General features: G+C 40.6%; 7 protein-coding genes across 10 annotated transcripts; 3 read left to right on the forward strand and 4 right to left on the reverse strand.

Moving 5' to 3' along the window:
- Positions 1–22,408: 22,408 nt before the first annotated feature.
- On the forward strand, positions 22,409–23,919 carry LOC122001720 (calmodulin-like protein 11). Of its 2 annotated transcripts, XM_042556610.1 has the most exons (5): positions 22,409–22,934; positions 23,027–23,101; positions 23,188–23,345; positions 23,458–23,538; positions 23,612–23,919. In XM_042556610.1, the coding sequence occupies exons 2-5, from the start codon at positions 23,029–23,031 to the stop codon at positions 23,744–23,746; spliced, it is 447 nt and encodes a 148-aa protein (XP_042412544.1). In that variant the 5' UTR covers positions 22,409–22,934; positions 23,027–23,028; the 3' UTR covers positions 23,747–23,919. The 2 variants fall into 2 exon arrangements, with proteins under 2 accessions (XP_042412544.1, XP_042412543.1); XM_042556609.1 differs by lacking the exon at positions 22,409–22,934 and having other exon boundaries at positions 22,947–23,101.
- A 3,728-nt stretch (positions 23,920–27,647) lies between these two features.
- LOC122001721 (subtilisin-like protease SBT3.18) lies at positions 27,648–30,769 on the forward strand. Its single transcript, XM_042556611.1, has 7 exons — positions 27,648–28,096; positions 28,249–28,922; positions 29,100–29,167; positions 29,270–29,515; positions 29,604–29,718; positions 29,816–30,032; positions 30,133–30,769. Exons 1-7 carry the CDS (start codon positions 27,667–27,669, stop codon positions 30,717–30,719), a joined length of 2,337 nt encoding a protein of 778 aa, XP_042412545.1. The 5' UTR covers positions 27,648–27,666; the 3' UTR covers positions 30,720–30,769.
- Positions 30,770–30,806: 37 nt separating this feature from the next.
- On the reverse strand, positions 30,807–35,174 carry LOC122001722 (BTB/POZ and MATH domain-containing protein 4-like). The gene is made up of 4 exons (XM_042556613.1): positions 34,579–35,174; positions 32,617–32,962; positions 32,248–32,524; positions 30,807–31,235 (listed from the first exon to the last, which is right to left on the reverse strand). The coding sequence occupies exons 1-4, from the start codon at positions 34,977–34,979 to the stop codon at positions 31,045–31,047; spliced, it is 1,215 nt and encodes a 404-aa protein (XP_042412547.1). The 5' UTR covers positions 34,980–35,174; the 3' UTR covers positions 30,807–31,044.
- Positions 35,175–35,820: 646 nt separating this feature from the next.
- On the forward strand, positions 35,821–37,180 carry LOC122001724. 3 transcript variants are annotated; one of them, XM_042556617.1, is made up of 2 exons: positions 35,821–36,597; positions 36,725–37,180. In XM_042556617.1, exon 1 carries the CDS (start codon positions 35,891–35,893, stop codon positions 36,323–36,325), a length of 435 nt encoding a protein of 144 aa, XP_042412551.1. In that variant the 5' UTR covers positions 35,821–35,890; the 3' UTR covers positions 36,326–36,597; positions 36,725–37,180. The 3 variants fall into 3 exon arrangements, with proteins under 3 accessions (XP_042412551.1, XP_042412550.1, XP_042412549.1); XM_042556616.1 differs by having other exon boundaries at positions 36,730–37,180; XM_042556615.1 differs by having other exon boundaries at positions 35,821–36,419; positions 36,510–37,180.
- Positions 37,181–37,673: 493 nt separating this feature from the next.
- On the reverse strand, positions 37,674–43,473 carry LOC122001723 (pantoate--beta-alanine ligase-like). Its single transcript, XM_042556614.1, has 4 exons — positions 42,818–43,473; positions 41,489–41,602; positions 40,773–40,904; positions 37,674–37,952 (listed from the first exon to the last, which is right to left on the reverse strand). Exons 1-4 carry the CDS (start codon positions 43,451–43,453, stop codon positions 37,827–37,829), a joined length of 1,008 nt encoding a protein of 335 aa, XP_042412548.1. The 5' UTR covers positions 43,454–43,473; the 3' UTR covers positions 37,674–37,826.
- A 1,432-nt stretch (positions 43,474–44,905) lies between these two features.
- Positions 44,906–45,838, reverse strand: LOC121999504. The gene has a single exon (XM_042554176.1). It carries the CDS (start codon positions 45,836–45,838, stop codon positions 44,906–44,908), a length of 933 nt encoding a protein of 310 aa, XP_042410110.1.
- A 36-nt stretch (positions 45,839–45,874) lies between these two features.
- Positions 45,875–47,353, reverse strand: LOC121999505 (zinc finger MYM-type protein 1-like). The gene has a single exon (XM_042554177.1). It carries the CDS (start codon positions 47,351–47,353, stop codon positions 45,875–45,877), a length of 1,479 nt encoding a protein of 492 aa, XP_042410111.1.
- Between the last annotated feature and the right edge of the window lie 22,953 nt (positions 47,354–70,306).

The following is a 70,306-nucleotide window of genomic DNA, read 5'->3' on the forward strand; positions in this document are numbered from 1 at the left end:
TATCTAAACATGAAACTCAAATCATAAGGCTGAGGAGTCTAATCCACATGCCTAATCCTTCACGTTCTAAATCTGGAATCCCAAACTACCTAGAAGAAGTAGTGCAAAACACAAAACTCGTGTAGAAATTTAAATCCTCAATTCACGGCAGAAATCTTCAAAGACAAAACTCTTTCGAAAACCAATCGAAGGGAACTACTCCTACTGCAGGTGAGAAGCAACTCACCTTAGGCTTTTCTTGAACTTACAACCGACGGCAGCTTCTAGGGTTTGCGGAGAGATGAAGATTCCGGCGGTTTCTTTGCGTCCGAGAGGGTCACGGTGGAGTGAAGACCGGCCGGAAAAAGGCCTAGCTCCGTCACCTTTTCCGCCCGAACAGTGGAGTCGCCGCCGTCGTCGTCGTTCGCGAGAGAGAGAAGAAGATTTTGAGAGGAAATTTAGATTTTCCGAAAATAAAAACCTAAATTTCTTTTCTTATACTAGGGTTATTTTCGGTTCCAAAAATATCGCTTAACTACTACTGGTTTCGGTTTCCTTCAAGAAACAATTGCTTGCTCACTTGGTCAGCCTGGGCAGATAAAGGCTTGGCTGAGTCGAAGATCGCTAGTTCGAATCTTGCCTCAGCCCCTTATTTTGGTATTTTCGTTTCCTTTTATGGCTTAAGGTTAATTATGACTTAAGATCAATTAAGTTCCTATTTGTTCACAAAAAGGTTGTGGACCGGTTGGCTGGCCGAATTTGGTTCAGGTTCGAGGTTGTGGGTTCGAAACCCGGCTTCAACACATTTATTTTTATTTTTTATTTTTTAACTTCTTCCTCTGGGTAAAAATACCAAACGAACTCTAAAAATTGCATAAAAATACTCTAAATATTCCTAAAAATCTCTAGAATATTTTAAAAGCATTTCTAAATATTTTTAAGGATATTTAGAACTCAAAATAGGGAAAATTGGATCGTTACATTCGTCCCTCAGATGCACCCGAGCTCGCGGCTCCTCTCCGTGCCATCCTTCACGCTACCTTGAAGTCCACTTCTCTTGGCTCCACCCCATTGCTCCTCGTCCTGCGGTCCCTCGGATGTCTTCCACACCACCCTTCACCGACTCAACGATCCGAGCCCTTGGATGAATTTTCCACACTTAGCCGCACCAAGTTCTCATGTGTTCCACCAAGTCCTACAAGACTCAAACACATATCAAATACATATGAAAGCCTAACTTAAACTCTTTGACACACACATCAAAACCTAGGTCGATTGCACCAACAATCTCCCCCTTTTTGATGTGTGGCAATATGTTTAAGTTAGGCACAAATAATAACTCTGAAAATTACTAGCAATATGTAAAATATGAAGCATTAAAACCCAAGCTCCCCCTTAACACATGCTCTCAACCTTAATTTTCAAAGATTTACACACAAGTAAACCAAGTAGGTTACTAATTTAACCTTCCCTTGTTCTCCCCCTTTGACACCATCAAAAATATTGTACCAGACACGTACACATACTATGATATCAATTCCAACCAATTTTGGACCAAAAACTTAATTTCAAAAACCCTCAGAGTGCTGAAAGGCTGGTACCAGTCGACTGGTACCTGTCATAGTCGACTGGTACATGCTGAACCCAAATTTCAACCTTCTGAGGCCAACTTCAGAAATGCATAAAAAATTTCAAAAAATTTGAAAAATCATGAAATTTTGAAAGCATATTTCTTAACATGTTCTTTAACAAGGAAAAATATATTTTCATGAAAAGTCAAAGTATATTTGAAATGTTGACCAAATATCAAAAATCTCAAAATCATGCAAGTTTGTATCAAGTTAAACTTTAGTTTTGCAATCATATGTTTCAACATAGCTATTCCATAGTAAATAAAACATATAATTGTTTTTAAAATATTTAAAATATCCAACTATGATATTTGGGCAAGATGTCCATTAATTAATCAGTTTCTTTCCCCATAGTTGGTCTATGATTACTAACCATATGATACAATTCATAACTCATCAAAATGCCATAAGTATAAGTGAATTATTTGTATCATTCTAATATCTCACATTCATGGTTAGAAAATAATGCAAATCATTGTGAGATAAATGTAATCTCTACTTAGCCCTCTTGACCATGAATCTCTATCAAGGCTAAGTCCTCCCCCTTAAGGTTCCAAGTCAACCATTTTTCAAAAATTTGAGTTATGATTTCATTGGTTGACTAAACTCAAAATCCTCTAACCCTTGAGGATTGATTTTGGCACCAAATAGAAATTCTTTCTAATTGGGTTAACCAAATATTCCTTGGGGATCTATTTTCTATCTATGATCTTGGTTTTTTATTGTCTCCTAGCAAGTAAACAATGATAGGTCTTTTCATTATTTGGTTCATTGTATCCTATCCCATTTTTCTTAAAACTTGTCCTTTGGCTCACAATGATCATGTTTAAGGTTTTAGAGCCAATTTCAAATTTTCTAAGGGCATTGGTAACGTATTCTACCTTTTCCCTTAATTCCCTATTTTCTTCTTCTAAACATGAATCATTTGAAGAATTAGAAGAAGCATGCATATTGTTGCCCTTAGAGCACATTGATTCTAATTTTTCTTCAAGCATGCTAATATCATGTTTCAAAGACTTATTTTTCCTTTTTACCTTTAACAAGTCATCATTTGTGCTTGAAATAATTTTAATTAAAATATGAGGAGAAAGATTATGTACCTCACTTACCAAGAAGTCCGAATCCGAAGTTTGACCTCCCCCTTCACTTGAGCTCCCCTCTTCATCTTCACTTGAGTTCCTTCCTTCTTCTTGCTCAGATGAGGTGGAGGCTACATCATCAATTCTCATTAAAGCAAAATTTACTACATGGTGCTCTTCTTCCTCCGATGATGATGAAGGATCATCCCATATTGCTTTTAGGTTTTGAGCCTTCTTCCCCTTTTCTTTTGTCTTCTTCTCCTCCCTCTTCTTCCCTTCCTTCTTCTTCAAGAGAGGACAATCATCTCTTATGTATCCCTCTCCTTGGCAATTGTAGCAAATTACCCTCCTTGTTCTACTTTTGCTTCTTGAGCTTTTTCTAGCATGAGATTTGTTAGTAGAAAACTTTTTAAATGCCCTTCTCATTTTTATTACCATATACGCCTCTTGATCACTATCCATTGAGGCGCTTGATTCTTCGGAGTCGGATGATGGTGGGGATGAAGACTTCTTCTTCTTACCCTTTCCCTTGTTTGCCACAAGAGCTACTCCTCTTGATCTATTTGTTTCTCCTTCTAATCCTTCAACCCTTGTTTCGTGAAACTCCATTGTTGAGAAGAATTCATCTAGAGAGCTCTTCTCTAGATCCTTTGAAATGTAGAATGAATCGACAATGGAGCTCCATGTTGAGGTTCTTGGGAAAGCATTGATGGCTTTCATTATGATGTCTCGGTTGGAGAGTTTCTCACCTACACTTGTTAGTCCACATAAAATTTCTTTAATTTTAGCATGAAGTGTAGATACCTTATCTCCCTTCTCAAGCTTTACATTGTTGAGTTGAGTTCGGAGAAGATCTCTTCTTGCCAATTTAGCCTCCGATGTGCCTTCATGAAGCTCCACTAGCTTTTCCCATAACTCCTTGGCGCTTGAGTAGGTTCCCACCCGTGCTACTTCTTGTTGGGGAAGAACATTTAGTAGAAGATGGATGGCTTTCGAATTCGTTAAATGTTCTTCCCTTTGCTTCTTGCTCCACCTTGTTTTCTCAAGTATCTTATTGTCTTGATCCCTAGGCACTTCGAAATCATTTTCCATGATTAGCATAATATCAAAATCGATTTCGAAGAATACCTCCATTCTCTTCTTCCACCAAGAGAAGTCCCCTTTGAATTTGGGTGGATGAATGTTTGAGCCGATCATTTGATGATGTGCTCTTCTCGGCGATTAGTCCGTTGAAGGGCAACCTGGCTCTGATACCACTTGTTGGAGGATCTTGCGGCCGGCTTAAAGGGGGGTTGGATAGCTAGGTCACCCCCAAATAGATTTCTTCTCTACAAAAGGTTAGTGCGTAGCAGAAATAAAAAACTAAAGCAATTAGAAACAAATAAGAATACAAACGCTAACACGCTCGATGTAACGTGGTTCGGAGATGATGCTCCTACTCCACGACGTGTCCTTGAGGTGGGCGAGCCCTTGATCCTTCGGTGGATCAGTCCCCGGCAATCTCCGGCTAGAGCTTCTCCTTTTCGGTGGAGCAAACCTCTCACAAAGGTTCTCTTCCTCTTTACAAGATGGAGTTTAGATTAGGAGGAAGAGAATTGACTTGGGAGCTTTGGGCACAGAATAGGAGTTAATCTATATGCATCAGTACCCTCCTTAATGCCCCAAAGCTCCCCTTAAATAAGAGGAGAGAGTTGATCACAAATCAACTCAAACCCCGACACCAGTCGACTAGTCCAAGCACCAGTCGACTGGTGTGTCGTTGGACCCAGCCAACGACTCTCTGCAGAAAGTCAAATTCTGCCAACGGCTATGTACCAGTCGACTGGTCTCAGGACCAGTCGACTGGTCCCCGTAGCCGACAAGCACAGAATGCTTCTGTGCATTCTGTGAAGTTGGATCAGTCTCCGTGTCATCCTTCACGCTGCCTTGAAGTCCACTTCCCTTGGCTCCACTCCATTGCTCCTCGTCCCGCGGTCCCTCGGATGTCTTCCACACCACCCTTCACGGACTCAACGATCTGAGACCTTGGATGAGTTTTCCACACTTGGCCGCACCAAGTTCTCATGTGTTCCACCAAGTCCTACAAGACTCAAACACATATCAAATACATATGAAAGCCTAACTTAAACTCTTTGACACACACATCAAAACCTAGGTCAATTGCACCAACAATCAGTTCCTTATAAATTATAAACAGTTGCTCACAACCAAGATGGAATGGGATAAACCATTGGAATGGTTGTAGTGTAATATTGGTATTAGTTTATCTTGACTGTAAAATTACACTAGTACACTCTGAGTGTATTGAGCAGGACCATTTGAGGTTGTTCTTTTTTATACTGACTGTAAAAAGAACAGGACCTATGTTATTGTGGAAGTGTGTACTCTTAATCATGATATAATAACAAGCACGTATACCTAATATTTATTTTTTTAATTTATCAAATGGTGAGATTTAGTTTTGTAAATCAATAGACCCGATAAGTTGGGAAATGATATTATTTATATGGTGTGTTGTTGATTATAGAATGAAAATGTGTCCTAGTGATCTAGGTTAATGGTGTCCCCAAGAGAACTCATAAAGATTGGCATGTAAACCCTGCAGGTGGACTTTGTCTGACATGATAATAAAGTTGAGTGGTACTACTCTTGGAGCTAGTTAATTAAGTGAGCTGTCAGTAATTTATTTAATTAATGGACATTTGATATCTTAAACATAGGGAGATTAGCGCACTCATGATAAGAAGTAGCCCATATTGTAATGTGGGATTGGTGCGGTAGTGAAATAATAACTCTTTAGTGGTATGAGTTATTATTGATGAACTTGAGTTGGGTGTTCGGGGTGAACATGGGAAGCTCAAGCTCATCGGGAAATCAAAACCAATTCCTCCTCTCGGTCCCTGTTGTAGCCTCTTATTTATAAAGCCTTATATCTACCCAAAAGCCCAGCTTCTTAACCAAGCTTAGGGGTCGGCCACATCCTTGCTTAGAGCCCAAGCAAGGGGCCGGCCAAGCTAAGCTTGGAGCCCAAGCTAGGGCCGGCCAAGCCTTGCTTGGTGCCCAAGCAAGGGGTCGGCCACATATAGAAAAGGAGTTTTATTTTTTGTAAAATCTTCCCTTTTATAGAGATCCATAAAAAGGATTTAAAAGAATGATTTTAATTATAAAACTTTCCTTTTTTAGATTGGTCACAAAAGGAAATAAAAGGGAGTTTTTTATTTTGTTAAAAACTTTTCTTTTATGATGTTTTTCACATGGTTTTTAAAGAGAGTTTTAACTTTTAAAATCTTTCCTTTTATAGTTTTCTACAAAGGATTAAAAGAGAGATTTGAAATCTTTCCTTATTTGTAGTTATCTATAATGTTTAAAAGAAAGATTTTATTTTTAAACTTTTCTTTTTTATAACCATAATATAAAAGGAGTTTTATTTTAAATCTTTTCTTTTATAGACATCCACAAAAAGATTTAAAAGAGAATATTTTAATTTTATAAAACATGTCTTTTATAGCTAACCACAAAAGAGATTTTAAAAGAGATATTTTAATTTTTGTTTAAAATCTTTCCTTCTTTGATAAATAGGATGTGGCCGGCCATGTTAAAGGGATAAAAGGAAGTTTTATTTTTTGTTATAAAACTTTCCTTTTTTTGAATTCATCAAGGATTATAAAAGAAGAAGAGGTAGTGCCTTAGGGACATAACATATCTCTTATTCTCCTCTTCTATTCCATGTGGTCGACCCTACTTTTTCTCCCTTTCCTCTTCATTGTGGCCGGCGGCATTAAGGAGAAGCCCTTCATCCTTGGTGGCCAGTTATATAGAGAAGAAGAAGAAGAGAAAGGAAGCATCCTATTCTAGCATACCTTAGAGTTGGTGGTGGCCGAAAGTCTAGGAAGCAAAGGAAGGCTTGGGTGGATTTCATCTTGGTAGATCGTCGCCCACACGACGTCCAAGAGAAGGAGAGGAATATAACAGAAGATCAAGAGGTTTATAAGCTACTAAGAAATGTATAACTAGTTATTTGTTTCCGCATCATAACTAGTTCATCTTCTTTGTATAGATCTTGAAAAACCAAACACAAGAGGCTATCGATTTTAGTTTATCATTTTGTTATCGATTTTATTTTTTGATTTCATGTTTCGATATTGTATTTCTATTGAGGTCTCTGTAGTTAAACCTAGTTTACTGTAAGAAGTTAAATATCTGATTTCTTTGAAAGACTTTGTCTAGGAAGTGGTGGGTGATCCCATACCCAAGAAGGCCTAGTGCCTCACGATGTTTAACCTGGAAGCCGATCTTTGAAATAGATATTTAATTAACTTCTGTAATATGGTTTAACTTAGGAAGATCACATCGGTTAAACTTGGAGTAAAAATGTTAAGTATCGTTTCAAATCCAAGTTTAACTTCTGAAGGACAATTTGGATTAATAATGTTAAGCATCATTTGCAATCCAAATTTAACTTCAGTAGAGCACATGGGTAGCTAGGATAGTTTTATGCTTGTACAAATTTTTGTACAGGGGAACTAGAACGGTATTCCGAGTAGCAACCAACACAAACATCAAGCTAAGTTCCTAGACCTATTTAGACTTCCTTTACTAAATGTCTGATCACCTAATCCACTAAGACTTTTCTTGTAATACTAAATTAGCACAACGACAATAATAGTAATGTAAAATAGTGTTGGTAAAATTATACATAGGTTTACCAAAATCCACTGGTTCGGTCGACCATGCGCGGTCGACCGGAAACCATTCGGTCACACATGATTGGAGTTCACACCTCTAAGTCTTCTTATTACCTAAGGTTACCTCTCCCTAGGATTTTTCATTGTCTAACTTCACTCACCAGGGCTTTCACCACCTAGCTTCACTCACTAAGCCCTAACTTCACTCACTAGGACTTTTACTTGGAGTTCACTCCTCCAAGACATGGGTTACCTCCCCCTAGATTTTTCCTCTTTACCTAGGGTTATCTCCCCTAGGTACCTAGGGTTATCTCCTCCTAAGATTTTCCTTTTTATCTAGAGTTACCTCCCCCTAGGATTTTTCTCTTGCCAAGAATCAAGTTACCTTGACTTGCTTAGACTTCCTATTCACTCGGTAGACAACTCACCACTTGCTAGTTATTTGGTCAACATTGACCTGACTAGACTTCATACTTGACTAGGTCAACCTTAACCAAACTTAATTAAATATATTATCAAATAAACATCAAAATCCTAGAGGTTGATTGCATCAATAGGTTGATACAAAAATAAACTAACATATGTCTGCATGGAATGACCTCAAACTCATATTTTATACAGCTACATGATATGTAGTCCCTCTATTGGTGATGTGTGAGCACCCTTAGTTTGGAGGAAGAAAAATTCAGCACATGGTAAATCACTAAGTCAACTAATGTAGATGCTTATTGCAGTGATCCGGTGGTAAGAGCCTGGGACCCCCTAACGAGGGGTTAACGCCACGTGGAGGTCAAAGGGCCAGGTGGTCCGTCGAAGAAGGATGAGCCGACCGGATGGATGAAAATAGGGCAGGCCGATCGGCCTGCCCGTAAACGTCTGATAGTGAAAGACGCCCTGACAGGGGTCGGAGTTCCGACGCTCAATGAAATAGTAAATAATGACCGAGCGGAAGGCCTAAGAGAAGGCAGGACATAATGGGCGCGCCGGCCGGCCGGCGCAGGAAATTAAAGCCGTCTGGATGATTCTCTTCGCGTCGGCCGTCCGGACGGACGTCCCGGTCGGGCGGTGGTAAAGGAGAACAGGAACATCTTCTGACAGCCGTCAAGTCATATGGCTAAGCCATACTCCTAGTCTGACAACAAGGTGTTCTGTTGTCCCATCAAAGACGTGATTGAACTGTAGCAGTATGGTGTCAGGTAAGCTCTCTGACAGGTACATACCGAGGTATGGGCTGCGGACACGTATGCGCCTCGGTGGACGTGCATTAGTTCTTTCACCGCTCTATATAAAGAGCCTTTTACTTCTCCGGAGGTACGCATTCTACAAGCTTTGAGGCCACCTTTTGCTGTCCGCTTACCTGACTTGAGCGTCGGAGGGTCGCCGCCGGGAACCCCTTCCCGGCCCGACTTCTGTGCAGGTTCGCCGGAGACTCGTGCGACCAGACAGAGGCCTACACCATCGACTAGGAGTGCGCCACGTGCCCAGCGTCCTTTGGTTCGGCGATTCGGACAGGATCAATTTGGCGCCGTCTGTGGGAATGCTCCTGCATCCGATCGGCAGCCATGGACGAGGCTGGACGACAACACGTGGTGACGCTCTCGAACGAGGAACTTGACGCTCTGATCGAGATAAGGGCCGCCAAGCTCGTGGAGCAAAAACAAAAAGCCACAGCCGAACGGCCGGAGCAGCAAGCAACATCGGCGTCTGGTGGTCGAGCGGAAGCACCACCGACCACCGTTGCATTTCATCGAGCCCTATTCGCACCCCCGGCCGTGCGGCTCATAGGGATAGGGATCTTCTTCGGAGGAAATGCCTAGGCGAGACGAAAAGGAAAGCCCCCCGAGCGGACGCATCGCCCGAGCGGATCAATCGCCAATTTTCAGAGGCTATTCTACGAGACCCTCTGCCAAAGCACTACGTGCCTCCGACGATCGGCGAGTACAATGGGACAACCGACCCAGATGATCATCTGGGTAAGTTCGATAACACAGCTACTCTCCATCAATACACAGATGGAGTAAAGTGCCGAGTTTTTCTTACCACTCTCTCGGGATCGACTCAACGGTGGTTTCGGAGACTGCCGGACGGATCCATCACGAATTTCAGAGATTTTCGAACGGCCTTCCTCCACCATTTTGCGAGTAGTCGACGCTACCAGAAAACGAGCGTGAGCCTGTTCGCCATCAAGCAAGAAGCCCGTGAATCGCTTCGAGCTTACATCCAACGGTTCAACCAAGTGGCGATGGACATTCCAACGGCCACCTCGGAAACCATGATGAATGCCTTCACACAAGGCCTGGTGGATGGGGATTTCTTCCGATCGCTCATCCGAAAGCCGCCCCGAGACTATGATCACATGCTACACCGGGCGAATGAATACATCAACATGGAGGAGGCTCAGGCGGCTAGGAAAAAAGAAACTCCAACCGAGCGGGTTCCCCCAGTCGAGCGGAAACAGCACGCCGTTCATCAGGCGCCCAGAGGACCAAGGGCCGAAGTAATCCGATCCCCCCATGCCAGGTCCCACGTGCAAGAGGTAGCCGTCGCTCGACCCAAGCCAAAAAAGAAATGGACCCCGATGTTTTGCTCCTTCCACCGGACGGATACGCACAACACAAGGGATTGTCAAAGTCTTCCCTCCGTGGCTCATCCTGCGCCCCGAAATGCCGGACGACGGTCTCCCTCGGTCAACAGGCAACGGAGAACTCATGACACCGATCGGACGTGAGCTGATAGGCCACAGCAACATACTCTCGATCGGCATCGTTCCCCAAGGAAGGAGAATCGCCGAGCGTCCAGAGAATGGTCTCGACCATCCGCTCGGGAAGAGGAAAATAGAAGCAATACTTCCCGAGGTGAGATCAACGTTATTGCTGGCGGGCCGACCGGAGGAGACTCCAACCGAGCTAGAAAGGCGAGCGTCCGGCAACTCCAGATTCATGCGGTCGGCTGTAGCCAAGAACGAGCGGAAGGACCCGAAATTAGTTTCGGGCCCGGGGACTTGGAAGGAGTTGAAGTACCCCATGACGATGCTCTGCTCATCAAAGCGGTAATAGCCAATTACACTATTCACCGCGTATTTGTTGACACAGGTAGCTCAGTCAACATCATATTCAAGAAGGCGTTCGATCAGTTGCAAATTGATCGAGCCGAGCTGCTACCCATGACAACTCCGCTCTATGGGTTCACTGGTAACGAAGTTCAGCCGGTCGGACAGATCCGGCTGGCCACCTCGCTGGGAGAAGAGCCGCTCAGGAGGACAAGAACAACAAACTTCGTGGTAGTCGACTCTCCCTCTTCCTACAATGTCATTTTGGGATGACCGGCGCTCAGCGAATTCCGAGCGGTCATCTCAACCTTTCATCAGAAGATCAAGTTCCCGGTGGAGGATAAAGTGGGAGAGGTACGGGGAGACCAGCTAGCAGCTCGGCGATGCTACATCGAGATGGTCCGAGCAGAAGCCAATTCCGCTCGGAAGGCGCCCCGGATTGAGGTAAACGCCATCACCGAAAAGCCACTCTCTTTAATTTATAAAGAAAAAGAGGAAGTGCAGATTCACCCAACCCGACCGGATGCCACGACTTTTATTGCGTCCGATATGGAGGAGAAACAGAAAGAGGAGCTGATCCAATGCCTCCGAAGAAATCATGATGTCTTCATCTGGTCGACACATGAGCTGCCCGGAATTTCGCCGAGCATAGCGCAGCACGAGTTGCATGTCGGACCGGACGCTCGGCCAGTGAAGCAAAGAAAAAGGGACTTCAGCGCCGAGCAGAATGCCATCATCCGGGCGGAGGTGGAAAAGCTTTTGAAAGCAGGCCATATACGCGAGCTGGCTGGCTAACGTAGTGTTAGTCTCCAAGCCAGGCAACAAGTGGAGAGTGTGCATTGATTTTCGGGATCTCAACAAAGCTTGCCCGAAAGATTTTTATCCTTTACCCCGGATAGATCAGCTGGTGGACTCTACGGCCTGCTGCGAATTAATCTGTATGCTCGACGCCTACCAGGGCTATCACCAAGTGTCGCTCGCCCATGAAAATCAAGAAAAGGTTAGCTTCATGACGGCCGACGGCACTTATTGCTATAATGTAATGCCGTTCGGATTGAAGAATGCGGGGGCCACATATCAGTGCTTGATGAATAAAGTATTCAGAGAGCAGATCGGGCGGAATCTAGAAGTTTATGTGGACGATATTCTCATTAAGTCCCACCGAGCGGTCGATCTCTTCAAAGACATGGAGGAAACCTTCCGAACATTGCGCAAATATGGAGTCAAGCTAAATCCCCAGAAGTGCCTGTTCGGAGCAAAAGGAGGGCGCTTTCTGGGGTACATAGTGACCGAGCGGGGAATCGAAGCAAATCCCAGCAAGGTGAAAGCTCTACAAGATATGCCGCCTCCAAGAAATACAAGGGAAGTGCAGCGTTTGACCGGTCGGATCACCGCTCTGTCCAGGTTCATCTCCAAAACCGCCTACCGGAGCCTTCCTTTTTTCAAGATCCTACGCAAAGCTACAAAATTTTACTGGGACGAAGAATGCGACCGGGCGTTTGAAGATTTGAAGGCATTTCTGAACTCTCTCCCGATATTAGCCAAGTCGACTGCGGGTGAGCCACTTCATATGTACTTGTCTTCAACCGAGCATGCAATCGGCTCAGCTTTAGTGAGGTCGAGCGGAGAAGAGCCTGTATATTTCCTTAGTCATATTTTCAAAGATGCTGAATCTCGCTACACTGGGCTCGAGAAGCTGGCTTTCGCTTTAGTCCTGGCCGCTCGGCGCCTTCATCCATACTTCCTGGCGCATACGATCATTGTTAAAACCAATAGCCCGCTCGGACGTGTCCTACTAAATCCAGAAGCATCCGGACGGCTCATCAAATGGACGACGGAATTAAGTGAGTTCGATATCCAATATCAGCCCCGCTCGGTGATCAAAGCGCAATCCTTGGCCGATTTCGTGACTGAGGTACAAAGGCCAGAGCCGGAAGCTATGTGGAGAATATATGTGGATGGGTCGTCCACTCGGCTCGGAAGCGGGATTGGAATATTGTTGCTCTCCCCTCAAGAAGAAAAGATGCACTTATCCGTCCGGCTGGATTATAAAGCTACCAACAATGAAGCAGAATATGAGGCCCTCATAGCTGGCTTGCAGGCTGCCCGGCATGTAGGAGCCGGTCGGGTAACGCTTCATTCGGATTCGCAGTTGGCCGCTCAGCAGCTCTCTGGTACCTTCGAAATTAATAATGCTCGACTCAAGCTCTATGCTGAAGCCTTCGAAAAGCTCAAAGCTGATTTTAGAGAAGTTATTGTTCAGAAGATACCCAGAGCAGAAAATCAAGCGGCCGATGAGTTAGCCAAGCTCGCGAGCTCAATAACGCCGATCGCTATTCAGCAGCCAATTGAAAAAGTATTGTTGGTGGCGCATGTCGACCGAATGGCAGGCCTCACGATTCCGAGCAACTGGAGAACACCCATCATAGAGTTCCTCCGCTCGGGCGCCACACCATCCAATGAGTATGAAGCTCAGCTGCTAAGGAGAAGAGCCGGTCGGTTCACACTCATCGGCGATCAGCTTTACAAAAAGGCTTTCTCACGCCCGTTGTTGAAATGCGTGAGCTCGGAGGACTCGGCTTACATCCTCCAAGAAGTACATCAAGGATCGTGCGGAGGGCATCCGGGCGGACGATCGTTGGCCAAGAAGATCCTCCTGGCCGAGTACTTTTGGCCGACTTTACAAGCAGATGCCGCTCGGACCGTGTCGACGTGCCTTTCATGCCAGAAGTACCATAACTTCAACCACCGACCGGCAGAGGAAATGAAGGCATCTACAGTCTCGTGTCCGTTCGACCAGTGGGGAATGGATATCGTTGGTCCATTTCCTTGCAATCCCAACAATTTCTACTAGTGGCGGTAGATTATTTTTCCAAGTGGGTGGAGGCCGAGCCGCTAGCCAGGATCACCGAACAAATGGTCAAAAAGTTCATATGGCAACACATCATTTGTCGGTTCGGCATCCCTCGCCGACTGATTTCCGACAACGGACGGCAATTCACAGGGAAGGTGCTAGAGGATTGGTGCAAGAGCTACGGCATCGAGCAACACTTCATGTCCGTGGCTTATCCCCAAAGCAACGGTCAAGCCGAAGTAGCCAATCGGGAAATTCTTCGTATTCTACGCGCTCGGCTCGACCATTTGGGAGGAAGTTGGCCGGATGAAGTGCCGGGCGTCTTGTGGGCCATCCGGACGACTCCGAAGGAAGGGACGGGCGTCACACCATTTCATTTGGTGTATGGTGGCGAGGCAGTTATTCCGGTTGAAGTCGGCATCGAGTCCGTCCGGATTCAGAGTTATGATGATGGCAACACCGAACGGAGGAACATGGAGCTGGATTTGGTCGACGAGGAGCGAGCCAAGGCGTCCGTTCGGCTGATGGCTTACCGGCAGCAGATGAAGCAAAATTACAACCGCCGTGTAATCCCCAGATCATTCCAGGTCGACGATCTTGTCTGGAAGAAAGTCAGGCCGGTCGGCGATGTCGGCAAGTTAGAAGCTCCCTGGGCGGGCCCCTTCAAGGTTATTGAGAAGCTCCGATCGGGAGCATATTATTTGGAGGATGAAGACGGGCGGCAGCTGGATCGACCGTGGAGTGTGAATCATCTCCAGCCTTATCGAGCGGGGTGAAAGGTGCACGAATGTAAATCATTTTTGTATATGTTAGTCGCCCATGTCCTTGTAATGCAGGAAGCAAAATTAATGCAAAGGATGGCCAATGGATTCGCCGATCGGCAGCGTCAAAATTAACCTGGAAGACCGTCGAGCTCCGACGTTAAATATCGAGAGATGAGCTGGCGTCTATAAACGTCCGAGCGAAAGACCGTCGAGCTCCGACGTTAAATATCGAGAGACGAGCCGGCGTCTATAAACGTCCGAGCGGAAGACCGTCGAGCTCCGACGTTAAATATCGAGAGAGCGGCGTCTATAAGCGTCCGGCGGAAGACCGTCGACTCCGGCGTTAAATATCGAGAGGCGAGGCGGCGTCTAAGCGTCCGGCGGAAGACCGTCGAGCTCCGGCGTTAAATATCGAGAGGCGAGCCTATAAAGCGTCCGGCGGAAGACCGTCGAGCTCGGCGTTAAATATCGAGAGACAAGCCGGCGTCTATAAGCGTCCGGCGGAAGACCGTCGAGCTCAGGGTTAAATATCGAGGCGGGCGGCGTCTATAAGCGTCGGCGGAAGACCGTCGAGCTCCGGCGTTAAATATCGAGAGTGGACCGGGTCTATAAGCGTCCGGCGGAAGACCGTCGAGCTCGGTTAAATATCGAGGAGGCGGCGTCTATAAGCGTCCGGGCGAAGACCGTCGAGCTCAGGCGTTAAATATCGAGACAAGCGGCGTCTATAAGCGTCCGGCGGAAGACCGTCAAGCTCGGGACGTTAAATATCGAGGCGAGGCGTCTATAAGCGTCCGGCGAAGACCGTCGAGCTCGGCGTTAAATATCGAGGAGAGGCGTCTATAAGCGTCCGGCGGAAGACCGTCGACTCGGCGTTAAATATCGAGATGAGGCGTCTATAAACGTCCGAGCGGAAGTCCGTCGAGCTCCGACGTTAAATATCGAGAGACGAGCCGGCGTCTATAAACGTCCGAGCAGAAGACCGTCGAGCTCTGACGTTAAATATCGAGAGACGAGCCGGTGTCTATAAACGTCCGAGCGGATAGCCATTCACATGATACGATCAACGACAGCCTGGTCGTTAAGACCAACATACGGTTGAGCGGCTCGCTTATCAAATGTGTACGGAAAACCCCTTTGGGGGTAAGACACAGAGCAAAAGTTGGTCAGTAGAAGTTAAAAGATATTAGTGTGTAAACGCCGAGCGGATTCGTTAGAACGCCGAGCGGCTGCTCAGTCGCATGATAAAAGACATTAAAAACAATCGACTTGTCTGGTAGAACGTGGTGCCGAGCGGAAGAGTTTTAAAGAACACTTCAGTCGTGACGAGAGAAAAATTTCTTGCCAAACACAAGTTGAAGGAATAGAAAAGATTATCTATTATACACTGGGTGAACCAAAAAAGTTGGGCCGAACGACTGGAATAAAAAAAAGTTCATACACAGAAAAAACGCTTATCACGCGTCAAAGTCAAAAAGAGTGTCTGGGATGGCGCCCATCACGGTCGCGAGGTCCTCGGGGGGGATGGCCAGCTCGGCGGGCAGGTGGCCCTTGGTCTTCAGGTAATCCACCACCGCCTTGACCGCTTCTTCGAAAGTAAGGGATATCTTGTCGGTAAACTTCTCTCCGAAATCTTCCGAGCGGAGATACGCCTTCCTCACTTCGTCAGAACGGGCCGACTCCCCCTCTTGATATTCTTTGAGCGCGGCGTGGGCAGCGTCGCTGGCGGCCTGGAGATCCTTCAAGTCTCCATCAAATCTTTGGAGATCGGCCGAGCGGCTCTCCTTCTCGGTAGCCAGCAGAGCATCCAGATCCTTGATGCGTTGCTCCAGCCCTCGGATCTCCACCTTCATCCGGTCCATATCCTCGATGGCCTGGAGCTTCCGGGTGCTCGCCGTCTTGATCTCCTTATCTCGTTGCTTGATCATCGCCTCAAGCCGAACGACCTTCCTCGCCAGATCGGAAGCCCTTTTTCGTTCGGCTTCCAGTGATTTTTTGGCCTTCTCCAGAGCGGCCGTCGATTGTTGGTTGTCCCCGGCGGCTTTAAGTTTTCTCAGTTCGTCCTCCAGCTCGGTCAACCGATTGCTAATGGCAATCTGCTCCACCCAGTTCTACGAGCAAAGATGAATAGGTTAAAAACTTAATTCAACTACACAAATAAAGAAGAAGGGCATACCCCGGTGGCCTGTTGGAGGTTGCTGTCGCCGAGCTGCCCAGGAGTCATCTCTTTTATACGATGCCGAGCGTCCTCCCAAGCTTTTGCAAGGTGGCCCGTCAAGGTGATCTGCTGCTCGGGGACCACTGGCCGATCAGCAGCAGCCATGTATCTCTCTGAGGGGAGGCGCAGAACGGTCTTAATTAAATTCGAGCCGCTCGGCTCGCTCTGAGAGGCATCAGTCTTACCGGTGGACGAGGAGGGAAGGTCGCCCAAACGCCTGATACGGCGCAGAGTTCTAGAAGGCCTGGATGGCGGCACCTCAGAGCTGGTCCTCGGAGAGCCATGTGGGGTCGGAGTACTCTCGAGGGAAATCGTCCCGGACAACATCGGAGCATCCGCGCCCCGCTCGGGCGGTGGCTCATCAAGTGGAGTGGAGGCAGACGCAGATTCCGGTCGGCGGCGCTTCCGAGTGACTAGCGAAACATCGTCGGCCGAGCGGCCCTCCACCTCGGCTTGGGTAGGAGGTTCTGTGTCGCCCGCTGCCTCCTCGTGGGAGGTAGTAGCTGCTACGGCTTCAGAGGCATTCTAAGTCCCCTCACTTGCTTCGCCGGTCGGATCAGCTAGACCAAGGCCCCGCTCGGCGACCTCTTTGTTCGTCACCGCCTCAATCTGAGCGGCTTTCAATTTGAGCTTCTCAGTCGCCTTGGCGCGCCACATGACTTCTGCTGCAGAAGCAAAAAATAAATCAGTTAGAACAAAACAAACGGGAAGATAAGGGAACTTACTCATACTGCAGGGCAGATCGGCTGTGGTAGAGGACAAGCCAAATATGTGCATTACTCCCGGAAGGAGCAGCTTGTCAATATGATAACGCTGACCAACTAGCCGTTCGGCTGCATGAAGGTAGGCCGCGTCGCCTCTAAATTTGCCAAGCTCCGGCTGCGCTGGCATCGCCGTCTGCCACTTGGTACGAAAAGTTGGCCGCTCGGGAAAACGTATATAGAAAAAGTGCTCCTTCCAATGTTTGTTGGAGCTCGGCATGCCGTCGAAGAGGACGAAACCTATCCTAGATTGAAAAACAAAAGTTCCCCACTCGGCCTGCTTGGGATAGTAGAAGTAGTGGAAAATTTTTGGGTCTAAGGGGATGCCGTTCAGTTTGAACAAAACTATTACTCCGCTCAGCAGCCTGATAGAGTTGGGAACTACCTGGCCAAGCGGAATGCGGAAGTAATTGCAGACTTGCAGGAAAAATTCATGGGGTGGGAAGCGTAGTCCGGCCAGAAATTAGTCTCGGAAAAAAAGAACTGTGCCGATCGGCGGTTCATGAGGCCGATCGGCTGTTGTGGCTAATACTATTTGGTGGTCGGAAGGAATGTCGTAAGTCCGAGCGAGATGCAACGCGTCCTCCTCGTCAAAACGACTTTCCATGGTCGAATACCAAAGACCTGGAGCACCGCCGGTTGACTGCGAAGTACTAGTCATGATCGAAAGACAGGAATGCGGGACAAAAGGGGAAGGTTCAAGAAAGGAATGGAGGAAAACCGACTGAAGGAAACGATTAACAGCAAGAAGAAAACGTTGGGAACGAGAAAGAGGGTCTTACGAGCAAGAAAGATGATCGACGGGGGCCTGGGGTTGCCGAAGAGTTGAGGGGCGAGGTCGCCGGAGAGAAAAACGGGCAGAGGAGCGCCGGAGGAGGAGGAACCAACAATGCGGCGGAAACGGAGTCGTGGGCTTTATATCGCCGCCCGGGAGCAACCTCCACCGTCCGATCCAGGTCATTGTTAACGAGGTTATCATCCAGCCGTTCATTTCAAACGGCGGCTGTCCCATCGGAAGTGACGCCACCGCCATACGCTGACAAACGCACGATCGCCACGTGTCAGCAGGATATTGGCCGCATTTAATGAGCTCCCCTTACCGTGCGCAGCGCACGTGATGGATAATAGGGGAGAGCATTGGACATGGATTCCAAGAAAAACACAAGGCATGGGCAAGATACCGCCGAACGGATGAGCATCCTTACGCCTGGCCGAGCGTCCCAATGCAGCAATCATTGCTCAGTCAGATCGGCAGTCCAGTCAGTCGGGCTTCGCCTCCTTCGACTAGACTCGAGGGGGAGGCAAGTGATCCGGTGGTAAGAGCCCGGGACCCCCTAACGAGGGGTCAACGCCACGTGGAGGTCAAAGGGCCAGGTGGTCCGTCGAAGAAGGATGAGCCGACCGGACGCATGAAAATAGGGCAGGCCGATCGGCCTGCCCGTAAACGTCTGATAGTGGAAGACGCCCTGACAGGGGTCGGGTTTCCGACGCTCAATGAAATAGTAAATAATGACCGAGCGGAAGGCCTAAGAGAAGGCAGGACATAATGGGCGCGCCGGCCGGCCGGCGCAGGAAATTAAAGCCGTCTGGACGACGCTCTTCGCGTCGGCCGTCCGGACGGACATCCCGGCCGGGCGGTGGTAAAGGAGAACAGGAACATCTTCTGACAGCCGTCAAGTCATATAGCTAAGCCATACTCCTAGTCTGACAACAAGGTGTTCTGTTGTCCTATCAAAGACGTGATTGAACTGTAGCAGTATGATGTCAGGTAAGCTCTCTGACAGGTACATACCGAGGTATGGGCTGCGGACACGTATGCGCCTCGGTGGGCGTGCATTAGTTCTTTCACCGCTCTATATAAAGAGCCTTTTACTTCTCCGGAGGTACACATTCTACAAGCTTTGAGGCCACCTTTTGCTGTCCGCTTACCTGACTTGAGCGTCGGAGGGTCGCCGCCGGGAACCCCTTCCCGGCCTGACTTCTGTGCAGGTTCGCTGGAGACTCGTGCGACCAGACGGAGGCCTACACCATCGACTATGAGTGCACCACGTGCCCAGCGTCCTTTGGTTCGGCGATTCGGACAGGATCACACATAATAACCATGACTAGCACTCATTTCACTTTAAAACTCTAGCCATATTATTTTATGTATAGCTTAACCATTTGAATTTCTATGTATTAGTTTATCTTAATCTTGGAATGCTCACTCATATCAATATGGTTCACAATTAACTCATTGTGTCTTTAGTGTCTTAGTGCCCTATTGAAACAGGTGATAAAATTTATTAATGAGTTCTTATTTGGAATATACCTCTTGAAAAAAGAATTTAAGATCTTAAATATCTGACTATTTTACATTCTAGTAGAAAATATATGCCTAAAATAAACTAGAGCTCACTTGTGTTACAATTCATATATCAACAACAACCAATCATTTTTCTCTAAATTAGAATAGTTGATAATCCCTTTCCATGACTTCTCAAATTTATCAGGTGTTGTAAAATTTATAATAACATTCTTTATACTTTGATAGTGGTTTTGAAAAGTCAAAGGGTGTAATTTATCTTAAAATGTATTCAGTATGTGCCACAAATAATATCAATACACTATTTGAGGAAAAACTTGGGCAATGACTTTCGTCATAGTAGGATCTTGATTAGTGATGATCACATTTAGTGCATCTTTAGGCATGACTTTTATACACTTCTTAAGCAACCAAACAAAAGACTCCATTTTCTCATCACTTAAAAATCCGCAACCAAAAATAATTGTCTAATGATGATGATTAATTCTTACAAATGGTGTAAAAATCAACTCATATTTGTTGGTATTATATGTCGTATCAAATACAACTACATCGCAAAATACACTATATGCCCTCCTTGATACATGATATGCTCAAAAATACTTATCAAATTTGTTATCTGAATCAATATTGTAATCAAAGAAAAAACCTGAATTCTTCTCTTTATTAGAAGCAAATAACTCAATCAGTGTTTTGGCATTGACACCCTTTTATTCATCTCTTAGCTCTTTATCAAAATTTCTAATATCTCTATTATTTGTGCAACCTATATGCTTAGGGTCTCTATACTCTATATCCAATAATCTTACTTGTTGATAGGTTGACACATTGGCATTTGAAAATTGTTGAGTCAATGCTTTATTTGCTTAGTGATAACCTAAGCAAATGCACCTTTGTAGGAAACGAAAGTGGATGATTATGACTTTCAATGAAGTTAGTGATAACCTAATTAGGTCCAGTTTGTTCCTTCACTAATGAAATATTTGACCTACATCCAGTTTAAACTTCGCCATGTGCTCTTGTCTTTTTGATTTTATCATCTTATGTCAGTATATTTCGTTGAGCATATGTATGTCCTTCTTTAAAGCATACAAATTTTTTCCAGACTACTTTATTAGTTTTCTTATTTTTCCTGCTATTGCTTATTCTTGCGCTAAATATGAGTTCTCGTGCATATTGATTATAAAACGAAAATGCCTCCAGTGATGCAAATTTCATCCCATTTTTAAATTTCAATTATCATCAACTTGGAGAATGTATAGTTGATTATCACAAAGATTTTCTTCCATTAATGTAGAATATCTGATTCTGAAAATCGAGCAATAGTACTGGTGAGGGCACAAACAATATATCAGTTATTGGACAGCTATAAGTCAAGCAACAGTTTTCTTGCTTGATTATTGAAGCTCACTGTAATAAGAATCTTATCCAAAATATATTATGCCAGTAAATTTATTTGTTCAGGCAAGAAAGGGAAGAATTTCTACCCAAGTCAATGTGAATTATAAAATGATTATGATAATAATAATAACGATACAAAATATAAAAAAAAATACTTTGTAATACTAGGTATGTTGGTGTTGTTTTCTAAAAACCAGCACCAACATAGTGCCGATGGTTTAGAAAAATCAGCACCAACGTTGTAGTTGATTTGTCATCATGTTTCATAATTAATTTTGTAGCTGATTGATAGTAAGGCATAGAAGCTAAAATTTTAAGTGTTATTTAAAAGTTTCATATGCAATGGTTTTGTTGCTTTAGATGTATTGACTTTTTTTTTTTTTAATCATCACCACATTGGTGCTGGTTTTAAAAAATCAGCACCAATATGGTGCTGATTTTTTTTAAAAACACCATTAAGATGGTACTGATTTTGAAAGACCAGCACCAATATGATGATGATTAGTGTTGGTAGTTGGTGCTGATTTCGAAAGACCAGCGCCAAAGTGGTGCTAGTTTTTTAAAACCAGCACCAAATAGGTGTTGGTTTTGAAAGACCAGCACCAATATGGTAACAGTTGTTGCTGGTAGTTGGTGTTGGTTTTGAAAGATCAGAACCAATATGGTGCTAGTTTTGAAAGACCAACACCTATATGGTGCTAGTCGATGATTCTTTCAAGATCAACACCAACGTGATGGTTTTGAAAGACTAGAACAAACGTTGAGCTATTTTTCTTTCAAAACCAATACCAACGTGTAGTTAACGTCTTTCAAAACCACCACGTTGGTGCTAGTTTTGAATGAAAATTAGCTCAATGTTTGTGTTGAAATCTTAAAATCAACAACTGTCAGTTCACACTAAGTGAATTTGGATTTTCACTCACAACAAATTTGCTGGTCATCATCCCATATATATATATATATATATATATATATATATATATATATATATATATATATATATATATATATTAAAACTCATATATGATATTTTTATGCTACTTGTGTATATAAATTTTCAAAATATCACGTTTTTTCAATTTACCTAATTTATCCGGGAAATAGATAATATTTGTCTTGATTTGTCCATCTAATAAATTTGAAATACGATTTATGCATATTTAGAATATATGATCTCTATGATATTAATTCGAATTGTAGGTAACTTATGGAGTTATTCTACTCTCATTTTTTTTCTCTAGATAAACTTAAAATTTTCAAATTCTTAAAATAAAATCTGTATAGTCTTTCTTTTAGTCCATTGAATCATTCTTTGCTCTTTGTTCGTGCCTCTTGAATGTCAAAATCTCATCTAACAATTTCGATCAAAAATAATATTAACTTTAAATTGTCAAAATTTCTCTATGAAAAATTCATGCATAATTTAAAAAATAGGAGTACATAATTTAAATATTTAAAAAATGTAAGCGTGTTGATTATAAATGGTCGGTCAAACTGTCCATCTAGACGCGTCATAGGCATCAGAACCAAAAGGCGGGAAAACCAACGAGTCATCGTTTAAAAGTCAAAGTCTAAGCGCGTGGCAGGTCGCGTCGATCGGCAGCACCATACCCTTCACTCGGGCCCCACCTGACCACGCGGCTGCTTCCAGTAGAAACACCGGTACAAAATGAGTCGACCACGTGTCGGCACCGTGTAGGATCCTCTGAAACCGATAGAGCAAGAAAACAAGAAATCTGGCGAAGAACACAGTTTGATTTCTTCATATTTTGCATAAAAATGCTCAAATAATTGCGAAGAACACAGAAACAGAGATACGTGGTTTCAAATCATGGCGATCTGGAAATAAGTCAACACCACACTGCACCATCACCATGCACGCATCGACTGCGAGATCCCACCTCCAGCTGTGTGCCTGGCTGTAGGAAATCTTCAGAAAAAGAAAAGAACTGCAGATTCGATTGATACTTAAACTCTCCCTGCAACTGCTACTGAATCACGCCTGAATTTAATAATCACCAATATCGCTTCTTAAATCGCTGTTAGGTCGCTACAGATCATCAGCAAAGCAAAAGCAAAAAGGGAGGAAAAAAAAAAAGCAAACAGTCAATAGTTGGATTGTGAAGCAAGGAAGGAAGTATTCTTCTCGATATTTGCGTTAGTAAAAGGCACATTTGACTGGGCAAAGGATAGGGGGATATATATATATAGGTGAGGATCCTTCTTCCTTGCTTCCTTCCTTATCTCGTTGGTCCTTCTTCCTTGCTGTTTCTTGCTTAGATTTTAAGGCTGTAAACATTCAGGCATGGAGCGATTGTCAGATGAGCAGATTTCTGAGTTCCAAGAGGCCTTCTGCCTCTTTGACAAAGATGGAGATGGTTTGTTTAGTCATTGGTGCTCTTGCAATTCTTCTTCTTCTTTTTTGTATATATATTTTGATTTTCTCTGTTTGATGTTGTGATAGGTTGTATTACTCTGGAAGAACTGGCGACTGTAATTCGGTCGTTGGGCCAAGACCCTTCTGAAGAAGATCTAAGAGATATGATCAAGGAGGTCGACATCAATGGAAATGGCACCATAGAATTCGTTGAGTTCTTGAACTTAATGGCAAGGAAGATGAAGGTATATATATTACACGCAAAATTTGAGTTCCAAAAGTGTTTATTTTGTTTGGCTATAAATCATGATTGTTTTGTTTTGTTTTGTTTTGTTTTTGCTCCTACGATTAAAAAAGGAGACAGATGCTGAGGAAGAGCTCCGAGAAGCCTTTAAGGTCTTTGACAAAGATCAAAATGGATACATCTCAGCCACTGAGGTAAGTTTTTCTTCATCAAAATGGATACTTGTTCATAATTCATGTTATGAAATTAAATGTTGTCATATTACAGCTGAGGAATGTGATGATCAATCTGGGAGAGAAGATGACAGACGAAGAGGTGCTTCAGATGATCAAGGAGGCCGATACTGACGGCGACGGGCAAGTGAATTTCGAGGAGTTTTCAAGAATGATGATGGCTGTCTGAAGAAGAACATCCAGATGCAAGTACCAAGCTTCATGTTGTTTTCTTGCTTAACTCTTCTATTGGAATATTGGTTAGTTTTTTGATACTTGTAACACATCAGTTGCCAATTATTTATCAGATACTACTGTATCATCTACTCAGAAAATATCAATCGGTTCTTGTAAGATTTAGGACTTGTGGTGTTAGATTAAAAAGGTGTAAAGGTGCTTTAATTTTCACAGAGAAGCCTAAAGAAGCATCATCATATACAGAGAAAAAAAACTATTGTCAGTTTCATGAAAGGTGGACAATTGAGACAGAAACTCATAAACACTGGAATTGCACATATCAGGATTGTTCTTCTCTGCGAGTTTATGTTACAACTATGATCATTATAGTTACACAGCAGGAGAAGGATACATATCTTGGTGGCATTTTGAGGGTGCAATAGATCCATCCTCGGGATCCTATATTGGTAAAAGCTTCGTGCTGGTATTTATTTCTCCATTTGGTAGGTAACACTCAGTATTGCCATTAAGATTTAAGTCCAATAAAAGATATGGATTTTGTATGTGGGCCTAAGGTCCTATATAAAGGGCCAGGCCTTTGAAGTGTTAAGGTAACCAAACTTCTTCTCACTCCATCTGAAAGAAAATTTTGACAACAGTCGCCCTCTCTCCTTCAGAATCTCTTCCTACCGTAAAAGTGCTTGCTTTTGATCTTCAGATTGTTCCAGCAAAACAATGACAATGACTCTAATTCAAGTTCGATTTACACTTATTCGTTGTTTCTTTCTTTGTTTTTTTTTTGGTTAAATTGCTTTATATATCAACCATAAGTTCCTATTTAGAATTGTTCCTAGTCGGATTCATGTAGGAAGAATGAATTTCACAAGATTGAACTTACTCGTGGCATATATTTCAAGATTAGTCGGTAAAGAACTCCCATAACTAGAGTTGCAACTATAATTAACACTAAGCGGCAATGTTTTTGTGATGTTTTAATTTGCCTAATTAAATAGGCTGCAGTGGATTATCTGTCTATCCATGTACGAGTCTCAATATACCCCAATCGTTCGATGAAATCATAAGAAAATAGTAATTAAGATAAGAATACCTCGTGATAGATCTAGTAATCAACTTTTTATCAAGTAAAAGAATCTTCAAAACAGTTTTAGACACACTCGAATGAAGAACATGTTTTAGACCAATGCCGCAAGTTCTTGTCATAGCAAAGTTTCCATGAACATTAGAACATTCTTGCGTTCGACATGTCTCAGAACAAGACGACTGAAATGATTCGGTTGGCTAAGTAATGAAGGGAAGGAGACACATTCAAACCGCAAGGAAGACGAATGCTAGGCAGCTGCTACTTTCTTTGAGCAAGCTAAGTATAGCACTTGATACACTACAAGACAAGTAGATTATGATGCATGCTTACATTGCTTTAAGGAAGATTGTGAAATGTCTGTAAGCGTGCTAATAGGTATCCTACGGTTTAACAAACAAACAAGTATGATGATGTGAACTCATGCCACAAAGTGAAGTGTGTTTGCAAAGCTACGCCTCCCCTTGTAGTTGTACTCACTCACTCTCACTGTTTCACAGTCACTCTACCAAAGTTCATATCAGTAAGAGGAAAGACAGCATACAACCTATTTAGTTTTGTTCTTGTCTGTGAATTTGAGGCTAAGTCTGTGGATGGCTTGCACACAAACAATAGAGAAACTGAGAAGAGAATGGCAACTGAAGTAAGAAGATCAACATTTGGAGGAGGGCTCTAATTAACTACACCAAGACTGTGCCTGAAGAGGAGAAAATGAAGAAGAAAAAAGAAAAACTGCTGATGTGTCCAAATGCAAAGGAGGGAAATTGCTCATTTGTTAATGATGGTTAGCAGATGGATAATCTCAGATTGTATTGTGTGTCTGAATTTAGATAGTTTTTGATGTTGGTGGGTTCAGATAGTATGATACACTTTTCCTAAAGAATAGAACAAACAAAGAATGAATAGTTTGGATATATATATATATATATATATATATATATATATATATATATATATATATTGGAACATTTGTTCTTAGTTTATCCCTTCCATCAACTATTGTGGTGTTACATTCAAACAACAACACTATAATAATACTGAATTTAAAAAAACAGCACCACTTTAATGTTATATTTTAAAAATTAGTATCAATGTGATGCTATTTTCAAAATACAACACCATAGTAGTACTGATTTTTATGCAGCATTATGATGATGAAATCTTACACCACATGATGTTGTTCTTTGAATACAACACCATAATAGTTGACAGAATGGGTAAAATAGAAAGTAAATAAGTAAAATCTCAAAATTAAAAGTATATAATTTTATTAGCACCCTTTAGTCAGTTACCGAAGTTTCTATATAAATAATTTGTTTGGTTTGACCAACCAACTATGTTGACAGGCTCAGTAGGTTTGTCTAATCTAACTAGCGTAATTGTCCTGACTAGCTCAATTAGTTTGCAAAATTAGTCTAGCTCAAGTAGTTCACCTAGTCTGTTTGGCCCGACCCACAACTCCATGGTCCATTAGCTTAACCCATCCAATTGACTCTCCCAGTTCCCTCAACTTGCTCGATAGCTCAATTAGTCTGTTTAATCGGTCTAACCCAACTAGCTCATGTGACTTGTCTTTTTTATGTTTGACAACTTAATTGATTTGTTTAGTTGGTCTAACCCAATCAGCGCACCCAACCTGACTAGCTTAAACCTAATCGACTCAATTACAATCCACTCAAACACAATTAGTCTATCTAATCTGATCGACTGACTCAACCTCTAAGCTTCACCAGAGGTTAGACCAACAGCACGCCTGAGATACCTGAAATGAGAATCCAATTCAATTCGACAGAGGCATTCAACTCGAAGGTTCGAGCTGTTCAATGACTCCTACAGGCCTGCTACGTAGTCAATGAACATCTACAAGAGGTATATAAACAAGTAGATAGTGATCATGCACACCAACCTATCTCAATTTTTATGGTGGATAAACAACTCTGCTTAGCATCTGTACGCTACCACTCTAGTGGCAGTCATGAGAGTCACCACACGCAACGAGTTCGTACACATACAATTTTGCCTTTTTAATACCCTAAACAAGATTTTTGCACGGGTGTAAATGAAAACAACTACATTAAAGATTAATGATGCCCCATATTGGTCCAGTTGGTCATGAGTGCTTATTATAATAGGTCTTAGGTCAATTTTTATTTTTAATGGATGTAAAATATTTTATTAGGTATCTGGTCTGTGATTTATTTGTCTGTATTTAACCATGGGGCCGATGATACTGATCCACTTGAAATGTGAAATGAATGATATCATTTTTTACTTCAATGATGAACCTAGGCCTGATACGATGGTAAAAGACAAGATGTATTTTCTAACTAACCAAGGTTCAATTCTCACGTAAAATATACCTACGGCGATTGAACTATCGTGAAGCTAGGGTGTCACATTATTAGTTATTGTGCTTCCTGAATTTTACTTGATGGATGGAATGTAGTCGATTTTCTGACAAAATCTATATGCACTTCTCAATTTATCTATACTTTTTTATTTAATTTAGTATTCAAGATTTTCATAACATCGAATCAATCATCTTAGAATTAATCGTATTGCAATTAAAAAAAAAAAACCGATGAAGCATTCCTTCAAGCTTTACTTACCGAATTAAGACAATCAAACCTAGGAAGAGAGGGAAGTATGGGTGTGAAATGGGAGAGAAAGACATCATGCATGTCACAGGCCATTCTGTCTTTTTGAAAGCTTGCGACTGAAGCAGTCTAACAAAGCGCAGAGGAATGATAAGACTTTGCATGGCCTTAATTCGCCAAGTATAAAATCCCCAAATCTCAGTGTCCCAGTCGTCCACTCCAAGAAGAGAAGCTGCCATGGCCGCCACCACCACTGCTCGCCTGCTCTGGGGCCTTCTCCTCATCCATGGCCTTCACTTTGCTCACTCACAGGTTCACATAGTTTATCTAGGCCACAGCCATGGCCGAGACGATCCTCTTCTCACCACAAGACGCCATGTCAGACTCCTCTGCAATGTTTTCTCCGGGCGAGAAGAAGCAGAGGAGGCCATGGTGTACAGCTACACGCATGGCTTCTCTGGGTTCGCAGCCGTGCTCAATTCGACGCAGGTACTTGCACTTGCAGGCTTCGAGGAGGTGATCTCTGTGTTCCGGAGCAAGACGCTGAAGCTGCACACGACTCGGAGCTGGGATTTCATGGGACTCGGCTGGTTAGGGAGCCAAGGAATCAGCAGCTCCTTGCAGTTGGACCATGGACACGACATAATTGTCGGCGTCTTGGATTCTGGTTGGATTCTCAACTCAGTGTCGTGTTATTGGATTCATGCATCATTACTATAAATAGAATAAATAAATAATTGATCGTATATATGCCTGTCCTTGGATGATGATTGAGCTTATTATTGCTGAAATTTTATTGGTTTGTTTGTTGGTCTTGAGGCATTTGGCCGGAATCCGACAGCTTCAAGGAGCCTCCGCTTATGCCGCCGGTGCCGGCGTCGTGGCGCGGGGGGTGTGTGAGAGGGGAGAGCTTTGACCCCAAGAAGGCCTGCAACCGCAAGCTCGTCGGTGCCAAGTACTACGTCGCCGGGTTCGAGCGGGAGTACGGTGCGCTGAACACCACCGGCGAGGCAGAGTACCGGTCGCCGCGCGACCGCATCGGGCACGGCAGCCACACGGCGTCGACCGCCGCGGGCTCCGCGGCCGCCGGCGCGAGCTACTTCGGGTTCGGCCCGGGCGCTGCTCGCGGCGGCGCGCCGCGTGCGCGAGTCGCGGCGTACAAGGTGTGCTGGTTCCGGGAGATGGACGGGGCGTGCTCGGAGGCGGACGTGCTGGCGGCGTTCGACGAGGCCCTCCGGGACGGGGTGGGGGTGATCTCGGTCTCGCTGGGCTCGCCGCCGCCGCTGATGGAGCTGTTCAGGACGAGCACGGACATCGGGGCGTTCCACGCGGCGCAGCTGGGCACGCCGGTGGTGTTCTCGGCGGGGAACAACGACGACCGACTCCCGTCGCTGGTGCAGAACGTGTCGCCGTGGAGCATCTGCGTGGCGGCGGCCACCATCGATCGAACCTTTCCAACGCAGATCGTGCTCGGCAACAATCTCTCATTCACGGTAACAAATTGCTCCTTAAATCATTTCCATTTTTGGAAGAAAATCTACATTCTAATCATTGTTCTTCCCCCAAAAAAATTATAGAATTAATTGCACTAATTAATAAGCACAAAATTCAACATGAAAAAGGCTTTCACTATCCTACAAAACTAATCCAAAATACGTGAATTTTGATAGGGTGAAGGATTTATTAGAAAGGAGATGAAGGCAAAACTAGTAGAAAGCATCCAATTATTCACTGATGGGTGATTTCTCTTTCCCTAGTCCTTTCTTTAATCTCTTAAAATTAATTTATGCATTCGTGATAATTACGCTTTTGATCGTTGTTATTCTTCCGGTTCACGAAGGTCCTGCAACATCGAGCGGTGGAACCGGACCAGGCGGGCCCCCGGGGCCATCATCCTCTGCTTCGCCGCCATCGGCGACACCTCCAGCGCCTTCGCCGCCCTGTCAGTTCTTATCGCCGTCAACGCCTCCGCCATCATCTTCGCCGAGTCCACAGGCACCCCCACCGCCACCGACGACCTCCTACCGTCCGTCCATGTCGACCTCCGCCAGGGCACTCAGATCCTCCACTACATCCGATCCTCACGGTGACGCATTCATGAAGCTCCTCTCGATCCCAATTCATCGACTGATTAGTTTTTTTTTGTTCTTTTTCTTTTATCGAATCAACTGCAGGAATCCGACGGCGCGAATCATGCCGAGCAGGACCGCCATCGGAAGCTCACCGGCTCCTTCCGTTGCGTACTTCTCGTCGAGAGGGCCCAGCTCTGTGTCTCCGGACATTCTCAAGGTTTGCTTAATCATCAGCTCATCGCCGGCGAACTTCTGCAAAATATTTTGATAAACTCCGGTTGAATCTTTTCTTTGCTTTGATTTCTGAAACGTAGCCCGATGTGGCTGCTCCCGGAGTGAACATACTGGCAGCGTGGTCTCCTAAATCCACCCCAACGTACTTGTTTCCATACGACCGACGGTCTGTGAACTGGAACTTCAACTCCGGCACCTCCATGGCGTGCCCCCACGTCTCCGGCGTTGTGGCCCTCATCAGATCGGTCCACCCGGACTGGTCTCCGGCCATGATCAAATCTGCTCTAATGACCACAGGTATTGTCTGGGAAGGAATAGCAGCCATGTTTTTTTTGCATGGAAGGCTGCTTCTCCATCTCCATTTCTCATGCATGAATAATAATCTTTGTTCTTACAGCGTACACGAGCGATACGAGCGCCGACAGGATATTGTCCGGCGGGGCGGCGAAGCCGGCCGACGCCTTTGACGTCGGCGCCGGCCACATGGATCCGCTGAGGGCAATAGACCCGGGTCTCGTCTACGACATGCAGACCAGAGACTACGTCGTCTACCTCTGCAGCTTGGGCTACTCGGAAGCCCAGATCAAGAGCATGCTTCTCCCGTCGCCCAGCGTCGACGTGAGCTGCGCCGCCGGAGGGAAGCACTCCGACCTGGAGCTGAACTACCCGGCGATCGTCGTGTCGGAGCTGAGGGCGACGGTGACGGTGAAGCGGACGCTGCGCAACGTAGGGCAGAACAGGCACGCGGTCTACTTCGCGGCCGTCGTCAGCCCCCACGGGGTCAGCACGGTGGTGTGGCCGCCGCTGCTAGTCTTCTCGGGGCAGGAGGAGGCGTCGTACTACGTGACGATGTCGCCGGCGAAGAGATCGCAAGGCAGGTACGACTTCGGGGAGATCGTGTGGTCGGATGGGTACCATCGCGTGAGGACTCCGCTCGCTGTTCAGGTCACGAACAGCAAGGACGGAGGCCCTCATTCCATGTGATTTCTATTAAATTTGCTTCAAACTCCACTGCAAGTCACTGCCATTATCTATATCATTGTTCTTAATGAAAGATATCCAAAGCTTCACTAGAGGACAAATCAAATATTAGTTCGAAATCAAAATGTTGCAAGTCATTGTTTCATCAAAACGACATCATTACTAACGTTCGAAGTGCAAGTTGCCTTTGTCTTTGTACAAACAGTTAAATGTATATGCGTGCCAAAAGCCTGCGACAATACACGGCTGTAGAAATCAATTCTCAAGCACTGGTCACACTGCATTTTGTACAAATCTTTTCACCTGCTTGACATTTATTTTGCAAGTGTCATAGGCGAGGCCTTACTCTCCGACCATTGGAGTCGCCGTCCCCGCCGTCAGAGAGCTGCGCCCAAACACTCCGGCTCTTTCCACCGCTGCTGCATTCTTCTTCACAGCCTGCGATTATCTTTAGGAGCTCCGACTGCAATGACGGGCAATTTTCTTTGAGATGCTCAAATCCATTTGAGCACATCACAGCTGCACATGTTAACTACATTAAGAGCTAAAAAATAATAGCCAATGTTTTTTCAGTAACAGAAATATCCATGTAACTAGTGTTTGAACAAGTTTCAACACGCAAGATAACCCTATGTTTATTCAGTAACAAGGTTGTAAGAATCAACTTTGAAATGCAAGAAACAGATATGCAATCGTATTCAATTGTCCAAATTGGCAAGGGCGGATAATATGGTCCACTGATCAAAGTAGATGATCCATACAAGATAAGCAGAAAAGTGTAGTCTGTAAAATACACAATTTTCTAGGAGCAGCTTATAATCAACCAAATGCTGTTACTCTCATATGGAAGCCTCCATCTTGTTTAGTTTGATAAGCAAATAAACAGAATGAACTGTACAGGAAACAAATCAACCTCTAATCATTGTTTTTCAAAAACTATAGCCATACAGAAAAAAAAATGATTATATCCTTTTCAATTATCTAATTAACAAAAATTGCACTTTAATCACAATGATCAGAACTAGTAAAGATCAACCTCCGCCTTATTTGCATACAAAACAATTAATGTGAATTTTAAAAGAGTTATTCATCTGTTTTAGCAAAGAAACCTGCAAATTGGATATTCGAGCAAAATGACCTGGAAACAATAACAAAAGCTAAGTTTCTTGAACATAAAATACAGAATTCAAAGACCGTAAGTCAGGTATGAATCAGATTCTAAATTATAAAAAATGAAAATTTTGTTTGGCAAAGTTCATATTATTCACATGTGGTATCATTAGGTCATTCAAGCTAGGATTTTGAGAGCCACAATGCTTTTTTTTTTTATTTTTCAACAGAGATTAGAGAATTCAACAGAAGAATAATTAATTTGGCTAATGATCAAGTCAAACACACACAATGTCAATGCGTGCAAGTCATGCGAAGATTTGATAGGCATAGCAATAAAATGATATGTACTACAAAAAAGTAATTAACTCAACATCTTTCTAAGGAATTGTTGCACAATTTTAATGGTAGAATCAAGTACCTCCAAGATTTTCTGCAGCAAATTTAAGACAAGCTGATTTAAGTTCCTTGGCATGATAACTATCAGCCAATGACAGTATGCTGGCAACTGAGTCTACAGATATATCCTTGCATAGATGAGCTTCACACAATAGTCGAAGTCTCTCCAAGCCATACTTATCTGCTGCAGCTATCAACTTTGAACAGAGTGTGTTCGGTGCAGAATATTCAGGTGAACTTGACGTAGTCATTGCATCATCCTGTATTAAAATATCTCTGTAGATAAAATGTAGCATTGCCTGGCAATGAATGGCGAAGGATATTAGAAGAGTACTGGAGTTGAATTTTGGGCATCAGCTACAGTGAAAAAAAATTGTTTGACAATCCTTACCTCGAAAACCCTAGGTTCCATGCCTGCAATAACAACATCACCGCTCTGACCAGCTGGGTCATCAAAAAATTGAGCATGAAATACTGGAGACCGAGCAGCTAATACCAGTTTATGTGCATGAAATTTTGCCCCACAAACATCAAAGACAACGTCAGAACCTTGTTGATTATCAAGAAGTGCGCCAAAATGAATTCCTATATCAGAATCTGGTACATGTATGTAGTGTAATCGAGGTGCATCCACTATAGACACCACAACACCGACAGTGCAATTGATTTTCAAACAATCGTCCTTTAAGTAGTCCGATGTTTCAAGAGCAACCCGCCGGAAAAAGCGCTTATAGCCCCTAAGGAATGTGCATACAACCAAGGATTACAAAATGATATCAAGATAAACCATGCTACTATTCTTCAAAGTACACAACATGTGATAATCATCTACACATTCATGTATGGAACTTGAAGCTCATTTTGATCAATGCACATAAAACCAGAGACCATTCCAAACTTTAGCTGCTTTTTCTTTATTTTGACAATCTATATGAGTCCAGTGGACAAGAGGGTGACTCAAGGGGGGCCAATTCACAGGACTGATAAACACAAAATAAGTCGGATGTGATCAGCCATTATATACTTTAAGATTTTTATTCTTTGTTATCTTATTCTTGGTCTTCTATCATATGGATGATCATCATCCGGATTACCATTGTGGACAAATCTAAAGAATGGATCGATGCATTAGGAGGATTTAAAATTAGGACACCAAGGACTTCTGTGGGTGGATGCCAACTATGGCAAATATCCCCATAAGCATCAGGTCTGGGAACCTGGAAATTGAGACTGAGCTCTAGGTCTGAGATCTGGTGCAATTGGTTGGGAATTTGTGTAAGCATTCGTCTGGGACAGTATCAACTAGATTCAGCAATGAAATTAGCATTCAGTAAAGTTTATTTGACGTAAGCATCAGGGATACACAGAGCCTACTTGATGGTCAAAAGTTCAACCGAAGTGATCCACGTAGGAAAGCAGAGCGCAGAAGGTGGCAGAGGCAAGGGTGGCTGAGACAATGACTGGGGGAAGCAGCAGTGCAAATGAATCTAGAGTCTGAGGCTAAAGTCGCTTGCCACTGTAAACTTGGGAAGATAAGGCCATTCAGAAGTTAAATGGAGAGCATCAACGTCCAAAGAGGTTGGCAGGTAGTGGAAGGGTTGCAGGAGGATCTAGTTAATAGTCGCCGTGTGGTGGTGTCAAGGAGTAGGGGAGGCTATGATACCATGAAAAATAAGAGATTAAAATTAGATGATTTTCTTAGGCAAAAAAACATATAAACACAAGATCACATACAAAATAAGAAGAAGAAAAATGTCTAGGTGTCAAGACACCAACATAGCAACATGAGAAACGTAGAGAGAGAAAAATTCGAAACAAGGAAATTAAATATTCTCCATAGTTGGAAGATTCACTATAGTTGTCAACAGCATAAAATCCTTTACATTTGTAGTCTTGGCCAATGAATGAGTCGGGTTACCCTGGAATACATTTTAAGTAAAGCACATAATTGTGAAACTCTCGCTATTGTAAACAAAAATTAATTAAGGAAAACAAGAAGACCTAGTCTTGTTATATAATGGACCTCAAAATAGAACTAAGACAACATGGGATGATGATATTATTGCAAAAAAGGACAATACACATCGTATTGTTGCAAATAGTTCCATGTGCACACAGAATCCAGCACAGGATTGCCATTGAAAAACATTATCAAACCATGAGAAATAGGAAGATAGCAGCACTGTAGAAGATTATGATAACAATATTTCTCATCAAATGACAATTATTCAGCCAAAAAAACTAGATTAGGCTGTAAAAACATCTTCGAAAAGAATAGAATAATCATAATGAAAAGTAGACAACGTATTGCAAATCAAAGGAAGGAAATTCAATGATAAATTGATGCGAGTACCACATGCTTCCACGGTATTTGAGCGTATATGGGCCACTCTCCAGCGAGCGGTCGAAGTGGCTATGGACCTTGTGCTTCCCCTTGCCGCTCTGATCGAGGAGGGTAAGCTCGAAGAGAGCCCTCACGTCGGTGCCCTCGCTGGCCAAGGCAATGAACACGGACACATAGAGGGAGTTGTCTTCCGGGTTCTTCCCGTCGGGGTAGAAATAGATGGCCCACTGGAACCCCCCGATGGTGAAGGTCTCGCTGGCGATGTGCTTGCCGACACCCATGCCCTTGGCGAGGGAGTAGCCCTGGATCACGAATTTGTGCGACCCATTCACAGTCTCTGTCACCGACCGGGAGCTCGTCGGCGACAAAGCAAGGTCCTTCTCCTGCTTCACGGCGACGGCGTCCGGCATCCGTCGAGGCGGTTTCTTGTCGGAGCAATCGGAAATCCGGATGGCTCGCCGGTCGTCGAATTAGGGATCTAGGGTTTCCCTGTCCGGCAATTTCGCATCGATTGGGGAAGAACGAAAAGTCGACTCCGCCTAACGTTGATTACTAGGAAACGGAAGCTTGACGACTGTTTGTTCAATGACTTGGTGAGCCCAACCGACTCTCTTCCTCTATCATTTATCGTGTGACGTGGCATCCACCTAGCCCGGGCCCATCTCGAGGCGGCCCCCACCATAAGGAAATCCCGCGTGGAGATCAAATTTAATAATAATAATTTATAAATAATAATAATAATTTAAAATGTGAGAATATAATGCATTAAATACTTTTAGAAATAACACTAATTTAATATTTTTAAGAATATATAAACAAAGGTGATAATTGGTGCAATCTACACCTTCCACGATTGGTGTTGGCCTTGAGACGGACGGTGCTGGAATAAACGTATTCACCCTTTTGTCATAAAGATTTTCCAAAAACTTAACGACGTGTAACCCCGACAAAACCGCTCATGTCGCTCGTCGCATCGCGATGACGTGTCCAGTGTACAGCGCAGCTCGTCATACGGGACCCAGAAGCCTCTCCGCTCGAAATGCTGCCAGCTCCCTCACCCAATAGAACCTACGTACCCATTATTTTCAGACTTTGTTTTTTTCGGTCCGCTATCTGGCACAAACTGCACTAGTTGCCGAAATTAGATTTGATTCACGAAATTAATGTCCACGTGTAGCGAGTGGAACCGATATTATTGTGGTTTTAATTTGCTCCTGAGGAACATCTTATTTTCTCCGTCGACAAAACTTCCTCCTCGGCTGCTCTTTTCTTCGCCGCCGGAGAACAGGGACGGCTCGGAGAAGCTCAAAGTACCTTTGTCATGGCCTACGGTGGGAGGAAGAGGACGAGCGCGATTCCGGAATCAGATTCTGCCCCGACGACCTCGGCGGAGCCGGTCAGGAGGGTCGGGAAGGAGGAGAGACGGGCGCGGCGGCTGGGGGAGGCGGCTGGGGAGACGGCGGCGGAGTGCGCGGCGATCTGTTGCTGCTGCCCCTGCTGCGTGGTGAAGATTCTCGTGATCGTGGCGGTGAAACTCCCCCAGGGGCTCGTCCGGTGCGCCCTGCGGCACTGCAAGGCGCGGTGCTCGCGGAACAGAGAAGCGACCGAACGGAAGGAACTCAGGGCGTCGAAAGACAAGCCGGCTGAGGCGTGCCCAGCGAGGTCTCCGGCAGAGGCGATGTACGACTTGGAGAATGTGATGCGGGACAACTTCTACGGCGGCGGGTTCTGGCGGAGCCTCTCCCGGAGGGAGTAGATCGACCCTCTCCCAAGTGGCCAAGTCACCGTCTGCTTGGCGATTTAGCTAGCAGGGTGCAACTGAACGCAGTCCTGAATACTTCAAGCTTTTGGTAAGTTCATGGAGAATTCTTGTCATCCACTTGAGATTTCTGTTCAGTGTACATCGATCTTCCATTCAGTTTCAGCGATTTGATCTTTAGTTAGTGAGCTGGGAGATCAGATTATGTGGAGACGGAATTCTGATGGAAAATTTTACAGTGAACTAGAGTTCATTTAGTGTTTCTAGAGGTAAAATAACTTCTCGATCGACTCATCACTCATTGTTAGAGATGTTTTCAGAAAAACAAAACGATCGTTCAAAAGGGGGATGTTTAGTAGTACTGTTAAGTTCTTGATAACCTTATGAGTGTTGCAGTGCAGTTGTGTGCTAGGGCTCCGCATGCAGGGCGCGATGCGTCGAGGTCGGTCAGGAGATTCTTGAGGCAGTCATATTGAAGCTCTGGTTGTTTGTTTATCTTTTATCACACGCGCAACCGATGCTCGCTGCAGCTCCTGTTTGATTGTACCTATCACTGTTGAAGGGTTGTGGATCCAGCGGCCGTTGATTTGATTGTCTGGAGCTGGACTTGCTTTTTTAGATTTTTTACGTGTTTGGCAGCGTCAGACAGTGGCCGTGTTGGCAGAAAGCAACGGGAGGAGGTCCACTGCAGTGTTCATGCAGAGGGAGGGCTAGCTGAAGCTCGGCAGGGCAGTCCTTTTCTCGTGCTTCATGGAAAATGTTTGCCCTTTTGGTTGATTTACCATGACCGCTAGGGTTGTTTAATTCTGTGTGACGCAGGAGGACATAATAGCAATTATTCGGAGATTCAAATTTTTAAGAACATAATAATAGATTTAACCCAAATAAATTAATTCAAAATAAAAGGTAATACCCTAACATCAATTAAATAATTTTTTAAATATACCTATCATCTTAAAAGGTCAAAAACAATAAGATGAAAATATCCCTAACGATAAATACTCTAATTAGATATTGTGAGACTCAGATAAATACAAAGAAAATTTAATTAATAATGATAAAATATAATAAAATTTATTTAATATAAATAATAACATGAAGATAAATTTAGAAGGCTTTTTTTTTTATCAATATGCTAAAATATTAAATTTATATAACATTTTAGGAAAGGGTTTAACTTTGTCTTCCATTTGTTATTGCTAGTAGTTAAACACAGGTTTCCATTTGAGGATGAAAACCTCTCAATCTCAAGAAGATATGGAACAAATCTATAAAATCGTCTCCCTTCTATATATAGATAGAGATCTACCCTTAAGTGAGAAAAATGCCATTTGTATCCTTAAAGTAAGATAAAAATAAGCATCTTTTATACTTGTATTCAAAAGTAAAGGTGCGCAACAACTTCTGGATGCTGCAGTTTATGAAGGTCGAAGCCTAAAGGACGACGATAACTACTGGCAAGCTACTGATCACAGATTCAAGTCTAACAATTGCATCATTATATGCCACATGGGTTGATTTCCATGTTGTCAATCAATCTAACTTTGCCGAACCAAGCTGCAACGCAAATCACAACAGGAGTGCGGATGTCTTCCACGGCTACCAGACTTTCTTGTTCGACTACCTGCATTTGAAGATCAACAAACAGCTAGTTTGTTAATATATTTGATACGGTTCAAATATTGTAATAATTTACCAAGTAGTGGAACTTGTACATACAAACTTGGAATTGAGATAACAGTGATGTAGCTGACTGAATGTATATGCACTCCATCGACTACATTAATACTATCACTCCATTGAGCTCTATGATGATAAATTATTTGTTCCAGGTCATTTTCGTTCCCATAAGAGTTATCTATGCTAATTTGTGGGAGCTTTCTTGCACTCTTCATATGTTGTCGTCTTAAACTCATACAACCATATTGCACCAACCTAAAGCCAAAAGATTCAAGGTAATCAACTATGCAATACTTGGACAATCTTGTTCCAATAAGAATTATTAATGCTATTCTCATCCCTCCGTACTCCTTGGTCTTACATAGTCCTCTACGCAAGACGCTACCATCCCAACAACACTTAGCATCTTGATAAAAACTCAAAACCTTTAATTTTGCACTAATACACTAATCTCTCATAGTCATATGAGCGTGTTAGTGCTGTGCAAAGAAGAAAGAAGGGTTTGGGTTTGAAGAAAAGAATGCTATCAAAAGAAAGAAAACAAAGACACAAGAAGAAGAAAACAATAATAAAGGAGAAGAGAAAGGGAAAAGAATGGAGAGAGAGAAAATATAAGAAAAGATACAAAGAGGAGAAGGGAGAGAAGTGAAGGTTGTGGGTTAATTTGTGAAAAGAATTAGGTTTGCATGAGATAAAGGAAGAAGGAAATATTGGGATATGTGATAATCTAGTAAAAGAATAAGAAAGATGGGTAGATTAGGAAATATAACCAACTAGCTTATGAAAAAATTAAATGGGAAAAGGGAGTGATTGTTCATCCATACAGTCGGCACTTCTCAAGGCTTCAACTAGAAGCAGCTTGACAAGCTCGCACTGCTGCTGCAGATGAAGAACTGGAATCTCTCAAGAATCACTCTAATTTTTGCAATGAACAGTTTGTTATTCCTGCACAAACTGCAATTTCATAGTGACCAGAGAAAAATCAAATAGGGAAACTGATGCTGGAAGGGGCAGATGCTGAAGAATCAGTAGACCCGTAGTGGGCTTGAACAAAACCAAGAACTGAAAAAGAGGTGCTGGGATCTGTTCTTTGCAGAAGCAGAATGTACTGAAGAACTGGAAAAAATTGATGCTGGAGGTGCAGCAAATCTGATCTGGAAAACTGACACTGCTCACCAGGAACAATTCAAGACAAAATATACCAGAATCTGCACACATCCAGAAGAGGGGATACAGAATTGCAGAAAATTAAACATCAAGATATAAGTGAGCACAAAAATATGGAAAGCAGGAGGTTCTGGCCTAGGCACAGTAGGTGTCATCTTCATCTGATCAATTCTGCATCATATAATGGTGATGCAATCTCGCACGGAAAGATTGATAAGCGACAAAAGTGTTCGAAACTTTTAATAGACATGTTATCAAGGGAAGGCAATCCAACTCAAGCTGGTATTTTTACAACGGAGCCTATTCTGTACAAAATGGTGCACAACAGGCTCCATACTAACCTCAACTTCTATTAAAAAAAAGTGTAGCTTATTTTTGATCCACATTGATACTTTTCCTAATTTGTAAGTTGAAGTCAGCAACTTTTCATGTCCTCATATATATTCAAGGATATCCTAGAAAAGAACTACCATCTGAAGATCAAGTTCACTCATAAGGTTATCAGATATGAAGCAAAAAACAGAAACATGTGCTCTCGAGTGGTAATCTGATTAATAGAAGAGCAAAAAGGAAATATATTGTTGGAGAATATTGGTTCCTCCATTGTGATTGAGTCTCATTGCATGATTTTCATAGTTTGACAACAAAGTTAAGTCAGTTGGTTTGGACTAATGACATTCTTTTGGACTTGTAGTTCTAAGATTTAGCATTTAGTGTAGATCATTAAACGAAGTAAATGACTAATGCCTATCTGGGTTGCCATATGACATTAGGGATAAAAAAAATATGAAAGACATGTAGCAATTGAGCCTTCTAATGCTTAATTAGGGGATCACATTACTTTAGTGGTATCCTTATGCTAGAGAAACCCCCTTGGGACGATATGGGTGTTTCAACCTTCTCTAATGATGATGAATCACTTGCATTGAACATGGATAGATGATGTATGGGTTGGACCTTGCACGCTTATAGTAATGAAATAGACTCGGTATATTCTTGTGCATCTGCATTTCCCTTTCTTATTTTGATTTTTCATACCCTTTTGTTCTGATATCTTGTGAGGTGTTTTTGCCAATTTTATTACCATCTTTGTACTTATACTTATCCCCCATTAAATTGCCATGCTGTCACAGTAAATGTTCCCAGACATGGGAAAGGCTCATTTAGGGTGTGACAAAAATATCTAAAAGAGATTGCAATGGCTACTTGAAACTTAAAAATTAGCATTACTTATGAATTAATAAAAATCAACCAAGCTAAGACTACAATTATACAGCAAAGACCTGGGTGGTCATATTCCCACATATTGTGTACCCCTAGCAGCCCACAATCACATAGATAACAACATTTTGTTGGAGAAAAATTCCATTTAGGACAGAGTTACTAACTTGGTTATCAGTTCCAGTAATCAAATAGTTCATCTCCTTTTAAAGTGTAATTTCCTTCTAACAAGCTTAGACAACATATATAGGGCTTGTTGAGTACGCACTAAAGAGAAAGTTGCTTTCTTAAAAATAAATAGAAAAGTTTCTGCTCTGTTAATGACAAATCACATATGAATTCAGAAAGAATGAAATCATTGTGTTTTGTCAGTTACCTCGACATAATCAATTCTTCCACCAGCCTTTTCTACCATCTGAATGACAATATCTTTAATTTCTTGGCAGGTGGTTTGCTCATGCAATGCAGTGTACTTAGCTTTTGACATGGAGTTGTAGATGGACAAGGCCTATTAAAGCACAAGAATGTAAGAAGATTTTTCAATTGTTTTAATATAAATTATATTATTGACACAAGAAATTGGCACAAATATACACAACTATATCACATTAAAACTAGGCACTTCACCAGCCATCCAAGCAATACTACTGTTGAATGAAAATTAATCTAAAACTAAAAGTTTACCCTAATCATTGATGGCCAAGCTTCCAGTAAATCTACAGAATAAAGCTCTAGAGGGATCCACATTATCACATAAATAGAAAAAAATCTAACCACCCCTAGATGACTTCCAAAGGTCATTAGCGATCTTTTTAGCACTTCAGTAATATAAAAGAGTAAAAGTGATGTTTTCATGCAAGCATTAGTGCAAAAAATTCGACCAAAACCACTCAATTGAGATGTTTTCCAGAGATGTTTATACTTTCAACAAAGCTTAAATATTTCCAAATAATTAGAGGAAAAAAAAAAGAAGGAATCAAATATGTACTTCATTCGTAGTATGATATTGAAACACTTCAAAAGCAGTATCGGGGAGTAATTAATAATAATAATAATAATAATAAAGAAGTAGATCATAGTTGTCAAAATGACCTTCACTCGCTCTTCAGGAGAGAGCCGCACATTGCGAGAGCTCATAGCAAGACCATCAGATTCACGTACAATCTCTGATCCAACTATTTTAATTGCATAATCAAGATCGCGTACCTAAAATGATCATCAAACACAAAACACCCAAAAAGTCACTAACAGAGTTTGTGTTGCCAAATGATGATGATAACTAACCAAAGGGGAAAATATAGCATCAAAATTAGGGTGCAAACAACATAACTAACACATGAGTACTATATATTGCACAAATCCATCTTCATTTAACCTTTCAAATGCAATGGTGCAAACAACATAGATAAAAAGGGTAGTCCGGTGCACGAAGCTCCCACCAATGTGGGTCCCGGGGAAGGGTTTATTGTATGTAGTCTTTACCCTGCTTTGCAAAAGGCTATTTCCGAAACTCGAATCATGAAGTTCAAGTCACACGGTAGCAACTTTATTGTTGTGCCAAAGCTCCCCTTCTGCAAACAACATAGATAAAATACAAAAATCCTAATAATAATAAAAAAGAATCCTCCTTGGATCAGTTCTTGTAGCTACATGAGGAGTTGCATTCACATATATTTGAAAAACAAACTCTTCTTTTCACAAAACTACGAATCTAAAATAAAGAATCAAAATGCTCTAGTCTGACCAAATTATGGCAAACTAAATGCTAAACTAAGCCCACTATCATTATCATTCCACTCAATGCACTATATCATCTGTCCATACAATTTTTCTTTTTATGACCAGGGTAAGACGATGGCATATTCAGTTAGACACAGGAGAGTAAACGATAAACTAAGAGAAACAAAGACTGCATTTCTATGGTCACGATATTATCCTAAAACAAAACTAATAGCAGTAATCATATATGACAGTTGACAACTATGAAAAAGATTTGTTCAACCATTTAATCTTTTACACAGTCCCACATTGAAAATCTAGAAGATGATTAATCCAATGTCCTTTATTTTGACTAACCCAGTTCCTAACAGGGCAGGTCTTTTGCCATGTAGAAAACCATATGTTACGTAAACATTCAAAAGATTGTTTTGAGTTTGTCTTTAATTATTCACCTCAAAAATGTATTCCACCAAAAGCAAAGTAATTCCTCTCAACTGTGATTCTACAGATGTCATACTGAAGTATCAATTTCACATATAATCCTGAGGGAAAATGTCAGTATATCTAATCAGTGATCCACAGAGGGTTACCGAATTTGATATGTTAATGTTTTTCGGTCTCTGATAATCCGTTGTATTGAAAAGAAGAAGAAGAAATAATAAAGGAAGCATTTTGAGCAGGAGATTAACATCTTAGGCATACCATTCGACATATGACGCGCCATTGCTGATAATCCTTCTTGCCAAAGATAGCGACGTCGGGCTCCACTATGTTGAACAACTTCGCCACTACGGTCGCCACTCCTCGAAAGAAGACCGGCCTGCTCTTCCCGCACAATCCCCGCTCTAGCTTCTCCACCCTGATCCAGGTCTCGTGTCCTGACCCATCATCTTCCGCTTCGATGCACGAAACGGCAGAGCTGACACGATCGGCGGTGGACATCTCCGAAAATCCGCCCTCGTAATCGTAGAGGTTGGAGGGACAGAAGACGGCGTGGACGATTCCAAGGTCGGCGAGTTTTTTCAGGTCCCCGGTGAGGTCGGAAGGGTAGGTGGAAAAGTCCTCGGAGGGGGCGAACTGGCCAGGGTTGACGTAGATGGACACGACGGTGAGGTCGGCGAGGGGGTGGGCGGTGCGGATGAGAGCGAGGTGCCCGTCATGAAGGAAGCCCATGGTAGGCACGAGAGCCACCGTCTTTCCCTGCGATCGACGCGACCGCGACCACAACCGCATCGCCGCCTTATCCCTCATCACCTCCGGTTCGCTGCCCATCTCTCTCCGATCTCCTCTTTCGTCTATCCATCCATCTATTTGACGCCGCCTTTTTTTTGAGTTCATTCTGCTCCAAAGTTTGGAAAATTTTCTTTTTGGGGAGTGGATTTTAAGTCTTAAGCCCCTTCTTTTATCCATAATTTCGTTCCTCCTTCAACAAATGGCCATTTAAAATCCCTAATTACTTAAAATATTTTTTGGAAATAATTTAATATTTTTTAATAAGGCCCATCATCTAGCGGCCATTGCATCATCGGCGGTGCTTTGGGCGGTGGCAGTGGCCGGCCGACCAATCGGAGCATCGCCGGTGCCGGCTGACCGACCCAAATACAGCTGTATTTATTTTTTTTAAAATACAAAGATTAATTAACTATCAAACCAAAAGTTTAACTATTAATAAAATAAAACTCAAAAATATAAATACTTTATTTTTTAAAAAAAATCTTAAAATATTATTTAAGACAAAGGTTTTTGGATCTTATATTTATTGGGGTAAAAATATATATGACAAAATTAATTGGGATATAATGTGGGATAAAATGATGAGAAGATATAAATGACATCATTTAACTATTTTTAATGGAATTTTATCAGTGTAATGAATTTATTATATTTTTATAGATGGTGTGGTAAAACACTTTTGAAAAATAAAAATAGACTAGAGTTTGAATTTTAATAAGGGCAAATATTTTAGCGGGCCTAGTGTATATAACTTGTACTTCAAATTTATTGGATAAACGAATTAAAAGGCAAAAGTAGCAAACCTCCAAAATTAATTGGACAAAACTAATTCAGAAATAAGTTATGTCATGGGAGGCCTGGGCCTAGTATGTGGGTTAAGTTGTAATTAAAACACACAAGCATATATTGCATTACATATTAAATAGATATTAATTGATTTATTCAAAAATAAATAATGAATTTTAAAAGTTAATAATTTCCTCGTATTAGTCATGCTCTATGGAAAAATAATACTAATATGCCAAATAATAATTTTGTAATAATTCTTTATATAATATTTTAATGTCTCCAACGTTTGTGTATAAAAGAAAACTTAGAGTTATTTATATAAAAAAATTACATTTAAAGCCTTCGTTTATTACCCCAATATATAAATTTTGTGCTTACCATAATAAATACTCAACACTCAGCTTTTAATATGGTATACCTAATCCGCATATTAACTTATAGAAGTTTTTGATTGGTCATTAGATAAAATTAAAAAGTACTCATGTAGGCTATTTAAACGGTCACTATTTTTAAATTGTCATCTTATTAGAAAAAAATTCTTACAGTAAATTACAGTTGGGATTCAATGTCTAATTAACTATTTAGAAGACATAACTGCTATATCGTAACCTCGAACTCCAATATGATCTACATGCAGGGACGGATCCAGGAATTAGAGTTGGGGGGGAGGGGGCTTGAACTTAATATAATAAATTATATATTATTATTAAAAATATATAATAAATTATATAGATATATATATAAAAAAAAGTTATTACATTATATTGTTCAACAAAGTTGTGCCCTACGAGATTTTGAAACATAAAATTCATCTATAATAGAATCTATATCTATATCTTTAGCTAAATCTCGTTCAATATAGAGTGTCAAACAATCTTCAAGAAAATCATCCTCCATTTTATTGCGAAGTGCCGTCTTCACATGCTTCATTGCTGAAAAGGCTCGCTCAGTAGTGGCAGTAGAAACAGATAATGTCAAAACGAGATGAATCAATCTAGTTAACATAATGTAAACCTTTGACCGCCCACTCTCAGTCAATTGCTGACACAACTCAACAAGTGTAGAAGCCTTCAAATTTTGCATCACATCAAGTTTATAATGTACCAATTCATATTCCAAAGCAACGATGTCTTGATTTGTGAAATCTTCAGGATAAAACTTCTTTGCAAGTTTGCAAATATCATTACTGTTAATTGAATCAAATGAATTTTTCGGATCTAAAGCTGTACTAAGAGAAAGAAGTTCCACTGATGACTCATTGAACCGAGTATTTAACTCTATCAAAATGAAATCTATTGCTACATTAAAAACATCAAAGTGATAATGATGCTCAATTGTAGTTTGCTGACGAGAACGACCAATCTTATATAGGCAATCAAGGTCAGGCACATCAATATCATTTCTCGAACAAAAAACTTTCACTTCATGAAGAAATTCTTCCCACCCGCATTCTCTAAGTTTTTGAAGGATGGTTTTGGTAGTAGAGACAAATGTAATAGCAGTCAAAATGTCTTGAGATTTTCTTTGAAGAATTTGACAAAGAGTATCTGTTGTTCTCATAATTTTATGCATCAAGTGCAAAATGAACACAAATTCAAAGCTTGCCATGTTTCTGTAAATTCCCCGAACTTTAGCCTTAGCTCTTCCATTTGGAGAATAGTCACTAAGAACTTCAAAAACTTTGCAAGTTGCAGCGTACATACCTATCAAGCTTTTTACTGAGTCATAGTGAGAACTCTAACGAGTAGCTCCTGCCCGTTGCAAATTACCAATCTGATTGGCCCCACTTCCAGAATCACGTTCTCCAATTGCCAACATATGTTCAATTTCATTTCTTTGTGCAGTATGTAACTCAGCAATGCGCTTAGTAGAAGAAGTAACAATATTGACAATATTGTCCAAATGAGAAAAGAATTCCCAAATAACACTGACATCCTTAGCGGCAGAGACCAATGTTAATTGTAGTCGATGAGCAAAACAGTGAACATAGTATGCATAAGGACAATCTCTGAGAAATAATGCATGGAGTCCATTCCACGCGCCATGCATATTGCTAGCACCATCATATCCTTGGCCTCTAAGTTTCTTAACTTGTAGATCATGATGAACAAGAACATTTGATATTTCTTTTTTCAAATTCAATGAGGTAGTATCACTAACACTTTTGATAGCAAAAAATCTTTCTGTCAAAATCCCATGATTGTTCACAAACCTCAAGATAATGGCCATTTGCTCCCGTTTAGATATATCTCGTGCTTCATCAACAAGAATACATAAGAATTTATCTCCAACTTCTTCACGAACCATCTGTTGTACTCTATTGGCCATAATATGTAAAATATCTTTCTGAATTTCTGGAGCAATATATTGGGAATTTTTTGGAGCATTCTCAAGTACAACTTCATTAATTTCCGTACTCATTTTTGTAAAAGCCTTCACCAATTCAAGGAAATTCCCACGATTAGATGAAGATAGAGATTCATCATTACCTCTAAAGGCACAACCTTGAAGTGCTAGCCATCGAACAGTGACAATTGAGGTCTTCAAACGTAAACGATTTTTCTCCTTTTCTTCTTTAGCTTGAACATACATCACATTATCAATATGCTGAGAGGGTCTCATCAAATTTTCAGCCCTTCTCTCAGACATAGTATGAGGCGAAGAAGCTGCAGAACCAATATGGGCAAGAAATGCACATGTTTTTCCTTGGTTTACCCTTTTCCAATTGTCAAATCCTTCACTGACTAGTGCCGAGATATTAGATGAATTAATATCATTCAGAAAAAGAAAACAATAAAAATAATATGCCTTATTTGTTGAAGGCGAATACTCTAACCAATGAAATTTCTGAAACCATTTTTTCTGAAATCGACGATTTTGATTTCCAAATTTTGTAGCCGGATACTCCAACATATCTGGTTGATAAGGCCCCATCTTTAGATATGAACGTCTTATCTCATCTCGTATATTAACATGATATTCACATATTGGTTTTCTTTTTCCCGGATCTCGTTCAATACAAGCAGATGATGATTGATGGTCTTTGCTAGGAGAAGAAATTGAAGAAATTTGGACACTAGGAATGAGAAGACCTTCACTAGATTGATTTTCCATTGTAGTAGGAATTGAAGTACTTTCACTAGTTTCACGATCTCTCTTTTTAAAGAAAGATGATATTAATGTCTTTCCTTTCTTTGTAGCAGATTGATGTTCCATCTTGAAATAGTTAAAATTAAATCCCTAAATAAACAAGTAATAGATTACTAATGGCTTAAAGTATAATGAATTAGGAAGGGAAATAGTTATATAACTTGAGATAAAATATAAATTATTATCTTATTCTAAAATAAAATACTGAAAGGCTGAAAGCTAAAGCCAATTGAAAATATTGATAAAATCAATTGTAAGAAAGACATTTAAATTTCAAAGTCATATGATAAATCATAATAGAACTCCATAACACCATACTGATCAAAGATTTTCAAGCTTGGATGCCCTTGCAATCCGAGCTTGAAAATCCATAAAAAAAACAAGCCACGACCATAAAAAAAACAAATCACAATATCAGATTTAAATATTGGTGCCGTGTTGATTAGTTAGTCATCAAAGATTTTTGTGATGACAATCCATTAAACAGCAATCTAACTTCTAATGACTAATGATAATCCATAAAAAAAACAAATTTTAAATCAACACGGCACCAATTTTAAATCAACACGACTTCTAATGACTTCTATGAAACAGAAGTGGTGAAGCGGTGAAGCCGACTTTAGCAAAATGGCAAAACCAACACGGCAAGTCGGCAACGCGACCAACGCCATTAGAATGTGCGATGCTTTGGCAGCGAAGTCGGCAGCAAGCCACAACATGCTCTCGCTGTTTAATGGTGGCCACGACAATGAAGTCGAAGGCGATTGCAAACATACAGTAGAAAGGAGGAGAAGAAAATATTAGGGATTTTGTTATTTAGGGTTACCTGTCCTCGGTCCTCCTGTGTCCAGAGTCTGGATGCTCATATGCTGCGTGCGAGGGCCGGTGTGGTAGTACCGATGCAGTGGAGTTGTTCCGATGTTAGACGGTGCCGGTGCCGTGGTGTGCCTTCACCGTGTCGCCGGTTATCGGACGAAGCACGCCGCGTGTGTTCGAGATGGGAGCGGCTGAGCAAGTCAAAATCAAATATTATATTATACCTATTTTTTGGGGGGGGGGGGCTGATAGGGCTGGGCTATAGCCCAGTATAGCCCTTGAATAGATCCGTCTCTGTCTACATGACTCTATAGATGCAACTAAAAGCCATCAAATGATTGCAATAAGAGCTTCTAAATGCAAATACATTGACATAATATAATCTTTAACATTGTCCTATAATACTTAGTTAAAGAAATGCAAGTAACAAAATCATTATCGTACTATCTCAAACCCTAAAATCATAATATTGAAGCTCGCCTCTCCCTTCCTCATCCATGAGGCGATAAACCAATCAAATCAAATCAGCGAATCATCGAGTCAAGTTTTATATTATTGTTGAGTTGAATCTAAAATAAAGTAAATCATTGAAATAGTTATTCATGTTATTGAACTCTAAATTCAAGGTTATTTGAACATTTAAATTTTTTATATTTTTAAATTTATTTGATTTGTTAGTGATGAGATTGAATTTGAATGGTTCACTGAGCGGACTGATATTTGTTGTCGAGCACTTCTCATAGCCTCCCTTTTCTAGGGTAATTTTTCATTCCAAAATTAACACGTTCATTGTCCCTTAGATGCTTAAGTAAACTTCAAAATAGAGATGCTATATGGAATGAAAAAGAGTATTAATCGAGAAGAGAAAAAGTATTATCTCTTTCCTTTGATTATTCATTTTCTTTCTTAGTCTTCATTGAGTAACAACATCCATTATGACATTAAGATCCTCCTACAACGGTCGTCAACCGCCATTATTGCTCATCCATTTAGTAATAGCCCCCACTATCATCTCCTTTTATAATGATTAACGTTCATCATCATTGATCACCTTTATTGTCCGCCACTTGTTAAAATAATGTATCGTTCGATTAAACATTCGCCCTCCTCATTCTTAACCTTCTCGAGCCCAAATATCCTATATTGAGCATCATCTGATTTCAAGCCTGATTCTTAGGCACAAAGTGTTATTTATTTTCGATCCCAAGTGCTTTATGATCTCAAATCGTACTATGCTAGAGAACTAAGTACCAAGTCCATTTGATGTGGCAGAATCTTGCAGACCCATGTCGCTCGTATGGTCAATAGGTCGTTCTAAGTTGTCAGTCAAGGTCAAGATGGATGAAATGTAACCTACAGGAAATTGAACCTAGAACATATGAGATAAAGGGGTTTGATTGAACCTACTCAGCACATTAATCCCAAGAATTTGCCTGGAGACAAGGCAACCACTAAGAGACTTGGCTTCGGTCACCAACATCACTCCCTCATCCTTAGTCATTCACACCCTCCTTATCTCAACATTGGATCCCAACATCTCCCCTGACTCACCCTCAGTCATCAACATCCTCCTTCCCTCAGCATCAAATCCCAATATCACCCCTGACTCAATTTCAAATCACGGCATTTCTACCTCGGCCTCAATCATCGACATTCTCTCTGCCTTAGCATTAGATATTCTAGCATCATCCCTGTCTCAACCTAAGTCGATGACATCCTCTCACCCTCAACCTCATATCCTAGTATCATCCATGTATTGATCTCAGTCCCTGACATCCTCTCTACCTCAGCCTCAGATCCCGACATCATCCATGTTTCGGTCGTATTGGTCGATGCCCTCCATGCCATGCCTCAGCTCTTGACACCACACCTCTCTCAGCTTCAGTCATCGACATCCTCCGTGTCTTAGTCTCAGATCCTAACATCATCCATGTCTCAGCCTCAGTCGCAAACATCCTCTCTCGACTTTAGTCGCTGACAACCTCTGCATCCCAATCTTAGATTCTAACATCATTCATGTTATGGCCTTAGCTGTCAACATCCTCTCTTAGCCTTAATCACCGACATCATTCCGAACTTGGCCTCAAATCTCAACATCCTCCATATCTCGTTCAGTCACCAACTTCATCTATCCTCAAGATCACTCAATATCAAGCTCATTTCCTCATCCTTGGACACGAGCCACACCTTATGTTGGTCCATTGAATGCGTAGGGCACACGTGGAATCAATATAACTACCTCAATGATGAGGTTGGCTTTTCTAGAAGATGTGGGCAACGATGGTCAATATTCCAAAACTTGTAGCATCAAGCGACTGGAGAAGCGGCTATGTGGTTGTCAGATCTGATCTCTTGAATGACCTTCTTCAAACACATGGCGCTTAGTGGATGGAGAGATAACTAACGACTATCAAATCTGGTTCCCTCGCTGGTTCATAAGAAAATAATGGAGCAGAATGCAACATCTAACTTAGAGATACTCTTATGATAGTTATATAAACCTCAGATAAGGTAAGTGCAAGGAGTCTCTCTCACACACACTCTGTTCGATTACATCAAACTCTCACACTTTCTTCTTCTTGCTCCTCTACGAGCTTCATACCGCAAGCAAACCTTAACTTGAGCATCAAAGTGGCTTGCCAAAATCTCTCCTCGACACCACTCTAACCCTCTGTTGAAGTGTGTTTCAAGTCCTCTGCATCCTCTTCATCGATAATCTCCAGAGAGTTGCACGTTTGCTTGTTTGTTGACTGGTGGATTGACTATTTATGGTATTTACCCAAAATAAATTGACATTATCTGCGGGAACTCTGAGCCAAGATGCTATGATGGTTGATACTAGAAGAACCACTAACAACCACGACTCCATCAGAGAGAGAAGCCATGATGAAGTAGTGGTCATGACACAAGATGACATCAATCAACTGGTCTTCAAGATAGTACAAGAAACACTGCAACAATACCCACTTATGCAACCACTACTAGTGGGAGCCCCTCCTCCCTTAGTAAGCGTGCCCCTTCCTCCCTTAGTAGGTGCACCCTCTCTTCTGGGTAAGATGTTACCACCCTTTATGGGAGTATCACCGGCCATGATCTCAATCAATAGGGGAGCAACTCTCCTAGTTGAAGGTTCGCATAAATCACGAGTAAGGGAGACATTTCCTCATGACCGTAAAGGAAAGGCGCTAGCCTTCAATGAGGGAAGTATCCAAGGAATACCCTTCTCTAGAGAAGTCCTTGAACAAGAATTGTCTCACCATTTTTGATAGCCATAATTGGGCGAATACACAGGATTGTCGGACCCAGAAGGTCATCTATATCACTTTGAGAGTGCTTCCTTGATGCATCAATATATGGATTGCATTAAGTGTCAAGTCTTCCTGACTACTTTGTCAAACTCGGTTCAACAGTGATTCAGTTGACTCTAACCTCTCCTATTAATTCTTTTGATGAATTCAAGGTTGCTTTCTTGCACCAAATCATCAGCAGTAAGAGGTATCAAAAGACATCTCTTAACATATTTACTATAAAGCATAAGCATCGAGAATTCCTCCTAGAGTACCTTCAACAATTCAATTAAGTCATTTGAAATGTTGTTATGTACAATCCATAAGTATACAATTCTCATCAAAAATAAAATAAAATATCGATCCCATGAAAACTGTTGATTATAACCCAAAATATAAGATATCTTAGAAAATATCCCTATGTGTTCTTTATAGTTTCCAAATTAGGTTGACCCTATCTAAATCAATGGGCTCCGTCAAAATAAGGTTTTTATCCCTTAGACTATGTTTTCATGGTTCCACCCTGAACCAAACTTATAGAGTTTGAAAATATATTCAATTTGATAGGTCATGGACCCCATGATTCAACTCAAACTAAAAGTTATGTCCATTCAAAATTTGCTCTATTGCTTGGGCCATCGTGGGATAAATTTACACCGTCATGCATGGGAAGCATGACCGGGGTGTGTCCGGTTCTATGAGAGAAGGATGGTCTTGCTGGGAAGCATGATCGTGCCTGGGAAGTATGCCCGAGGTGTGCCAAGCTCTGGATGCAATTGGATAGGGAACGACCATACTTGAGAGGCACAACCAACCCGTGTTGCTTTCAGGAGAGAAGCACGACCATGCCAGAGAGGCATAGTCAGACTATGTTGAGCTTGGGATGACTTTATGGTTTCCAGATAGATCAGGGGCATGCCTAGGAGTCACAACTAGCCCGTGTTGAGTGTTTTTTGTCTAGTTTTCACTCAGTTCTTCATTTAACTTTGGTTGTAGGAACATGCTTGTTTCATGGGACACGACCAACACATGCTCCTTGCTCTAGCTCCATGTTCCAAGGATTTTATGAATTCATTTTTGTTCCAAAAATGTGTTGTATCAATGAAAACACTCAAAGAGCAGTTCTCCAAACTAAAAAAATAAAAGTAATAAAAACAATAGAAAGAAGTTATATGTGTACAAAATATGCTCATGAAATGACATAGAATATATGCAAAATAATGCTATAAAATACATAAGAAACACACACATATAACATCCCGTCAACTCTCTCAGAGATCTTAATCAGTGCCTTCTTCTAGGGTTTGGTTGATGGAGATTTCTTCAGGTCCCTGGTGAATAAGCATCCAATGAACTATGAAAGGCTGTTGTAATGAAAGAAGAAGTTAATACACCTAGAATAAGTCCAACTTGCATGCAAGGGTGATGCTATCGTGGCCCCTCGGCTAGATAAGAATCCTCTTCCACCTCCACCCAAGAATAATATCCTCCATCAATTCCTCAACTATGGCCCAACTTGTAAAGAGGAGTGATCAATGTCCCAAGTTGTATAGAAGGGTTGATCCCACTGCCCTAAGGGAAGTTGATCAGTTTTTGTACTTATCGTCAATCATACACTCATGACACCTAAGAGTGTTTCGAAATAGCTTGTTGAAGAAATCAACCAGGTTATAAAGGAGATGTGCCAAGGTGGGAGAACTTCACCCATTACTATTAGGCATACACTTGGTTGATACACTCGACGTGATGATTTGGGAGATCGACATAATTTGTACAGAGCTGATTTAGTCCCTAGACAAGAGCCAAAAATGCCTCGACACCACTCCTTGGATAGTTGAGATCATCACTGAGATTGTCAGGATAACTCCGCCCATCGAGACGACATTAACACAATCTCAAGTGGTTCTACTAATGTAGACTTCAACTGAGTCAAGAAGATTCACATACAAAGATTGGAGAACTAACGCATCGGTATCAGAAGAGGTCGGGAGAACGACACTCTTATAAACTATGGGCCCCAAGATGTAGAAGGAGTTGTCACCCCGCATGATGACGCCTTAGTGAGATGCTCTACTATAACTAACTACAACGTGGTGAAAGTGTTCATGGACATGGGAAGCTTAGTGAATGTGGTGTATAGAGATGTTTTTGATCAAATGCAAATCGACTGAAAGGAGATACGACCCATGTCAACTGCTTTGTTTGGATTTACAAGTCATGAGTTATAACTGTTGGGGCAAATCAACCTCCATCTCTTGCTAAGTGAGAAACGTTTGAGATGAATCTGGAGCATCATCTTCACATTAGTCAACACTCCATCCTCTTACAATGTCACCCTTGGAATATTGGCTCTCAACTTATTCTGCACGGTGGTCTGTACCTTTCATCAGAAGCTGTAGTTCCCAATCTCAGATCTAGTCAGTGGACATTAGAGTGCTGCTTGAAAATATTACGTAGAGATGGTTAAAACTGACCTTAGGAAAGCATAAAGAAAATAGAATGACTTAGATAAGAGAAGTACACCCCTTACTAGAAGTGTTCATCCCTCAACCGATCCGTGAGAAGGAAAAGAACTCAAGTGACCTTGAAATGCAACACATTTAAGGCCTTTTTGTATCTTTTTCTTTCCCCTTTCTTGTCATTCTTCTTTGTAAATATTCACATTCTATCAAGTAAAATCGTAGTCTTATGTGTTGTTCATCTCTTCTTGCACAACAGTCTTACGACAGATCCAAGACTCATTGCCCTCTTATCTCTATACTAATGACTCTTCCTTACGACAAATCCAGAACTCCTAACTTGCGCTAGTGACTCAGTTTTACGATAGACCCGAGACTCATTGCCCTCTTAACTCAATGCTAATGGCTCCACCTTATGATAGACCCAGAACTCCTATCTCTGTGCTAGCGACTCAGCCTTACGACATGCCCGAGACTCATTGCCCTCTTAGCCCTACACTAATGGCTCCACCTTACAACATGCCAAGAAATCCTAGCTCCACACTAGTAACTCAACCTTACGACAGACCTGAGACTCATTGCCCTCTTATTCCCATGCTAATGGCTCTATCTTAAGACAAAGACTCACCCTTATGATAAGTCAGAGACTCATTGCCTTCTTATCCCCATGCTAATGGCTCCACTTTATGACAAGTCTGGAACTCTTAGCTCCATGATAGTGACTCATCTTAAGATAGGCCCAAGACTCATTGCCCTCTTAAAACCACACTAACGGCTCCACCTTGCGACATGTCTGGAACTCCTAGTTTCGCACTAGCGATTCACCCTTATGATAGGCTCAAGACTCATTGGTCCACACTAATGGCTCTGTCTTATGAGAGGTCTGGACCTTCTAGCTCCGCCCTAGTGACTTAGCCTTACGACAAGCTCGAGACTCATTGCCCTCTTAGCACCTAGCTAACGGTTCCATCTTACGACAAGTCCATAACTCCTAGCTTCATGCTAGCAACTAAGCCTTATGATAGGCTTGATCTCGGGAAACTCAAGCCTCAGCTTCGAGCATCTCAACTCGGCCATACAATGCAACCCAATCTTCTAGGAAGAACATTTATCCCGAGTGCCTCATCCTTCCTTGCTTGGTAATCTTAGATTATCAGTTTAAGTCATCTCAAAAGATAAGTCTGCAATTGATTTTGTGTCATTTCAATTTAGTATTTTTTTTCTATCTCCAGTAATGATTGTCACACAAATGGGAGCCTTATGATGAGCCTAGAATTTCTATCCCGACGCTAGTGACTCAGCCTTACGACAAACTCAAAACTCCTAGTCCCGCACTAGCGATTCAGCCTTACAATAGGTATGGATTCTTAGGCTCGAGCTAGCAACTTACCCCTACCATAGGTAGAAACTCTTAATCCTAAGTTAGGGACCTCACCCATGGTGGGTTAGGCATTTCTATATTAGGGACCCTTAGTCGAGTCACTCATCGCTCAACACTCTTCCATGAAAACATGTTAAAAAGAGAAGAATCATACCACTCAATCAAGCTCTCAACCAGGCTCTCAGCCACTTCCTACTTAAACTCTTTTGGAAGGATCACACCAATTAGCCAAGCTCTCAGCCACTTCCTACATAAACTCTTTTGGAAGGACCATGCTACTCAACCAAGCTCTTGACCACTTCTTACTTAAACTATTTTGGGAAGATCACGCTACTTAGATAACCTTCGGTCTTGTTCTCAGCCACTTCTTACTTCATCTCTCTCAGAAGGGTTGTTTCCTTAGTCGCTACTGTTAGTATTAGTCCCAGTACCAATTATGAGATGATTGTAAATAACTCATTTTGTATCTTATTTCATTATTAATAAAAAGAAAAGTTGGTTATTATATTTATTTCAGTTCATTGCCGATTAAATAAATATAATAATGTTCTTGGATAGTAGGTTCTTATCTACATCATATCAATTGGTTGAATTAATAGTGAGACATTATAGATATACATGGAATACTACTCTTAACTATTCCTAGTTAAGCATTAATATACAAGGACAATATTAATACGTTGAGATTAGCATGTAGATCAACGGATGACTTGATCTTACAAGTCATGGATATGAGATATCAGGTTGACACATGAGTATATATTAGAGAATATATACTGAATGACCCACCATGAGAATGTTTCATGGATCGTTATATGAGTGTCATAAATATTTTCATGTGACTATTAGTATGAATAGTCCTTAGACCTAAAGTCACTACGGTTCCCTATATAAGGAGTTGTGTACTTTGGTATCGACAAACGCCACCTGTAATAAGGTGGACAATAAAGTCGATCATTGGGTATGCAATAAATTATGCGGAAGGATGTGAGTGATGTAAATGAGATCTATCCCTTTCATGTGACGGAAGCGATATCTAAGGGCCCCTTAATTAGTAGAACACAAGAAAGCATGGTCATGCGCAAATAAGTTAATATGAGATATTGAGTTTATTTGATTGAGTGTGTCTACTTAGAGATCAAGAAACACAAAGGTTGATAAGAGGATGACACGGTCTATGCCTCATTGATTAATCTAGATATCGAGGATAGAGGGACCAACTCATACAAGATAATAGCCATGGACAGGTTAGGTCGAATCTCGACTTTCTCGTCACTTGGGTAGCAATGATGTCTTGCTAGATGTCACTCATTGCTTATGTATCTAAATATTGATTTGGGTACATTACCAACATTACGAGAACCTATTGGGTCACACATAAAGAACAAGTAGATATGGAGATGGGGTCATATAATGAATCATTGAATTAAGTCTAATCTGAATTGGACTTATTGAGTAAGACTCAATTGAATCTAATTATTGGATTAAGTCCAATTCAAACTAGACTCATTGAATCAATTCGAATGATTGGAATGGTGATTCATTGAATTCGAAATTGCATGAGAATCAATGAGTTAGACTCATTGGATGAACTTGAGTTCACAAAGGAAGTTGAATAGTCAAAATTGAACCATTGAATTGAATGGTCAATTTTGAGCCATTGGATTGGAAGATGAAAGGGTAAAACCCTTTGGTATTCATGAGATGGATATATATATATCATTTTGGATGATATTTTCATAAGGTGAAAAACCTTTAGTCTTCTTTTTCTTCCTCCTTCCCTCTCTTGGTCGAAACCCCTTCTTGCGGTTTCTAGCACAACCTTAGGTGGTTCCCATCTCTATCTTGTGAGTTTGTGAGACAAACAAAGACAAGACTTGTTCATGTGGATACCATAGATGTGCGAACGTGTGATCGTGCTGAGATCCAAGTTGTCTGGAGTCTGTGAGCACGCATCAAAGGTATAACTACTATCATGTAACTTAGTATAAATTTTTTTCTTTCCATTTCGCATGGATCTCCTGGAGGAACTAGAAGTTTTCCACTGCGCTTTCACGTGTTTAGCGCCTTAGTTCCTTATAGTGGTATCAGAGCCACTTGCGAAGGGATATAATAAGTTTTAGAATTTTATATATGATATAGAAATTGCATGATAGGTTTACTGTAATTTACAAAATTATGAGTCTCGGTCAGACTATAAGTCTCGGCCAGATTGTGAGTCTCAGCCATATTATGAGTCTTAACTAAATTCTGAGTCTTGATCGAAATTAATGTTTTGTTAAGAACAAAACATAGTTAGTATGTGACCAACTAGGTCTCAGCTGTGGCGTTGCGGCTCATAATTATTGTTGAAATCATAGTAAATTTATGTCATAAGGATATTGTGAATATATATGATATGGTGCATGGTTATGACCCTTGAACCCCTATGTGATTGTGTGTGATGTTATAATTCATAATACGACCTGCGTGTCGTGCCTTCATCCTTTTATTCTTATTGTAATTTTAGACTACACTTGAATGTAGCTCGAGTTTCTTTAGATTTTGTAATGTACAAAATAGAAAGGAGTTAGTCTACTAGGCGACAGGTGAAAAGGAAGGAAGGACAACAACACATGACGACCAAGAAAGCGCTTGGAGAAGCTGCTTTGACCTAAGTTGACTTATCACTTTTCTCATTGGCTTGAGAAGATCGTAGTTTATGGGGGTCATAACCATGTCACGCTTTAATTTATGCATATATGTGATGTGTGCTTTGATTGTATGCGATACATGTCTAGTTTAAATATAATCAAGTCCTTTTAATATATGTCTACCAAAGTTTAGTACTCACTTTTAGCTCGATCAATTGCAGTCAGGTTTTGCCAAAGTAAAGTGACTCAATTTATCTTGCTAGAGTACGACATGACAATTGTGATGTCTGACTATTAAACTTGGGTGTGACTTAACTAAGTTGTCTCATTTAGATTGAGAGCTTAGAGGCATATCCCATAAGATGGAATTCAAATTGTACTAATCTTGGGTGATTAGACAAAGCTAACTCAAGATGAGCTATAATATGAATTTCATAGGATGGGCAAATAAACAAATAGTATTATTCATCTAGCTATATAAGAGTTGTATTTGATGCAATTGGTATATGATGCCTACCTACATTATACGAGTCTTGGATGATTAGCCAAAGCTAACTCAAGATGAGGTATAATATGGATCTTATCCCACATGAATATTATTGTGATTGGATTTAGAGCTAGTAGTGTGAGTAAAACCACAACCATGACTTGCTCCTACCAAGTTTTATAATTCTATGAGAGAATCATTTAATTAAAGGCCTAATTAAATGATCGATATATGATACTAAGTTCTGCATTATGTTGTTGTAGATTATCATGTCGTCAAATACGTCGAACACTCTCTCTTTGTGATCTGTCCTAGATAAGGACAAGCTCAATGGAGCTAACTTCTTGGACTGGTACAAAAACTTGAGAATAGTTCTCAAGCAAGAACGAAAGCTGTACGTCCTAGAGCAGCCTATTTCTGAAGCACCCCCGTTACTGCCACTAGAGCTGATAGGGATGCTTACAAAAAGCATCAAGATGATGCATTAGATGTGTCATGCTTTATGCTCACCACCATGAACTCTGAGCTTCAGAAGCAACATAAGAACATGGATGCTTATGATATGGTTGAACATCTTAGACAACTATATCAAGGACAAATAAGGCATGAGAGATTTGAGATCTTTAAAGCACTGTTTCAATACAGAATGCAAGAAGGAAGTCCCGTAGGGCCATATGTACTCAAAATGATTGGGTATATAGAAAACCTACAGCGATTGGGATTTCCATTAGGCTAAGAATTGACCACTGATCTTATCTTGCAGTCATTGGCCGATATCTATAGTCAATTTGTCATGAACTACAACATGAATGAAATTGACAAACCGTTGCCTGAGATGTTGAGCATGTTGAGAACTGCTGAACTCAACCTTAAGAAGGTAAAGTCTAGTACCATTTTGATGGTGTCTAAGGGCAAAGGCAAGTGGAAGCCTAAAGGTAAGGGTAAGACCCAAGCCAAATGAAAGGGCAAGACTCATGCACTGAAACCCAAAGGTGGGGTTGCTAAAGAAGGAACCTGCTTCCACTGCGGTGAGATCGGACACTGGAAGAGGAACTGCAAGATATATCTAGAGGAACTGAAATGGAAGAGAAGTGAGATTTCTGCCTCAGGTATATATGTTATAGAAGTCAATCTATCTATTTCTTCTTCATGGGTATTAGATACTGGATGTGCATTTCACATTTGTACTAATGTGCAGGAGTTGAGAAATAGTAGAGCGTTGGCAAAGGGCGAAGTGGACCTACAAGTAGGCAATGGAGCAAGAGTTGTTGCTATCTCTATAGGAACATATTCCTTATCTTTGCCCACTGGGTTTGTTTTAGAACTAGAAGAGTGTTCTTATGTGCCCGCTTTGACAAAGAATATTATCTCTATTTCTTATTTGGACAAGAAAGGTTTTTCATTTGTAATGAAGGACAAATGTTGTTCTGTTTATTTCAATGATATATTCTATTGTAGTGCACCACTTATAAATGACCTCTATGTTTTAGACTTAGAAAACCCAATCTATAACATAAATACCAAATGGTTCAAATCTAATGATTTGAACCAAACATATCTTTGACATTGTTGCTTAGGTCACATATGTTGGATCGTAAAACGTCGATAGAGGAGGGGTGAATATCGATTCGAAAAACAACGAGTATAAACGCAGCGGAATAAGAAAATTGAACATAGTGGATTTACTTCATTCGGAGCCTATGACGACTCATACTCGAAAGCCCGTACTCCGTGAGTACTTTCGTTGGGCAATTCACTAGCAATTAGAAATATAGATTATAAGTTAAGTACAATATTGCTAATAAGGAAAAATTACCGACAATAAAAAGACTTAGAACAGAAAGGAAAAACTTGTCGGAGATCGCAGCGCAGCAGGAGCACAAGGAAGCAGATTCTTTGTTCTGAGAGTTGTGTTCTTGAAGCTTGCTCACCCCCTCCTTTTATATCCCTTTGGAGGGGTCTCCAGAGCTTATTAGATCCCAAAAATTTGGATCAGATGAGGAGAGTTCGAATCTGGCTGATCTGAGTCGTCTCCAACTACTTGTTTGACATAGTCATCTTCCGAAGGTCATAACTTTTGACTCTGAACTCGGAATCAAGCTCTGTCAATTGCTACGAATGCAGAATTTGAACCTCTACATTTATATATACAAAATAGAGTTAGAAAAATATATGTATAGACATTTTATATAGATTTATGAGTTAGGTCCTGTCTTCCCTAGACCAGAACCTAGTCAGGGTCTCAATTTAGGGATCCAAAATGGACCTAAACTGGACCGACACCTACTGTCCCTTAACTGGGATGCGTCCTCACAGTCACTCTCCTCCAGTGACTTACCTTTACTTACCTGCCAGACATTCGGTCAGCCCTTCGACCCGTCTAGACTTTGTGCCAGCTATCCGGTCAGCCCGTCGACCTAGCTGGACTTCGTGCCAAGCGTCCGGTCAGTCCGTCGACCCACTTTGACTTCGTGCTAGCTATCTGGTCAGCCCGTCGACCTAGCTGGACTTATCGCCAAGCGTCCGGTCAGCCCGTCGATCCGCTTGGACTTCGTGCCAGACATCCGGTCAGCCCGTCGACCTGTCTGGACTTAGCCTGCATACTCGATCAAAGCATTAGATAACGACAAACCTAACTTAACCTATTTATCATTCATCAAAACCTAGGTTAAATCGTTAGTGCTAACCGCACCAACAATCTCCCCCTTTTTGATGGAATGACAACCTGGTTAAGTTAGTGAAAACATATGCAAGAAAAAACAAATAACAACATGCATTTATGTGGTTTTTAAGTTAGTTTGTATTTTCAGTTTGGTTTAGCTAACTTAACCACCTAACCCTCCCCCTTTGACATTCATCAAAAGTAAGCATGGATTAAGTAAGCATAAATACAGACTTCAGACAAAGTAAGAAATAATGTCAAGTTAATCTGGAGGAGTTTAAAACATAGATTATTTTGCTTTTATTTCTTAAATCTTTGAAAAAAAACTAAGTCTTGAAAGATAGCTTATTTATAACTTTGTAATTTTGAAAGATAGCTAATTTTTCAAGTATAGTTTTTAAGGTCAAAGTTAAAAATTCAAGTTTTCAAACATAAGTTTTCAAAATCAAAATTCCAAAACTAAGTTTGAAAAATCTATTTTTCAAAACTGATTGAAATTTATTTTTCAACACTAAGTTTGTAAAAGATTCAATTTTCAAAATTAAGGAAAATGATTTTGAGAAGCTTAGTTTGTAAACTTAAGTTTTGAAAAATCTAATTTCCACAATTTTCAATAACAAAGCAATTTTTAAAACTAATTTTTGTAAAATTTAACTTTCAAATCAAATTATCAAAATTAAGTAAAATCAAATTTTAAGAACTAGAGTTTTAAATTCAATTTTTAAAACTAAGTTAAATCTAATTTTCAAAATCAATTTTCAATAAAAAGTAAAACCCAATTCTTAAAAACAACTTAGTTTTATAAGAGTTAGTTTTCAAAAACAGGTTTAAGAAATTTTTAAGAAAATATTTTTCAAACACAAATTTTAAAATATTTTAAATAAAGGGAAAATTTTAATTAATTCCTCCCCCTGAACCTGACATAAAATTTTGAAAATATTTGCTAAAAATATTCAAAGTAGAATTTTTTTTTTAAAAAAAAATTGAGGTAGAATTTCCTAGAGAGATTTTAAAGAGAAGATTAAAAAATAACACTTAAGGAGATAATTAAAAAATAAACCTCCCCCTGAATTTAATACTCCTTTAATTTATTAATCCTCCTTATTTATTACTCCTCCTTAATATAATGCTAAGGTTTGAGTGTGTTAAATTTCAAGCCCTAACACATTTGTCTACCTAAGTGTTCTAGGGGATTTGGTAACACTTATATTATTTACATATTTATCTCTGTATCCTTGATATAATTGTTTATTTGAGTTTGATTAATCAATAATTAATATTAGATTCAGGCGCTTAAGCTTCAGTTTAAGGTTTAATAAGATAAACTTTATTAAATCAAAAACAGTTGGCCATTATCAATAATTTATTGATTAATTTTTACTTGATTTAATAATTTAATACTTAATAAAATAATTTAAATTTCATATTAATTGATTGAGTTGGTAAATGAAAGTATTAGTTATAATTATTTTTTTTATTTACTTCCTTTAAAGTGGGATTAATTTAGTTTGAAGTTAGCATGAAGTTAAAATTATTAGACACAGTTAAGTAAGGTTTAATTCAAGTCAATTTTAATTCTCAAATGAAGTTAAACTTAAACAGTTAAGTTCTACTTATTAATTACATAATTAAGTTTAAAGTTAAAGTTAACGGAAATTAAGTTTTTAAGTTAGGTGTCTAAGTTTTAAATGAATTTAAAAGAATTATTATTATTATTATTTTTAAGGGATTTCTAACAGGATTTCTAAAACAGTGTTTAAAAGAATTTTAAAATGATTTTTATAATTATTTAATAGCAATTAATATACGTTCAATTCAGTTTTGATTTTAGATTTAAATTAATATCAGTGATTAATTTAGGTTTAAGTTTTAAGTTTAAGTTAAATTTTTAAATTTTAATTGTAATTTCAATATTAAGTTTTAATTTAAGATTTAATTTTCAGTTAGGTTAAATTAAGTTTGAAAATAATTTTAAGATTAAAATAATGTTTAAGGTAAAAAAAAGTTTAAAATATAAATAATAATTTTTAAAGTTTAAATAATCAGTAAGAATAATTTTTATTTTAAGATAACAAAATTTTATTAAAGTGAAAAATAATACTGATCCGGCTGTAAGAATGGGGGGCCCACCCTCTGAAGGGTCCCAGCCTAAGGACGGATGGAAGGTTGGTCAAGCGGGTAATGGTCTGAGCGGAGCTAGAAATAACCCATCCATGGGCTTGGGTTTCCGACGCCAAGGCAGGAGGATCGAAGGACCGAGCGGGAATCCGCTCGGCTGGGACCAAAGGGCCGAGCGGGTTGTCCGTTCGGCCAAGATAAGGGCGAGGGTACAAAGGTGGCCGAGCGGCCTATGCGCTCGGCTCGGGATATGGGATATCAGCAGAAGCATGTCTGATGATTAGGCCGTACACAAGATCGCACGATGGAGGATCTTGCCGTCACATCATGGAAAGGTTGATACAGTAGCAGTATGACCTCATGGACGTCTTCCTGACAGATCCATATCTGGGCATGGCCCTTCTGACAGACCCATACCTGGGCATGGTCAAAAGCAGGTGGTTGCTTTGATTGGCGCGCCCAGGCTTCTTTGAGAGGTCTATATAAGGTCTCCATTTCTTCACCGGAGGTACACAAATCTTCTACTGCAAAGCCACTTCTTTGCTATTTTCTCGCCTGACTTAAGCGTCGGAGGGCCGTCGCCGGGACACCCCTCCCGGCTCGGTTTTGTTGCAGGTTCGCCGGAGCACCTGAGGATCTAGTAGGGAGCGCCACATCCCCAGCGTTCGTTGACTCCTGGTTCGGACAGGATCAAATACTAAGAAGAATTTTTCAAAATGATTTATAAAAGATTTAATTTTTAAAAGACTTTTTTATAAAACTGATTTTTTAAATAGTTTAAAAGTAATTTTTAAATAATTTTTAAAATGGTTTTTAAAAGAGTTTTTAAATAATTTTAAATAATTTTTAAAATAATTTTTAAATAATTTTTAAAAGAGTTTTTAAAACATTTTTAAAATAATTTTTAAAAGAGTTTTTAAAATATTTTTTAAAATAAGTTTTAAAATAATTTTTAAAATGATTTTTAAAATAGTTTTTAAATTATTTTTAAAAGAATTTTTAAAAGAGTTTTAAAATAATTTTTTAAAAAGATTAAAATAATTTTTAAAAGAGTTTTTAAATAATTTTTAAAAGAATTTTTAAAAGAGTTTTAAAATGATTTTTAAAAGAATTTATTTTTAAAATAATTTTTGAAAGGATTTTTAAAAGTATTTTTTAAAAGGATTTTTTAAAAGGATTTTTAAAATAGTTTTTTAAAAATATTTTTAAAATAATTTTTAAAGTAGTTTTTAAAAGTATTTTTAAAAGGATTTTTAAAATCGTTTTTTTAAAAGATTTTTAAAATAATTTTTAAAATAGTTTTTAAAAAGATTTTTAAAATATTTTTTTTAAAAGATTTTTTAAATAATTTTAAAAATAGTTTTTAAAAGTATTTTTAAAAGGATTTTAAAATAGTTTTTTTTTAAAATATTTTTAAAATAATTTTTAAAATAGTTTTAAAAAGGATTTTTAAAATAGTTTTTTTTAAAAGATTTTTAAAATAATTTTTAAAAGTATTTTTAAAAGGATTTTTAAAATAGTTTTTTTTAAAAAGATTTTTAAAATAATTTTTAAAATAGTTTTTAAAAGTATTTTTAAAAGGATTTTAAAATAATTTTTTTGTTAAATATTTTTAAAATAGTTTTTATAAGTATTTTTAAAAGGATTTTAAAATAGTTTTTTTTAAAGATTTTTAAAATAATTTTTAAAATAATTTTTAAAAGGATTTTTTAAATAGTTTTTTTAAAAAAGATTTTTTAAATAATTTTTAAAATAGTTTTTTTTTAAAAAAACGATTTTTAAAATAATTTTTAAAATAGTTTTTAAAAGGATTTTAAAATTGTTTTTTTAAAAGATTTTTAAAATAATTTTTAAAATAGTTTTTTAAAAAAGGTTTTTAAAATAATTTCAAAAATTGTTTTTAAAAGGATTTTTAAAAGCATTTTAAAATAATTTTTTAAAAGGATTTTTTAAATAATTTTAAAAATAATTTTTAAAATAATTTTTTAAAATAATTTTTAAAAGGATTTTTAAAATAGTTTTTAAAAGGATTTTTTTTTAAAAAAATAATTTTTAAAATAGTTTTTTTTAAAAAATAATTTTTATAAAGATTTTTTTTGAAAAATAAATTTTAAAAGGATTTTTTAAATGATTTTTTAAATAGTTTTTAAAAGGATTTTTAAAAGGTTTGTAAAATGATTTTTTTTTAAAGAAAATAATTTCTTTTAAGTTAAATTTTTTTAAACTAATTTTTTATTAAAAATAATTTTAATTTTAATTTTAACTTAATTTTAATTTTAATTTAATTTTAAATTAATTGTAATTTTAATTTTAATTTAATTTTCTCTAATTTTAATTTAATTTTAAGTCGTTAGTCTTTAGCTGATCTAAATTATCAATCAGGGAATCATATTATTTTGTGAGATGAATTAGTTTCTATTTTAGAGTTTGGTTTAACTTTGTGTTAGATTCAGATTTAGCTTTGTATCTAACAAATAGGCATTCTTTGGACAAACTTCTGGGCTATGGTGAGTCACTTGGACATCATTAGAGTAACCATGCCTTCGAGGTTTTTCAAATAGTCCTATTCACTGGACTTAGTACAAAACCTTGGTCTAACTGGTTAGGATCCATAAAGGGTGGCTTCAGTCAGTTCCACTTAGCCAAATGCACCAGGTCGGAGTCATATCTTCCTAGACATGCATAGACTAAGCTTCCCTAACGTGCTATCATCCAAGACTTCACCAGTACCATTGGTCAAGTTAACTATTATCCCTGTTGGAGCAATCCCAATGGCCCGTGTGATCATGTGTTTTGGTGTTTGGGCAAAGGGTTTAAGTTAGGTTCACCCTTGTATTTGATATGTGTATTCGAGTTGTGCAGGTTTGCAGGATACACATGTGATTCAGGTTGATGGCTTCGGGTCCGATGAAGGATGGAGCATCCGAGGGACCGTGGACAAGGCAGCGAGGACAAGGGCCGAGGGAAGCGACTTCGAGGCATACGCGAAGGATGGCATTGGGGACGAGCCGCGGGCTTGAATGCATCCGAGGGACGAGAGCCAAAGGAAGTAGGCTTGAAGGCAAGAGGTCAAAGCTGCAAATGAAGTGTCAAATGAGTCATAAGGGTGAGAGTACGAGTGCATGAGAGATTGTACTCGGAGTAAAATCCTAGTTTTAGGGTTTTACTGTAGCAGAACTGTAGCGCTACTGTAGCAGTCGACTGGGGCAGTCGACTGACAGCGAACAGAATGTCTCTGTTCGTATGGAATCGAGCCGTTGGGATGTAACGGTCAAATTTCCACTGAGGGTAGTCGACTGCATGTTTTGGCAGTCGACTGGTAGGCGGAGTTTTCAACCCGCGGCCTATATAACCAAAGCTTGGGAGCTTGGTTAGAGATGACGAAATTAGACTTGGTTAAGGTCTAATTAGTAGTCTACAAGTGCTCAAGAGTTTCCCTTGTGTCCAAGAGGTCTTGGTGAGTTTGTGGTGAGGTTTCTCCACTCACAAGGAGGTTTGAGCTAGCCGGAGGTCTTCCGGGGAGTAATCCACCGATAGATAGGGATCATCCACCTTACGGATACGCCGTGGAGTAGGAGCTTTATCTCCGAACCACGTAAATCGGCGCGTGTTGGTTTGCTTGCTATTTCTTGTTCTTTGTATTTGTATTTAGCTTTCGTATTTGTGTTTGTATTATTTGTATTCCGCTGCGCAACTAACAAATACGTAGAAAGCGAGTGATTTGGGGCACCGTCTATCCAACCCCCCTTCAAGTCGGCCATCCGATTCCCAACAAGTGGTATCAGAGCGAGGGCGCTCTCCGTTGGACTAACCGCTAAGGAAGCACAAGATGACCGGCTTGATAGAACCACCAAAGCTTGAAGGTAGAGGCTTATGGGACATCACGTATTGGATGATGAAGATGGAAGTATTCTTCAATACGGATTGGGATGCCATGATGGTGGTAAAGGAACCGTTCGAAGTCCCGAAGGACAAGAAGGGAAAGAAGCTCCAACCACGACATTGGACGAAGGAACAAACCACACGATCAAAGGCAAACGACAAGGTAATATCTATATTAATTGATATTTTGCCTAGTGACGTAATGAGCCTTGTAGGTAAATACGAGAATGCTCACGATTTGTGGAGAAAGATAAAGAAGGCTCAATGGGAAGAACCTATGCCTACACAAGAAGAAGAAAAATCCGAAGAAACGGATGAAGAAGCTCAAGTAGAGAAGGATCAATCGGATGTAGAGACCAATTCAACATCAAAAGAAGAAGAGGAAGTGAATTTGGTCACATTTGAGGAAAAGGATGAAGAAAGGACATCCACAAGTGTGGATGAGGAAGATATAGCATCTACATCCTCAAAGGTTGAAGAAGAATCCAAGACAAGTGAAGAAGAAGAAGAAGTCTTGGAAATCAACCTAGCAAGCACCTCCACCGAAGTGAAGTCAAAAGACTATATAATATGCTTCGGGTGCAATGAGAATGGACACTACAAGAATAGATGTCCTATGGGTAAGAAGAAGGTAAATCCTAAACCCAATCAAGTTTTTTTAAATTCTAATGTGGGTTGTAGGAATGAAGAAGTCCAAAAGAAGAAGATGCGCATCATATGCTTCACGTGTGGAGAGAAGGGTCACTACCACACCAAATGCCCCAAAAAGGGGGAAATCAAGAAGCTTGCGAAATTGAAGAAATGGGAGAAAGAGAAGAAGAAGAAAAGCTCAAGTCAAGGGGGAACTTCAAGGGTAAGGGAGGTATACCCTAACTTGAAGGTTAATTTAAATTTAAATTCTTATACTCCCATGCATGCTAGAAATAAGTGTTATTATTTGCCCATGCATAACTTCGGTTTTAGATATCATGATAGAAGTAGGGTTAAGGTAGACTATAACCCTAGGAGACCAATGCATGATAAATCTAGAAATGAAAGACCTAAGGAGACCCAAGACATTAATCCTAAGAAGGGGAGACATATGCCTAAGAAGGGTAGGTCTAGGAATGTCCATTGTGGGCATGTTAATTCTAGGTTTAGGAACCTAGAAAGGGAAAATCAAGCTTTGAAGGCAAAGCTTGATAAGTTGGAGAAAACCCTAGAAAGATTTAATGTTGGATTTAAGGGTTTAGGTATGGTGTTGGGTAGCCAAAGACCCAACAATGATAGATCGGGTTTGGGATACCGATCTAGTGTCTTCAAGGCTAAGGGAAAGTCTTATGCTAGGGTTGCATATGACTATAGTAAGGAGAAACCAATAAATGGCAAGGGAAAGCCATTTAAAGGTAAGGAGAAACTAACCAAGGTTAAAAGGGTTAGATTTGTAGGCCAAGTGTCACCGGGGGTGCACCAATGTGGCCTAGCCATTGTGGATGAGTCACCTAGGGAGGTGACTAAGGTTAAGAGCTCTAGGGGGAGCTCAAAGAGTCAATTTGGGACCCATGGTCAATGGATCTCAAGGGGGTTTTACTTGGGAGTCTAGACAAGCCATGGAATGTGTCAAGTGGTTTGGAGACGGACTTGAGTCTCAAACCTAGGGTTTTGGCACAATTGGTTTATGTTTCATGCAAGAAATATGACAATTGGGGTCATATAGCATGAAAATTGATTTTGGATGTATAGATGTCATATAAACCAATGCTAGGGATGCATTGTGGGTTAGTATGGGCAAATACATTAAGAGGAAGCCAAAACTAGGACTTTAGGTCAAGGTTAAATTGAACCATTTAGCTAGTTTTGAGTTTTGTGTCAATCTTGGGATTGGTGATAAATACATTTTTGAATGTATTTTTCCTAAGTAGACATGGGTAAAACAGACCTCTCCACAAATTTGGGGATTTTTGGAGGTCTGTGGAATTATTGGTGCATTCTGAAATTGGGTCAGAAATGCTGAAAAAGGCTGAAAAACTGTGCCAGTCGACTGCTAGTTTTAGCAGTCGACTGCACCAGTTGACTGCTAAAAGTTGCAGTCGACTGGCAGCGAACAGAAGCATTCTGTTCGCTCAACTAGTGGTGACCAGTCGACTGGTACTTCTTGCAGTCGACTGATACCAGTCTGAAATTGTCTTCAGCACTGAATTTTGACCAAGTCAACTCATACAAGTGTATGAAATCCATGGGGGATAAACACACGAGTTTAGGGTCAATTGGAATGACAAGTTTTCAACAATTGGGATATTGTTGGAGGACTTTTTGGATGTTAGGCAAAGGGGGAGAAGTAAGGTTTAGTTGGGAAAACCTGAAAGTGCCTTTGCGTAGGGGGAGCCTTAGGATAGGTTCTTAAAAAGCCTGTTGTGAAAATCATAGCTCATTGGGGAGCATAGGTGTAGGGGTAGACTTGGGATAGGTTCAAAGTGCATGTTGCATTATTATTTTTTCGGCAGTGTAAGTCCAAGTGTGTAGCCTTGGCAACGTAAGTCCAATTGTTTTTAGCATATTGTTTTGCTATTTGTTTTCCCTAACTTAAACGTATTGCCAAACACCAAAAAGGGGGAGATTGTTGGAGCAATCCCAATGGTCCGTGTGACCATGTGTTTTGGTGTTTGGGCAAAGAGTTTAAGTTAGGTTCACCCTTGTATTTGATATGTGTATTCGAGTTGTGCAGGTTTGCAGGATACACATGTGACTCAGGTTGATGGCTTCGGGTCCGATGAAGGATGGAGCATCCGAGGGACCGTGGACAAGGCAGCGAGGACAAGGGCCGAGGGAAGCGACTTCGAGGCATACGCGAAGGATGGCATTGGGGACGAGCTGCGGGCTTGAATGCATCCGAGGGACGAGAGCCAAAGGAAGTAGGCTTGAAGGCAAGAGGTCAAAGCTGCAAATGAAGTATCAAATGAGTCATAAGGGTGAGAGTACGAGTGCATGAGAGATTGTACTCGGAGTAAAATCCTAGTTTTAGAGTTTTACTGTAGCAGTACTGTAGCAGTACTGTAGCAGTCGACTGCATGTTTTAGCAGTCGACTGGTGCAGTCGACTGGGACAGTCGACTGGCAGCGAACAGAATGTCTCTGTTCGTATGGAATCGAGCCGTTGGGATATAACGGTCGAATTTCCACTGAGGGCAGTCGACTGGTAGGCGGGGTTTTCAACCCGCGGCCTATATAACCAAAGCTTGGGAGCTTGGTTAGAGCTGACGAAATTAGACTTGGTTAAGGTCTAATTAGTAGTCTACAAGTGCTCAAGAGTTTCCCT

Source organism: Zingiber officinale, chromosome 7A (assembly GCF_018446385.1).
Source record: "Zingiber officinale cultivar Zhangliang chromosome 7A, Zo_v1.1, whole genome shotgun sequence".
Classification (NCBI taxonomy): domain Eukaryota; kingdom Viridiplantae; phylum Streptophyta; class Magnoliopsida; order Zingiberales; family Zingiberaceae; genus Zingiber; species Zingiber officinale.

Excerpts from the sequence above, each read along its gene's own strand:
- LOC122001721 (XM_042556611.1), top strand. The coding sequence starts at position 27,667 with ATGGCCGCCACCACCACTGCTCGCCTGCTCTGGGGCCTTCTCCTCATC. Across the intron at positions 28,923-29,099 it reads GCAACAATCTCTCATTCACG|GGTGAAGGATTTATTAGAAA; the intron begins GTAACAAATTGC and ends GAATTTTGATAG. Across the intron at positions 30,033-30,132 it reads ATCTGCTCTAATGACCACAG|CGTACACGAGCGATACGAGC; the intron begins GTATTGTCTGGG and ends TTGTTCTTACAG.
- LOC122001722 (XM_042556613.1), bottom strand. The coding sequence starts at position 34,979 with ATGCCGGACGCCGTCGCCGTGAAGCAGGAGAAGGACCTTGCTTTGTCG. Across the intron at positions 32,963-34,578 it reads AAATACCGTGGAAGCATGTG|GGGCTATAAGCGCTTTTTCC; the intron begins GTACTCGCATCA and ends CACATTCCTTAG. Across the intron at positions 31,236-32,247 it reads TGCTGCAGAAAATCTTGGAG|CTGTGATGTGCTCAAATGGA; the intron begins GTACTTGATTCT and ends TAACATGTGCAG.
- LOC121999505 (XM_042554177.1), bottom strand. The coding sequence starts at position 47,353 with ATGGAACATCAATCTGCTACAAAGAAAGGAAAGACATTAATATCATCT.
- LOC122001724 (XM_042556617.1), top strand. The coding sequence starts at position 35,891 with ATGGCCTACGGTGGGAGGAAGAGGACGAGCGCGATTCCGGAATCAGAT.
- LOC122001723 (XM_042556614.1), bottom strand. The coding sequence starts at position 43,453 with ATGAACTCAAAAAAAAGGCGGCGTCAAATAGATGGATGGATAGACGAA. Across the intron at positions 41,603-42,817 it reads GGCGCGTCATATGTCGAATG|GTACGCGATCTTGATTATGC; the intron begins GTATGCCTAAGA and ends TGATCATTTTAG. Across the intron at positions 37,953-40,772 it reads GAAGAATTGATTATGTCGAG|GTAGTCGAACAAGAAAGTCT; the intron begins GTAACTGACAAA and ends CTTCAAATGCAG.
- LOC122001720 (XM_042556610.1), top strand. The coding sequence starts at position 23,029 with ATGGAGCGATTGTCAGATGAGCAGATTTCTGAGTTCCAAGAGGCCTTC. Across the intron at positions 23,102-23,187 it reads CTTTGACAAAGATGGAGATG|GTTGTATTACTCTGGAAGAA; the intron begins GTTTGTTTAGTC and ends ATGTTGTGATAG. Across the intron at positions 23,346-23,457 it reads TAATGGCAAGGAAGATGAAG|GAGACAGATGCTGAGGAAGA; the intron begins GTATATATATTA and ends CGATTAAAAAAG.
- LOC121999504 (XM_042554176.1), bottom strand. The coding sequence starts at position 45,838 with ATGTACGCTGCAACTTGCAAAGTTTTTGAAGTTCTTAGTGACTATTCT.